Below are 72089 nucleotides of genomic sequence, written 5' to 3'. Positions count from 1 at the left end.
TTTGGAGACCTGTCCTGATGAAGTGCTCAGGAAGAGCAGTAAAATTGAAGACTGAAATCTTCAAAGAAAGATTTGTTTTAGAGGACAGAAGCCATGTGGTGGGTTAAAAGTTGTTGTTGCTGGGGAAGGAAAGCCAAGATGTCATTTACACTGTACATATCAGCTATTGGCTAGGGAATCTTGCAATCTTACAAAAATTAGAAATGAATGAAAACCATTAAACTTCTACAGCTACCAATTCATGAACGTGGAGATTTCTGAATCTCTAATGAGCTAAAGAAATACCTCAATTTGAAACCACAGCTTTTGCCACCATCATTGAAAATTTGGACCTGCAGCCACATTTTTCAAACAGTTATTAATGAACTGGAGCATATCGTCAGCATTAACTATGGCAACGCATAAGTGTGTAGACAAATGACTTCAGATAAAAAAAACTTCCATCACTGTTTTGAGTAATTTCTATGTAACTGGAATGAATAGGGTTCCTATTTCTTCCAAGCACATACACATGTAAAACCCAAATAATTTTTCCATTCTTTCCAATGTGATGTTCAGCATGACTTAAGGGACTTAGCAATATCTAATTAATTGCTTCTAAAAATCAGTATCTAATAAAGACCATCTGGGAACTACTAAGCTAAAAATAATAAATAGGAAATATATTTTCACTGAAAAAGAAATGTCCTGTGCAAAATTCTTGATATTTTCCACACACGGAAAAGCATTTTGATCAATTTGATCTGAACTGGAACATTTTGTTGGAAAGTTTGTTTGTTTGGGGTTTTTATTTTACCTGTACCTGAAATATTTCCTCTCAATATTTTTAGTCTTACATCTCTCATATAAAGGACCATGGACAGTTCTGCGGCTCTAACCCCTCCTTTTTCAAGTGGTAAGGACTTTGTCATCAAGCACCTCCTGACAGAGACATGCAATATACCATTGCAGTCTCCTGCTGACCATGGATCATGGGATGCGTATGTTAATCAAGGAGCTCAGCCTACAGGAAGGACTGAAGAAATAAAGCACCTGAACTCTAATTCCTGTGTTCTTACATAACTTTTTGCAGAGATATAAGGTAAGGTGTATGTGCTGCAAAATATGAGAGCAGATCTCAAAATTAGTGCCTTGATGCTTCATAAAAAGGAGTTACTAGATTTGTTTCATGTGAAGTTGCCAATATGCAAGAATATGCTTTTCTGTCCCATGGAAAAGCATTACATCTGCTCTCATGCTGAGACCCTTGACAATCTCAACCAATGTACCTCGTACTGTGCCTGTCCACCCACCCCCTTTCTTTAATCTTTAGAACATGCTGAAGTTTCCTTCCTTTCCTGAAGCCCAGGGTCTGCCCTCTGCTGCTCACCCCCGAACCTTGACCAGGGTCAAGAGCTTCACGGTCACTTCAGCCAGGACTGTCTTTGGCTACTGCCTGCCCCGGCAGTTCCTCCCTGTTGCTGACCAGCTCTTGTCTAGCTCTTGTCCACCCTAGCTTGGCCCCACTGGGGCCTGTGTCATGAATTTGTCCCTGGCACCAACTAGAAATCTCCCTGTCAGCTTGTGCCCCACTGCATTTCCCTCACAACTGATGACAGGGAGTTTGAAGACCCCCAGGAGACAAAGATAAACAGCCAAAGACTTCCTCACATTGTTTTCCTTCTTTCCCCCTAGCAGTACAACCAGTCAGTAACAGCCCCAGTGTGTCACCCATTTGCCTTCCCTCCTCTCTGGTCCCAAGTCACTTGCTCTCACCTGCCTGCCTCCCATCCTGGACATCCCCAGGCCCCAGCTGTTCCCCCAGGCAGTAAGTCACCCCTCCTTATCATCCTTGCCAGCCTCTGCTCAAGGGCTTGTACCTATCCCTCACGGCATGCTGGGCATGCAGGCTGTCCTGCCACGTCTTGGCTATTCCAGCAGTACCATATGCCACCTCTATGTCTACTTCCTATTTATCACATTCCCTCCTGTTATATTTCTGCTTCTGCCTCAGGCTGATACCACTAGAACACTTTCAGAAGTGGCTGTCATGAAGCACCACACGTCTGTGTGTTGGGAACAGTAATGACTCTGCTTCCATGCTTTTTGTTGCAGACAGATGCTGTTCCTTTAAAAGCCCTTTGAAGGCTGTGAAACGCTGCCCATCCTCATAACTCATCACAGCTCACGCAGAAAAATGTTCTGGGTTTGACAGAGCACATAACTTTCCCTCCCTCTGATCTATCATAAGCCACACAGCTGTCCAGGATATAGGAGTTCCAAATTTAATTTTAATCTGACAAGAGGATTTGGGATCTTAGCAGAGCTATGCTCCACGGGGTTCATCAATTCAAACATGATTACGAGGTATTTCTGATGGCAAGGAACAAGGATCAATCAGTCCTTTCCAAATAGTTATCTCCCCAGGCTGAATTACTCCTAGAAGAACTATTTATAATTACAAAAACAGAAACCTTTAAAGTGCTTTTGTTGCAAGTTTAATGCATAGATAATGAAAGTGAAGCAGAGATGTTGAATGTCAGGTCTTTTCCGTATATGTGGGACTGTGCTACTTTTTTTGCTGGATGGCCTGAATCACCTAGTGAATTTACACAGGACAAATCTGAATGGGAGGCTTGTGATGGAAATGAATTAACCATTTATTTTTGGAAATAGAAAGCAAGAATGGAAGAAAACAGTGTAAAGGTGCAAGTGCTTTTCTAATACCACTTCTCTTCCCAGCTGAGACTCTTTCTTGAGCTCAAGTACAAGTGTCTTTTAGTAAAAATCGGGGCATATTGTCATACAAAATCCTTGCAACTTCACCCCACAACAGCCTTGTTTTGTCTTCACACTATAACCCTTGCCTAAACCTTTTATTGGAAGCTCGCATGCACTGCTCCCTGCTCCCATGCTCCCATGAGTACTTGAGGAGGATACAGACTCTTCTCTGTGTAGGCTCTACTTGGGTGGACAGTGAAGAGGTAACCTGTAAACACTGCTGTTCTGTGGCTGGAAATGGCAGTCACAGAGTCAGAAAAGTATTTCTGTCAGAAAAGACCTTTGGAGATGATGTAGCAAAACTTTCTAGTGACAGTCAGGCCATCAGAAAGAGGCTTTTGCCCACAGTGGAACTCCCTCAGCTTCTGTGAGCAACCTACCCACCTTGGCCATGCCCTAGGGACCAAATGTGCGCTCTCTGCCTTGTTGCAGCATTCCCTGATGCCATCTGTGTCTCCATGCCCCATTGGTGGGCACCTCCATGGAGTGCTTGGTCCTCTCATCCCTCTCCTTGTCCATACAGCAGCTGCTGAATGCCCCAAGTGCCCAAGCCCTGCCCTGGCCTCACAACACCTCGTCTCTGAGCCTCCCACCAGACACCTTGGCCCCTGGCACTGAGGCCTTGGCTGGGCTCACCCCTCCTGCCTGTTGTCCATCAGGCTGGAGGATCCCCAAGGTGGATGTGGGACAGAAGTGATTGGAGATGTGTTCAGACCGGAGAAGGAACCCCTCCTTGTGTGTACTGTGCTTCTGGGCTGCAGCTCTGCTGGTGTGTGCTTGGTCACCCCTGCTGTGAGGGTTCAACCAGCATCTCAGTTGCATCCTGCTCCAGAGCCTCTCCAGCACCACTGCCTTCCCACCCCTGGCCATTCACCCACAAGCGCTACTTGTGGCCTGGCCCAGAAACAGCATTGCCCTTGTCCAAACAGTAGGTTCCGGCCTGGTTTCCTCTGTCTATTTCCATGGTATCTATTGCTGAAAATAATAACTTACTGATACTACTAATAAAAATACTAATTATACCATTAATATTTTATTATTATAATATTAATAATAACATAAACATTACTTATTTATAAAAATAAAATATTCAAAAGCAACAAGGCTGAAAGTGTGGATTTGTCTCTTTTTGATAATGCTGACAGGATAAAAATTGTGTCAGTCATAATTTGCTCTAGTCATAGACAGTAAGCACTAATATTTTCATATATATTCTAGGCCATAGTTGTTTGATAGATTGCTATCAAACATTACTGATGCCTCAGAAGAAAAAATGGAACCAAATCTTTTCACAAAGCCTACCCTTTCCTGCTACTCTTCTCTGTAATAGTCAAAATGTGTTTTGATAGGAACTGTTTCTTACAAAAAAAAAAAAATATTACAAGAAACATACCTCGGGAATACACAAAAAACAAACAAACAAAAAAAACTACCAACAACAAAAAACACCAAAACACTAGCTCTCTGATTTCAAATCTGTGTGCTTGAGTCTGAAGACATAACAGTCCTTCCTACATATCACTTAGTTTTCCCAGGTAATTACGGTAGAGGCCCAGCCAGAAGACCTCTGATTGGCTGCTCTTGATACAAAACCTCCTTTGAGACTGCTGTCTGGGGTGAAATTTACTACTTATAAATGTTCTACAGACCCCATACAAAATGCTGATTTTCAGTAAATCTAAAATAAAATTTTCTGTCCAGAGTTTCTGTGGTCCTTTCTGTGTGAAGTCCTTTACTGTGTCACAGTAAACAGAATGAATGGCCCTGCATATGAGTTCCTCTCTGCAATTAAATAGCCTGAGGTATACCAACTGTCCATGTATGGAATCTAATTTCATAAAATAGCCAAGAATTACGAAAGATCTAGCCTATAGATGTGGAAACTGGTGTGAACCAGTTTAAGGTAGATGAGGATGTCTTAGCTGTATTAAGGGTATACGCAGCATTTTGGTAATTATTTTATTTTATTTTATTTTATTTTATTTTATTTTTTATTTTATTTTATTTTATTTATTTTATTTTATTATTTTATTTTATTTTATTTTATTTTATTTTATTTTATTTTATTTTATTTTATTTTTTCCCTATAATTAGTAGGAATAATCACAAGCTATTTTCCTGTTTACAGTCCCCTGGATCAAATGTATTTAACTCTTACAGGTTTTTGATTCATTTAGAAACTATTTAAGGGTTTTATCTAAATTTTGTTTTAATCAAAATGAGTTTTCCTTTTAAATTAAAAAATCTTGAATCAAGTCTCAGCTCCTGAACTCTGGGAACACTGGCTGAATAATTTTAATGACAAGTTTACACAGTTACTTAGAACTCATTTTAGTCAGAAACAGACTAACTAATAACAGAAGCAGACATGGTAATCAGAAATTGAATGAATAAGTATATTTCAATGTTTTCTTTCTAATGGACTTATTCCATGCATTTTGTTCACCTAGTGCCAAACCACTGCCCAGCTTCTCTGATGTAATAGAAAAACCAACCTGAAATGAAGAAAAAGGTAAGAAATAACAATGACAACAATAACAATGTCAAAACAGAAAGCAAAAGACAAAAAAAAAAATCATTATTGCCTTAAGTTTCAGTTTCATCAATCCAACGGCATTAATCAAGGTGTAACTGTGGTTCACAGTATTAGCAAGGTATTCAATGAAAGTAATTTTAGTGAAGATTTGGCTAGATACATAACAGATATTAGAAGTAATGGAACATTAATTCTCTTAGAGAGAGAAGGTCAAAAGGGAGACATGAATCCACATGTTATTTCAAGTTACTCTGTGAGTAACAAGAGTATTCAGAATACAGCCAAGGAAGTAATATTGGGGCAAATAACCTCATTTGTTGGCTCAGACCATTGTCCCTCAAATCTGGTTGGATTCCTAACAAATTCCTCTCCCCCACACACATCATCTCACCAAAATTGCATATGTTGTTTGCTTGCTGCAGGAGTCCAGAAACCACAGGCTGTTTATATTCTCACATCACCTGGACAAGCCACGCTTTGTGTCAGAACCTCTTGTGCACAGTCCATGTTAGAAGTTGCACAGTCGCAGTAATGCATACAATCATTATAGACAGTGTGCGCTCCAGCCCCCAGCACACAGACACACATACACACACACACATGCTTTAGATCATTTGGAAATATTTGACTTGAAAAACATCCAGATAAAAAATTCCCTTTTAATGGACTTTCCTGGAACTAGAGGCAAGTCAGATCTTGTATGACCAAAAGCACATTTATGCTGCTGATGGTGCTGAGACCCTGAGCTATACATTCACTTTTAGGCCTACTTTCTGTACGAGAACAGGAAGCAAAAGATCAACAGCTGTTCAACATTTCAACATTGTCTGTGATATAAGCTACATCCCTGTTCTTATAACATTTTATGATGCTATGGTGGTGATAAAGGTGGTTTGATGAATGTGGTTGTTTTTGTTTGTTTGTTTTTCCTGCAGATATTATAACAATTTTTGCATCAGGTTTCATGCAAAATATGCATCAAACATATGCATTGATATGGAGTAAATTAACATCTAAATGGCTACATGGGTGGTAAGTAAGCTGTGAAAATAGCCTCCCTCCCCCCCCCCAATGATTCTAATTATTTAATGCTTTGCAGCTTCACATTTCTTGTGCTTTCTGTAGAATTGCTTATTGAGAAGGATCAGCTATCCAGCAGAAACATGCCTGAGGCAAAATTATTTTGATATGTTCAGAACTGACTACTAGGACACTAAAAAATGAAATTTAAAAAATTCTTTCCAGGGTGTTAGCTCAGGTTGATCTGGATTTTATTATTGCAATATTGCATATTAGAATAGTATGGGGTGAGAGAGTAAGAGAGGGAGAATGGAAGAAGCAGAAGAACAGATATTCTACAATAACTGGCCATTAGAGAGGCACATATCCTTGAGGACATATGCTTAAGCTCAAGCCCAGGAATATTTCCAGAGAAAATTAAGTATTTATATTTTTATAATGTTTCAATACCCAGCTGAATCAAAGCCATCACTGGAGATGCTGACATGTTACTGCACCAAAAGAGAAGGAATTCTAGGTCTTAAGTTCCATGTGAAGCCCCCTAGGTTTTGGGGGACAAAGATTACTCTGCTGGGAAACCTGGCCCAGAAGCTATCAACACTCTCCCTCTTTATAATATTCCCAGGAACACTGTAGGTTTGGGGTGTGGGGTAGAATGGGGCACGTCTAGAGGGGCTTGCATCTAGATATGGAGTAGTGTGGTGTTAACTGTGAAACCCAATCTGGATGAAAAATGAGCCCATCCCTTCACCACTGTTGGTGGAGGAAGGAGGGGTTGTGTTTGACACCATCAGCACCCTTACAGCATATGAAACTGTAGAACCTGGTTAGTCTGCTGGTTACAGATCTCTCTGGGTTGAGAGAAGCCTTGCCAGAACTCAACTACTTCTTCTTCCCAAAGATTTTTGCAGAGTGGAAGGAAATCATTCACTCCTCATTCTGAAGCTGTTCAGTTGTGCAGTGCTCTCTTAACATACTTGTCCCTGAGATGAAAACATCCATTGCTGTACAGTTATATCAGTCAAAATCATTGTTCTCAGCAACACATGAAGGATTAATTAACACTTCACTGCAACCCTGAAATCGCTTAGCATAGAAATGAAGGAGAAAATTTTACTTGGAAAAAGACAGCATAGAGTTAAGATAGAACAGTGTATTGTTTACGTATATACTGTTTGAATTCTGGCTAAGAATGTGCTCAACTTTTTTGAATAAAGATCCTTACTAGTGAATAAGTACCTCCTAAAGTGTGAGGGGCAAGCAGGGTCTTCTCTATCATGGTTCTGGGGTTTGGCTTTGCATCATCATCTTACACCCTCTGGATCATCCAAAAATAGCCTAATTGTAGGGAATTGTTTATGGAAAGAGGCAAGCCTGCTGAGTGTTTTGGAGACTACTGATTAATTGATTTGAAAGCAGTGAAAAATACAAATAAATTCTTTTATAAGTAGTAGACTGATCCCATTTGCCTGTGATGGAAGGCTTTTGAGAAAGATCCTTCAGCACGATACTAAACTAAACTAAGTCACTCTAAGAAACTAAACTCTTGTAGTGGGTTTACTGGCAAGGTTTTGGTAGCAGGGGGCCATAGGGTGGCTTCTGTGAGAAGGATCTAGAAGCTGCCCCATGTTTGGTAAGGGCCCCACTGCTGACCAGAGCTGAGCCAATAAGTGATGTTGTTTTGCACATCTGTGAGAGTATATTTAAGACAGGGCAAAAATAATAATAATAATAATAAAAAAAAAAAAAAAGCTGTGCCACACAGCAGCTGGGAGAGTGAGAGGAGTGAGGAATAGCCTTGCAGGCGCCAAGGTCGGTGAAGAAGGAGGGGGAGAAGTGCTCCAGGCACCGGAGCAGAAGTCCCCTGCGGCCTGTGGTGAGGACCATGGTGAAGCAGGCTGTCCCCCTGCAGCCCATGGAGTACCACGGTGGAGCAGGGTTCCACCCTGCAGCCCCTGGAGGAGACCACGGTGGAGCAGGTGGACCTGCACCGACGGAGGCTGCAGCCTGTGGAAGACCCCTGCCAGAGCAGATTCTGGGCTGGACTTGTGGTCCGTGGAGAGGAGACCATGCAGGAGCAGGTGATCTGGCAGGAGCTGCTGCCTGCGGGGGACCCAGGTTGGAGCAGTTTGCTCCTGAGGGATGGACCCCGTGGTACGGACCCATATCTGGAGCAGTTCTTGAAGAGCTGCTGCCTGTGGGAAGCCCACGAAGTTCGGCAAGGACTGCATCCCGTGGGAGGGACCCCACAGCACAGGGGACGAGAGTGACTGAGAAGGAGCGGCTGAGAAGAAGCGCTATAGACTGACCATAACCCCCATTCCCCTGTTCCCCTGCACCGCTTGGGGGGAGGAGGTGGAAGAGGTTGGATGGGGGGGAAGGTGCTTTTGGTTTCTTTCCTTTGTTTCTCACTTCTCTAGCTTGTTAGTAATAGGTAATAAATCTTACTAGCTCCCTATGCTGAGTCTGTTTTGCCCGTCACAATAATTACTGCCTGATCTCCCTGTCCTTATCTCAACCCTTGAGCCCTTTTCATCATATTTTCTCCCCATTCCTCTTTGAGGAGGGGGAGTGAGAGAGCGGTTGTGGTGGAGCTCAGCCGCCCACCCGAGTAAAACCACCACAACTATGTAATGTGGGACTGTGCTGAAGGCCTTAGAGAAGTCAATGGAAGACTATGAAGTCATCCAGATAGGTATTAACTGGTTTAACATATGCAATAGCAGTGCACTATAATTATAATAATACTAAAAAATAGACAAGAGTAATATTACCACTTTCGTGACTAATTACCACGGAAGTTTTTTCTAATTAAATTTTATTTATTATTATTAAATAATTTTTTCTAATTAAATTGTTCTAATTAAATGTTTCATCCAAAAAATTCTAGTGGCAGCAAGTGTTACAAAACAGAATGACAAAATCTAATTTAAAATAAATTAGCAAATGATTCAGTGTGTTTTGAAATTTTACCACTAATTATCCGCTTTATGGAAAAAGACTAATTTAACTAACATTTTATTCAATTTTTCTATTTTCTTAGGTAGTAACTAGCAGAAGTGGACTACATTTAAGAATTCTAAATATCCTGAACACCCAGCAGCTACTTAAACACATTGGAAATTAACACTAACTTGGTCATTGCCTCCCATGTTCTTGGTTTCTATATAAACAAAGTGGACCTAGTGGAAAACTTTTCACAAAATTCAGTTTTATACACAGTGTCAGTTTGTTCAGTCCAACTGTTTCAGCTGAAGCACACTCCACATTCAAACTTCTGATGAAACATGGAGGTGGCTCTTATAGATTGGTGCTCATACTATATGAGAACAGATAAACCCCAACTTCCTATGAAGCAGACTGCTCTAAACAGCAGATCTGTAAGGAACCAGGCTTGAGTGCAAGGAATATGTCATAGGAACATAATCTTATCAGCAGCTGTGGGATTGAGGTGAGAATCAGTTCAACTGGGCAGCAGCAGTGAGAGTATCTGTGGGAATACCTCTTGTTCTCCAAAATGTTGTGGTATAGTGTTTTCCTCCCATGTAATTTTCACTCAGGCAAAAATAAAATTACTTTAATCAAATTACATGTAAAATTCTTCGGTTTTGAAGGGGCTTGCTTATAATTTGAATGAAAATCTCTAAAGCTTCCTTTATGGATTGAAATCATTTTTTTTCTGGACATTTCCATCAAACTGCATCAAATTTTATCACTAAGGAATCTTTTCTAAATTTCCAAATCTAGGAAAGACTATACTTTTTATTATTTTTTTTTCACAACAGTCCTAGTCATTAGAAATTGCACAAAATCCATAATTTCCTAATTACATACATGAGCCAAAATGTCTTGTATTAGTACAGCAATAAGCAATGTATGTAGCTGAGCAGTTGAGCAGTTCTAAAAAAAGAAATATCTATGAGGTTTTGACTGTTCATCCTTTATATAGGTTGCTCCTATATTTCTTTAAATCGTTACAACCGTTTTCCACAAACAACATTAGAAGATAACATATTTTGATTTTATGGATGAGTGGAAAAAAAAAAATAATGCTTTCCCTGAGAATTTTTAGTGTTCCTGTTTACTGAAATTTTTGAATGTGTGTGATCACCATATGAGCAAATTAAAGGGCACAAAAAGAATATTCTATGTCATCTACATTTTTAATTGATATAAGTGCATGTGCCAAAATAAGCAAGGCCAATTGGAAAAGGAAGAGTCAGTAGTCCACCTTGAGAGGTCTTTCCCTCAATTTATCATATATTTTGAATACCCTGCATGAAACTGCATCTTCATGGACAAGTAGTGGCTTGCACCGGTGTTAAGGCCTAGGAGTAGAAAAGTGAAAGGTACATCTGACAATGGCATTGAACATATCTGTAATCAGTTTACACTGATAAATCATAAGTTGCTATCATCATGAAACTGTTGTTAAGTAGTTATAAAAAGTTTGAACTTAGCAATTTGTCTTTTCTGTCTTTTCAGATCTCACCAAAAACAAACAAACAAACAAAAAAGTTTCTTCCTGTTTAACTTTAAATAATGCAGCTGTGAGGTGGAATCATATATCATGTTCATTCCATTTAGAGTGATTTATAACCTGAACTGAAAATTAAAAATATTCTGTATTTAACATATACGGATTTTGCTTTCACAAACTAATTTTTACTCCAGGTAGGCTGAATTCAATTCTGTTTTCTACCTTATTGACCTCTTAAAATACCGATCATGATTACTAATCAGAGGAGGTGGATTTTTTTGTTGTTTGTTTGTATGAGACTAAAGTGTATCCATACAAATTTACTATGATTCAAGGGAATTAGCCTGTTGGTTGATCTCCCAAATGTGTGTTTTAATGTTATCTTTATATCAAAACTAAACTAATGTCTTGCTGGAATACTGAAGAAATTACAATATTTATCATCAAGCTGTATTAATATTCTGTTACTGGGCATCAATTTCATTAGGATATCAATAAGGATGGAGATGTATTTTACTGCATGCATCTGAAAAGCATCAGTAACATCAATGACACAGGCTTAGGAGCTGTCTACATGCTACTGTCTGGTTATATGGGTCCTTAGAAGGCAGGATGGACTGCAGACAGATTATCTTTGACTCATAACATCATATGAAGGACATATAAAAATCATCTTGAAGGACACCTTTGATTTTATTTTATTTTTTTTGTCATGAATGCCTTGCAGCAACATTTAAACTAAAGATTTATCTTTCTGTAGATAAGGAGCCATCTCAAGAAGATCTGACCTGTATTCATTAGTTTATGTCCCATTTTTAGCCATCAGCTCACTCCATGCTTCAGAACTTCAGCCAGTTGTTATCAGAGGTCAGGATGAGATCAATATGGTACAGATTGCTCCTTTTTTTCCTTACACACTTTTATCTCTGAAGGGGAGGATCCTGGACAGCAGCGGAAAGATGCAGTTGGGTGCATTTCATCATGTTTGTGCCCAGCAAAGGATTCCGAGTTCACTTTTTTTTTTTTTTCTCTTTTAGCATTTTTATAAAAGTGACAAATACAGTTTCTTTCCCTGATCTTCCTTTTTCTTTGTACCAATCTATGTCTCTACAATAAGTTTACATCCACTGATTCTTCCTGGTAACTAAAGAGTTACCAGTTAGATTTTCTTTGTCAGGATGATCTTTCCAACTACCTGAGACATAGAACAATAAAAGTAACATAAAAATGAACTAAGGAGTCTCTACCAAAGGAGTGGGAGTCTCATTGTTTGATTGAGACTTTGTTAATCCCTAGAGGTTGTTCCAGAGATTTCAAAATCGGAATATTTTGGAAGTATTCTGTATACAAACTTTGTGTGTTCTAGATCCTTATTAAAGAAGCATTCCAGCATTTATTGCTGCATGTCCGATTATTTTTCTGGCTTCAGGGCTGCAAACACATTCACCTGTGGACCCTTGATCTTATTTACCTACATCAGTTTTCTCCAGTATTGCCATAAACTGTGCACTGACAGCTTCTTGTGCTGCTGCTTCTGCTTCAGACAGCAGTGTATTTCACCTGGCTCTGATCTTTCCCAAAGAACCCTGAGAAGCAACCAACAACCATCCTTACAACCTGGAATTGGCTATTAGACATCACAACCATCTAAAGCAAGTACATCTCAGGTTTGCTCAAGCATTATATCTGTGACTAATGCTCCCCCAGAATAAGCACTTCCTTACCTGGTTAGAGGATTTTATGTTGATCTAAATTACAACAAAATCCTTCCTTCTGTAGCTGTAGAATTCATAGCACTTCACAAATCCTTGTTATGTTAAATCTGCTTCAAATTTCTTTCATTACTTTTCCCTTATGCAACAATTAAACTAATTTTGTATTACCATTGTTTACTCTATGCTTTGATATCTCTCAAGACATTCCAATACCATTTAAGATCTATATATCCTACATAAAGAAGAAAAATATATTGTCCTATGAAGCTACAAGTTTATATTCCTTTTATTTACTTGTTCTTTATATTTAAATGAAAGGCAAATAAAATAAAACTGAATCTAATAACATTCAGAAATATCAGTCTGCAGCAATACTAATCTGATGGGTTATTAGCAATAGGAAGATAGTAATGTAGACCAAGAAATACTAGGGATAAAAATCATTTCTGGCAAAACCAAAAGATAATTTGGGGGTAGGGGTGGAGGGGTGGGGGTGGGGAATGGAGGATAAGAGTAGTGGGTCAGTAAGAGAGAGAAGCCAAATATTTAATTTGGTCAAAAAAAATAATTATGTTATGTTTTGGGTTGTTCTTTTTTAAATTATTATTTATTTATTTAGCTCTACATTGACTTGTTAAAAAACTTTTAAGGTTAATTTAGCTTAATTAATTTAAAAGCAAAATTAACATTTTATAAATGATTTTTTTCTCGTTTTTTATTTGTAGAACAAGACACCAAATTTGATCCATAATTCTGAATTTGCTCTGAGAAAATCACCATTTTACTTATTTATTATGTTCTATATATATGAAAGAAGTTGAATACAGAATGTTGTTTTTACTACAGGAAAGGCTTACCTGCACCTGAACAAAAAATGGACTGCAAAGTTAATAATTAACAAAGGCATGCTTTTATATTAAAATGTGGTTATGATTTTTAAATGTCAGAGCTTGTCATAACAAATATTTTTGTAAATATAAATACTGGTAGACAAAGCCTACTCTCATTTGAAAAGTGATCATTTCTTGTAGAAAAGAACTTTGAAAATTAGTAAGCTCCAGTCATCAGCCAAACAGTGATTGTTCATTACGAAATAATGCCTGAAAATTTAAAGCAAGAATTTCTCTGGGTTTGGAGACTGAAAAGATAAAATAATCATACCCCTTGGATCTATGAGCAAGACATATGAAAAATTCAAATTCCAGTAATATATTCAAGAGATTTGGTAATGAAAATGATGACTAATATCCCAGGAATACACTCGTCATCTTATTAGCATATCTATAATCAAAAAGGTGAGGTGGTCACACAACCACAGCACCAGCACCCCACAGCCCTCATTGACCAAAAAACATCATTCTCCCTGGGCTCTCTCTCCAAAGGCCTTTCAGCAAGTCAGTTATGAAATTAAAAGATTAATCGTAAGAGATATGAATCAAATATAGCATGTCTGGGTGAATCTGGGTGAAAAATAACAGCAAAGAAGAAAGAATAGATTGAGACATGGCAAGAGGAAAGCTAAAAAAAGAAAAAACAAACAAACAAACAAAAAAACCCGAGGCTGTTAGTTACAGAAGTAAAAGGAATCTGTTGATAAGTAGTCCTAAACTGACTGAATTAATCTTTCTCAATTACTTTTTTTTTTTTTTTTCACAAAAGGAATATAAAGGGAAAAAGCTATTTTAGCCACTAACTCTAGGGACTTAGCAAGTCTAAACTGAAGTGGCAGCCCTTCACTTCTTCCTCATTTCAGGAAGTATTTTGTGTAGCATTCCCTTGCACCAATTTAAAAGATGAAGAAAGGTTGATTTGCTAAATATATCAGGATTCCCCACTTTGCCTCTGGCAGTAAGAACAGTGCATAGGTGATTTCTGCAGTTTTCATGTGTTTTGGTTATCATAGCAGGAACTTGGATAAAAAATGCTTGTTTATATCTGAGAGATGTATATATTTGCCAAGATTCCAGACCTTCATTTACAAGCAGAAGGAGTTGGGTGCTTTGTATGTGCCTCTTCCCTTGAGGAGCAGCATAAGCGACCATCCTGCAGCTCAGCCTTGCTTTGCTGAGGGTGTTCCAGCTGTGACTTGACACATGACTGTGTGCTCCTGTGCTTGGTCCTTTGGTCCTGGCTATTCAAAGCAATCAGTATTTGTTGACGGATGGTGTAAGAACTTGTGGGGACTTCTGAGAGGTGCTAGGGGATGAATTTTACTGTCTGAGTCAGTTGGGCCAGTGCTCACTTATGCGGATATAAATTTAGGTTTTCACCCCTAGGTCCAGGCAGACCACCCCAAACAGGCCAGAAATCACATCTGTGCTCAAATAACATTTGACCTAAAACTCTTAATATAAGGCCTCTGATTCATCACAAAAATATGCTTTCGAGAATTTGTAGTCTTTATTGTTTCCAAGAAAACAGCTGACTAGTCAAATATATCTTTCATGATCCTTAACTGAGAGACTGGACGTTTTCAAAGAATAATAGCAGGCTTAAAATAATGAAAAGGAAATAATGAATATATATTTCCAGGATTAATTCATTAACCTTTAAAATATACACAAGATTTAATTGCCCAACTACAATAGTAGTGACGTGAGTAGGTTTTAATTCCCAATGGTGAAAACTTTTCCTTTCAGGAGTAGATGAAGTTGAGCAAATCAATTTTAAACTTGGCTGGGTACAGTGAGGCATTGGGAACTAAGCATCTAAACAAGGGACTCTATTTTAAAATGTGCTGAGAATCTGTGATTATTGTCAACAAACATGGGGATTACAATACTCAGCAGCCCTTGCATTAAACCACTTATTTAGGTACATTGATGCAGATATAAGTGGTAATTTTCTCTTCACCTTTCATTATTATTATTATTAATAATAATAATTTTTCCTATATGGTGCTGTCTGCACAGAAAAAAATAAAAAATAAAAAAGGATTTTATAGGTTGCAAGCATGCAAGACTTTAGTTAATTTATAATGCAAGAGAGTACCTATCCGCCTATAATAAATTCTACAAACAATGTCAGTTTAAGTATTTTAGCTAAGACACATTCTTAACAAATAGTAGGTCTGATGGCATTAATGAGAAATGAATTATATTTGTATCTCTTTTTATGATCTTATTTAATCTTTTATTTCAAGTTCTATTGAAATAGATTGTTACGATTCCCAATAAATGTGGTCACCTGATAAAGAACAACTGCATAGAGAAAACTTTTTTTTAAATCCTTTGAGACATAAAGCAGGATTTTGCTAAAGCATCCCTCTTATTTACTCCAACCTGTAGTGTTGGGGTTATCTATCCATAACTCTTGGGGCTTTTTGTACAAAATAAAATTATGCTTTGGTTTTTGGTAAAATGATGCACCACAAGTCAAAGATGTTAAAGTCTGTTAAAATTGCAATTTAAATCAAATACTGTGCAAGTTGTTGTTTTGGATAGCAAAAGTTTGATGGTTCCTGCCCAGTGGAAGCTGTTTTCAAAGGGGAGCTTTTTAGCTTTTTATTCTTTATTGGGGCCATTGCTCCAGTTAATGTTTTCATCTTGCACTCTTATCTTTGCAGGAGATCTATCTCAATAGAATACAGGGAAAAAATATTTATTTATTTATCTAATCTGTTTATTTATTTTATTTTTGATGCAAGGACATATATGAATTGAGACTTTTCTGTTGCATGTGAATGAAAAGTCAAATAATTTTGTAGACAGAGAAATGAAGCCAAGGAGAAGTTTGCAATATTAGAAAACTTTAATATTTCATTTCCCTTTTCCATGAAATAAAACTGCTCAAGATAAAGTAAACACATTTTTGGAGAGGATAATAAAAATATTTCTATGTACTGTATGTCATAGTAAAGAGCATGTGATCATCATGATATGCTTGTTTTCACTTTCATGTCTCTTCTACTTGAACCTAGATATTTGTTTCTACTTAGGATTCATGTGAAATTATTTTATGAACATGATTATTAGTATAGGATTAAATTGTACTTTTCTGACTAGCTACTACTGAAATTCATCAAAACTATCAATATTTCAAAGGGGAAAGGAAAAAAAAAAAAAAGAAAGAAAACGGAGAAGTCCTATACCTAGAGAGGAACAACCCTAGGCCTCAGCACATGATAAAGGCCACCCAGAAGGAAAGCAATTTTGCAGAAAAATGTGGTTCAACACAGAAGACAGCTAAGTGCCATAAAGCTGCTTGCTCACTCACCCCAGGTGGGCTGCAAGAGAGAACTGGAAAGGTAGAAGTGCGAGAACTCATGGGTTGAGAGAAAGACGTTTTACTAAGTAAAGCAAAAGCCATACGCACATGCACAGCAAAAGTAGAGAATCTTTTGCTACTTCGCATCAGCTGACGTGTTCAGCCACTTCCTGGAAAGGAGGGCTCACCACACATAATGCTTTCTTTGGAAAACCGACACCATCACTCTGGACAATCCCCCCTTCCTCCTTCTTTACCCCAGTTTTTATTGTTCAGCATTACACCATATGCTGTGTGACATCACCCTGGGCACTTTGAGACACAAGTCCCGGCTGTGTCTCCTTCCAGCTTCTGCACCCCCAGGCTTCTTGTTTTTCAGCACAGGAAGCTGAAAAGTCCTTGGCTCAGTGTAAGCATTGTTCTGCAACAACTAAAAACATTGGTGTGTTATGAACATTGTTTTCATCTGAAATCCAAAACACAGCACCATACAAGCCTTTATGAAGAAAATGAACTCTATCCCAGCAAAAGCCATGAAAAAAAAAGTCCTCGTGGACACCAAGTTGAACATTAGCCAGCAATATGTACAAGAGAGACTAGGACATATTGAAAAGAGTCCAACACAGCTGCCAAGATGAGCAAAGGAGTGGAAGATTTCTATGAGGAGAGGCTGAGAAAGTTGAGACTAATCAGCATGGAGAAAGAGGAGGCTTATGAGGATTCTAATCCATAAAAAAAAAAAAAAAAAAAAGGAAGAATGCAAAGACAGAGCCAGGCTCTTTTCAGTGGTGCCTCTGTTAGTTTTACCATGATAGGCAACTGAGCTCCACTGCAACTGCTCTCTCACTCCCCTTTCTCAAAGGAAAACAGGCAGAAAATACAATAGAAAGGGCTAGAGGGTTGAGATAAGAACAAGGACATCACTCAACTAATATTGTTTCAGGTAAACCAGACTCAGCACAGGGAGATTAGTATAATTTATTGCCTAATACTACTGGACTAGAGCAGTGAGAAACTAAAAGCAAACTAAAACACACCTTCCCCCAAAGCCCTGTGGAACCCCACAAGTTTGATGCAACCCCATTTACTATAACCGTTTAGGTCCAACCCGCCTGCCAATTGTTCATCCATTGTATTATTCTTTTGTCTAACCTTATGCTGGACATTTTGTTCAGAAGAATACTGTGAGAAACAGTATCAAAAGCTTTGCAGAAAAACAAAAAGATTACATCAACTGGCTTTGGTCAACTAGGTGGGTAATCTTGTCATAAAAAGATCATTAGACAGGATTTTCTCCTTGTGAACCCATGTTGGCTGTGACCAATGACTACAATGTCTTTCCTTTTTTTTTTTTTTTTCAATAACTTATGGAGTAATCTTCTCCATAATTTTACCAGGCAATAGAGTGAGACAAGCAGGCATGTAATTAGCACGTTTTTCTTTCTCACCCTTCTTGAAAACTGTAATGTTTGCCAGTTTCCAGTTCCACTGGGACCTTTCCAGATGCCCAAGACCATTGAAAAATAATTGAGAGAGGTATTATGATGATATCAGCCATCTCTTTGAATACCCTGAGAAGAATTCCATTGGGCCATGTATACATGCATCCTGCTGAAGCAGCAAATCTTGTACAAGTTCAGGGTAGTTGGGAGTTTATTGTTACCACAGTCACAGTCTTCCAGCTCAGGGCTCCAGGGGTCCCAGAGCTGCCCATCACTGTTGTTGAAGACAGAGGTGAATAAGGTGTTAAATGTTTCTGCTTTCTCTACATCCCTATTTGTGAGGTGACCGTCCTCATCAAGGAACAGACCAATGACATCTCTGGTCCTCCTTTTCCTGATAACATATTTAAAAAGTCTCTTTTTATTGTCTATAACAGTACTGGACAGCTTCAACTCTAATCAAGCTTAAAAAAAATAAAAAAATAAATCAACACTTAAAAGTCATCATTGTCTGATGAAGAATAAACAAACACTGATATTCTAAGTGTTTTGGGTCTTTACCTCTAAAAGGTTTTTTCCTGCAATAACCCCAGATACTTTTAGCTGCTTTATTGAATATATTTTAGCTTTTTCTATACAGAGCAGATCTTAAACACTCTGATTTCTGCATCTAGTAATTTGCAGAACATCAGAATTTAGTATCAGTTCTATGAGGCTTTTCATAGTTGATTTATAAAGGTGCTGACCAGAGAGAAATCTAAGAACTAAAGTATACATTTTCAGGAAGAGTTGTAAAATTTATTAGTTACTTTGGGCAGTGTTTATTTGATTGTTGTTTATTTTTTCAAGTGATGGGAGAAACTTTCAAGTAGAAGTCCAGTGAGGAAGGTGATAATGGGAATTTTGCATTCACTGACAAGTTGTCCTTTCTAGTTACAAGCAAAGGAACATAAAAGTCATTTGTTATCTCAAAATGTTAGATTACCATCTGCCTCAATCAGAACCAGTATAATCAAATTATGCAAGGTGGTTTTGTTTGTTTGTTTGTTTCATATGGAGGTCTAATATATGTTTATCAATATATGGAAATTTGATTTCAACTGCAATGTTCAGTGTACAATACAGATCTCTTGGGATAAAAGGCTTCTTTCCCCCACAATGTGTTAGTGATTTATTAAGACTGGCTAAACACTGTGTCATTAACAAGCCTCTTTAGCAGGCATTTACCAGGGGACATTAGTATTTCTAAAAACTATATTGGCTTGAGGTAATATTAAGGAAAGGAAAAAGATTAATATCATTAAATTATCATTGCAGGCATACTGGACAGGCATGGAATAATTAATGTTTTAAAGCTAAACAGAAACCAAAGGCAGATTTGGTTACAAAGATTTTGATCTTCTGTACAACAGACAAAAATGCTTGCTTCAGAAATTAATTCTTAGCCATGAAGGTGACTGAAAAAACATTCTTACTTGGAGATCAATTAGGGGAAAAAAATAATAATAAAAGTTTTATTAAGTATTGTGTTTGTATTTGGCTTTTTTTTTTTTTTTAGATCTGAACTGAAAATGGTTTAAAATAATTTTCAAACACTAAGAAATTCTGTTTTTATTATTACTTCAGTTATTAAAACAGGTCTCTTGAAAATCCCAGTCTATTTCTGTGAAACCACTTCAGATAAGCAAGGAAATTACTAGTGCCACACCAGCAAGGCACCAGCAATGTATATCTACATTGTTTCCCTACACTGATGAAATATCTGATACTATCTCTGTGTTTGTTATGGGAGGTTTGCTAAGGAAAGAAAGAAAGAAAAAAAGAAAAGAGAGAGAGAGAGAGAGAGAGAGAGAGAGAGAGAAAGAAAGAAAGAAAGAAAGAAAGAAAGAAAGAAAGAAAGAAAGAAAGAAAGAAAGAAAGAAAGAAAGAAAGAAAGAAAGAAAGAAAGAAAGAAAGAAAGAAAGAAGAAAGAAAGAAAGGAAGGAAGGAAGGAAGGAAGGAAGGAAGGAAGGAAGGAAGGAAGGAAGGAAGGAAGGAAGGAAGGAAGGAAGGAAGGAAGGAAGGAAGGAAGGAAGGAAGGAAGGAAGGAAGGAAGGAAGGAAGGAAGGAAGGAAGATAAGTTACCGAACAAACTGTTACAAACCAAACAGAATGAAAACAAGAAACAGTTCTGTTACCTTCTACAGTATATTCATAAAGATTATTTTAAGTTCTAACTCATTGCATGTTATGTTATAGACTGCCATTGCTAAACAAGACACCTTTTTGCGGTAAATGAAACTGTCCATTATGAGGTCGTCTGCAGTGCAGCTTTATCACACACCTACTGCAAGAGACTCTCAATTAAAAAGCTTAAGCAAAGCTCTGCAAAGAGTGCTGCTGTGGTAAATTTAACTAATGGTCCTGTTATTTAGTGCTGTTTACTCACATTCCACTTATTAGTTCAAAATATCAGTCATGACTTTAATACTAAGCATTCCTCTCTGTCTAGGGTGGTGGGGTGCTGTCCTTTGCTCTAAAAGGTTTATAAAAGATGGTGAGCATCTAGGTGGATTTGTGAATAATTCAAGTTTCCAGAGATCTAATCCCAACACAGAAAAAATACAAAGTTCAAAGAGGAGATTTGAGGCACTTCATCCCTACCTTAGTTACTGAAATTGTGATCAAATTCAGCAGGAGTAGAAAGACTGCAGGGCAACAAGAAAGCTACATTAAAAGTCAGATGCAGCTCCAGAAGAGGGGGGTCTGTCTGTCTGTCTGTCTGTCTGCCTGTGTTTGCACCTGCTGTTTACTTGCTATTGGTTTTCCTTTTTTGGGGTAGGTGAGTGTGGAAAGGGGGAAGGGAGGATGTATCTGAAAAAAACAGTATCCTTTAACACTAAAAAAATGATCTTACACAGTTGGGGGAGCAATGAAGGGAGAGTTCTCCAGATCCAATCCTAAGACTAAATACATAGCTTGTTTAAAAAATACTTAACATTGAGGCTTAAAATTTTATGTTTGGGGAGCAGAGTTTTGAAAAATTGGCTAACTGCTTAAACAAGAGATTTCCTCCCTTCCCTTTTTATGTTGCTAGCTTATCTCCAGACACCTAAAAGCTATAATTAGTTGAGTGGTTATTTTGTTTTGTTTGGCTTGGATTTTTACAAGTGTAATGAGAATTGATTTGTTTTATTATACAAGTTTAAGGAGGTTTTCTTGAATTAACATAATTCAGAACAGTTGTTCAACAGCAAATATCCCAATCTCTCCCCTTCGGTAACAAAGAAAATAATTCTTGGACAAATTCTTAAGTATAGTTATATCCCTTTCTCATATATGGCTGTTAGCTTGATGTCCTGATGAGACAAACACCATCAACTGACACTTTGTGCCATTATTTGCTAGCTCACAGGACTTTTGTCTCAGGTGTGAACATTCTGTACTGAAGATTTATTTTTCTGCTTGTGTTGTGATTAAGTAGAGGATCACTTGGTTTCAGTTACTACTGGTATCTTCAGGAATAATCTCATCCAGCAGGTAAGGTACGGGGTACCTCGCGTCTGTTTTGGGCAAATATCAAAGATAGAACAGGCAACGAAATAACCTTCCTTTTTATAAAGTAAATATGTGAGTTTAAAACATATATATATCAGTCATTTTGTTCCTAAAATGTCCTCAGTTCCCAAGATTTTTGGCGATTTTTTAAATTGTTCTCCCACATTTTCTTGGATCTATTGTGGGCAAGACCAAATGCTAGGGGATACATGCAAGCTGAGCAGGATCTTGTTTTGTTAGACTCTTGCACTTTCCAACAGTCAACACACAACAATTGTAAAGAAATACAGTCAGCTTCCCAGTGCAAATATGATGCATGTACATACAGCAAATACAATGCAGTACAAACATTAGTAGGAAAATCAAGAGTAACTTTAGCTTTATCTCCATAGATTGGACAGATTGGTGCTGATAGATAATTCTTACTTGTCTATCCTGAGCTAGTTTTTAGGCCAGAAGAGGTACAACCTCTGCATTGAAACAACTGTCCAGAGAGAAAACTCAGTCCATGAAATTATTCAAAACTTCACTGAATATGAACTTGTGCAACAAAGTACAATTCTGAAGTTGTATAGAGCTTCAAAGTTGGTTCTGCTTTGGGTCATGGTGTTGGACAGGATGACCTTCAGAGATCCCTTTTAGTGTACTTATATTACAGAGTCCTTCATCTCTGTGATTTTAAAACTGCATTTTCCTAGTGACTTATATGGTACTTACGCTAGCTGAGCACTTACAGGTGTCGGTCATTACAGCATTCATTGTTATTCACTTCCTAAATCCTCAGTTATGTTTTGGTCTTTCTCTAACAGAACCAAAACAAAAAGATGCTATTTATATCTATATCTATAGTGACATGACTGCTGTTCGTGACCAAGTGCATGGATGACTTTCAGTCACTTCATAGAAGTCGATGAACAAACAGGGTGATGATTACTGTCCTAACCACCATCTGGAGTCACAGGGCAGAGAAAAATTGTAGTTTCTAGGTATTAATAGCTCTTTTCCCAAGAAAGTCATTTTTAATTAGAATGCTTTTTTTCCTTTTTAAGTAGTCTGTAAAATAAAATAAAACAAAACAAAACAAAACAAAATAAAAATAAAATAAAATAGAAATAGAAACCAAACATTAGCCATGTATTTTCAACTTACAGCAAGGAGATAATTAATAATTGTAAATTAGCAATGTCAGCTCTTTTGTAAGTATAATTTAGGTTATTCTTATACACATATAACAAAATTAGCAGATAAAAAATGTGACCTATGGGATTATTCATCTTTTGATATCTATTAGGAACTGACGAGCCACAGGATGCTGGGACATCTTTGTTTTAACATGCGCATATTAACTTCCAGGCCAGTTCTTCCAAAGCGGGTAGCATGGCTGTAAAGAACTCGGACAGTCTTACTGTATCTGAATGCCCTGTCACGGTGTGAGAATAACAGTCCTATCTGAAGTATTTCATTGCATGGTCTTTCATATCTTTGGTGCTGGATTTCCAGACATATAATTTTATATTTTTTTTCCTGTTTCTGGAATGAACAAATACATGACTGCTTGTGGAAGTTGTAGTTACTTCAAGGAGGATAAAACTGAATTTCATTTACACCAGCAACATAATTAACCCTATATACATCACATGCCAAGGAAAAATTAACTGTCTTTTTTTTTTTTTTCTTTTTTTTTTTTTTAATGATCATACCATTAGGTAGCAGCTGAATAGCACAGGCTGTGTATAATGACTGACTTAGTTCCAACTAAATCAATGCATGTCTCATCCAGAACCTGACAAGCAAACGAGTTTAAGTGTATGCGAAGAAAAGGTTATATATCATGTTGAAGCAAAGTGGTGTCAAATGTAAGGTAAATTTTCTTAATCCTGCTTAGTTTACGCTATAATCCAAGACAGGGACATGCTGAGTCTGTGTCCTTGGACAGAGAAAATGCAGGCATGTTCTGCAGGAAGATCAACAACCTGCTCAGTTTTGGTCTCATTGATATTTATTCAATCTATATTAGCTGTAAGAGTACTACTATGCCTTCAGGAAGAGTTTTGCTACTATATGCACTTGGTTTTAGGAGGCCACAGGAGCTAATACTGTTATTAATCCATGTACGATTTTCCTAAGACAAATTACTTTAAAATTCATTGTGTTCAATACCCAAGAAAGAGTTTCTAGATGCACTGCTAAAGTGGGTTTCTAAGATGCAATGAATGGAGTCATGTTGCTAGCTTATCTTGGTGCAGCTTTGATTTCCTTTGTAACTTGATGTGAACAGATACAGATGAGGTCCATTATGTATTTTCCCCTCAAATTACATTCAATAAAAACTTAAGCACATATTAATAAATTGATTAGAACTCAAACTAAGGTATGCTTCAAATCATTGACCAATGTGAAATATTCGTCAGAGTATGTAAATTGATTTAAACCATTAGCAGATCAATCGGAAGAAAACCATGCTGTGTTTTTTTTTTTTTTTTAATTTTCATTGTATTTTCCATAAAATTTCACTGAAACTGTTTGCAATGTTCCAAATAATTTTGTCATATTATTTTTACTCATGTGTATTAGACTGTTTCCTAAGATGAAACTTTGAACCACAGCCATTACAATCTGCCTCAGAACATTTTTCCTTCTCTGCAGTTTTTACTGCATATGAGATGCAAGTAACATACTTCAATTCTTAAAGCTGTGCTGATACTGAAGCAGATTTCAATACTATTAACAAACAAGAAAATAAAAACAAATGAAAAACTATGGTTTTCATCAAAATTATTAGAAAGGCATTAGTAAAAGTAACACCACAGTTACAAATGTAAAGCCAGCAATAATAATAATAAAGTATCTGACTTTCTGAACTTTTCCAATATGATAGTTTTTCCTCGCATTCCAATGCCAGTGTCATAGTTATTATTATTTAACAAACAGAAGAATTCAGTAATTCTGAAAATGTCTTATTAGTGCGATATAAGAAATATGTGTCCTCATAAATCCATGGAAAGTCCATGGTAGTTAGATTGTTGAATTTTAACAATAGAGAAAATGTCCAGAAATTCTGTCAAGCACAAAATAATGAGCAACTGAATCTAAGAGGAAAAGAGCGAATCAGTTGGAAAACATGATGCAGAGAGACACACCTTTTAATACCGTGACTATGATTGGTTTATCACATTATATACTTGGCTTGCTTTGGCCAATGGTAAATACTAAAATCGTAATAATACTGGCACAGTTAGGAAAATTTGGGATTTTTTCCAAACATGTTGGCTCTGCTTGTGGTTTGACTATTTGCTTTAATAAAACTAACTGAAAGAAAATTAACAAGAGATTTCTTCCTATGAAAAAAAAAAAAAAAGTTCAAGTGAACTTGCACATTAAATACCAACTAATACTTTCAGTATTAGAATCATAAAATGGTTTGGTTTGGAAGGGACCTTTAAAGACTGACTTGTCCAACCCCCTTACCATGGGAAAGGACAGTTACTCATGAAATATACTCATATGAAACTACGTTTGGAAAACATTTGGAAACTGCTTTTGGAAAACAAAACCAAACAAACAAAACAAAGCAAAATAATTCCCAGCAATGATGCAGTATAACACAATCATAAAACAGCACTTTTACATAAATGGCTGAAGAAAATTATTTTGTCTTATACTCCTGATAATAGTAAAATGACCTGGGGAACTACAGGCCCGTCGGTCTCACCTCTGTGACTGGCAAGATCAAGAAGCAAATCCTCCTGGAAACTCTGCTATGGCACATGGAAAATAAGGAGGTGATTGGTGACAGCCAACATGGTTTCACTAAGGGCAGATTGTGCCTGACAAATCTAATGGCCTTCTATGATAGGGTTACAGCATTGGTGGATAGGAGAAGAGCAACTGACATCATCTACCTGGACTTGTGCAAAGCATTTGATACTGTCCCCCATGATATCCTTGTCTCTAAATTAGAGAGACATGGATTTGACAGATGGACCTCTTGGTGGATAAGGATTTGGCTGGAAAGTTGCAATCAAAGATGTGTGGTCAACAGCTCAAAGTCCAGTTGTAGATCAGTGATGAGTGGTGTTCCTCGGGGGTCAGTATTCAGACTGGTGTTTAACATTTTTGTCAGCAAGATGGACAAAGGGACTGAGCGCACCCTCTACAAGTCTGCCGATGACACCAAGCTGTGTGGTGTGGTCGACACACTGGAGGGAAAGGATACCATCCAGAGGGACCTGGACAGGCTTGAGAGGTGGGCCTGTGCAAAAATCTAAGGTTCAACAAGGCCAAGTACAAGGTCCTGCATCTGGGCCAGGGCAATCCCAGGCACAAATACAGGCTGGGTGGAGAACGAATTTAGGCCAGCCCTGAGGAAAAGGACACAGGTGTGTTGGTTGACAAGAAAGTCATCATGAGCCAGCAATGTTCTCTTGCAGCCCAGAAAGCAAACCGTATCCTGGGCTGCACCAAAAGCAATGTGGCCAGCAGGGTGATGGAGGTGATTCTCCCCCTCCACTCTGCTCTTGCAAGACCCCTGTGGAGTGCTGCGCTCAGCTCTGGGGCTCCTGGCAGAAGAAGGACATGGACATGTTGGAGTGAGTCCAGAGGAGGGCCATGAGGATGATCAAGGAGCTGGAGCACCTCTCCTATGAAGACAGGCTGAGAGAGCTGGAGATGTTCAGCCTGGAGAAAAGAAAGCTCTGGCGAGACCTTATATTGGCCTTCCAGTACGAAACGGGGCTTACGGGAAAGCTGGGGAGGGACTCTTTGTCAGGGAGTATAGCGATAAGACAAGAGGTAATGTTTTCTAACTAAAAGAGGATAGATTCGGATTAGTTATAAGGAAGAAATTATTTACTATGAGGGTAGTGAGGCACTGGAACAAGTTGTCCAGAGAAGCTGTGCATTCCCCATGCCTGGAAGTGTGTAAGGCAGAACAACTAATGTACATCAGCTCAATTTTGTAATTTTAGTGTTTAATTTTCTAAACTGTTTTGCAGTTGCTGGGTATTCAGGACTTTTTAAATTCTCTGCCTCCATTACACCGTGTTTCCAGTGTAAAGAACATGCAATTCAAGGTCTGTACTGTTACAGCATCAGATTCTCCATCTGAGGTCATGCAAGCTAATCAGAAACATTGCCAAGTTCAGAAGACTTTTTCCTAGTCTGCCAGTGTTTCCAAAGCACATCACACTTGGATATAATCTATGACTTTACTGAATGCAATTGCATTAAAGAGTAATAGCCTTGTGCTGAATGCTGCAGGCAAACAGCAGTAAATATCTAATGCTTTTGTACCTTCTCCAGTTCTTTCTTGTACATGCAAATTGGAGAAAATAATCCCTTTCCTGTTTCTTGTGACACCTCACGTATACTATTCTGTGGATACCATACATCAAAGCAAATATCAGGACTACTGCAGATTTAGTGCATGTTTAGCTATCGTTTTGCCTTATTTTGAAATCCTCCTGCTAATGACACTTGGCTTTTTTTCTGACTCAGAGGGTTCTTCAGCCTGACCTGGTAGAACTGATCCTCTCAGGTCTGAGTTGTGAATGTTCTAGCAACACTGTCCCTTGAAAGGATTGTGCTTGATTCTATGGCTTTATTTGTTGCCTTACCATTTATCATCATATTTCTGTACACCAAAAAATTTTCATAGGGAATGTTCAGACATTATATTGATGGTGCTGTCTGTGCTGTGGGCTGGCAGAAGTGAAGGAATTGGACTTTGTAGAGTGCTGACAATAATACTAACATTTCTTGTGCTATTGCCATGGACTTAACAGAGCAATGAGAAAGAAAGCAACAGGAGATGAAATATAGATGGTCTAAATAATAGTTAAAAGGGTGTCTGGCATGAGTATAGTGTCAGAGCTATGTTTCACATAGGCTGGAAGACAGAGATTGGATTGCTAGAAGGGAGTCCAAACGCTGGCACGCTTTTTGAACATCGAACAGTCAGCCAGCACGTCAGTTCGACACACAAGCAGGTAAAACTGAAGGAAAATTAATCTTGTGGACATGGATGTTAGTAGTTTTAAACTGTCCTGAGATAGGGTCCCCTGAACTCTTTACCTTTGAACATTCAATAGACTGGAAAAATGCAATCTGATATATTAGAATGAACATTTTCACTCTGTATGTTTAGGAGTGCCCACTTCAGGAGACTCCTATAAACAGCAAAGGAAAAATACATGTTCTTTCATAGGACAGTTACAGCTATTGCTCTTGGTGTTATTTGTACCCTTTTTTGACCCTTACCCTCTTCCCTAACTATCACAGGGTGGTGTAAAGACCACACGGACATTAGGGTTCTTTAAGGATCAATAACTTCAACTAACTTTATTGAGGACAGACACCCTTCTTATACCATTAGCTCTACAAGCAGTAATTTTCTACTAACTATTCATTGGTTAACAACTTTGCCCTGCAACAGCAAACGTTTAGTAACTTCCATGTCTTAATGGTTGGAGAACAAGCAGTTTGAGACAGCAAGGCATCTCCTGAATCAGCCTTTTTGTTCCTTCCAACTTGTTTACATTCCTCATGGCTTCATCATCAGGAGTCCGATGTCGTCACCAACCAGGGGACTTGTCACACCCATAGCAATACTCCCAAATCACACATCCTAAATTGTCTTCTCAGTATAGGTAGTATCCTAAGATGTGTGCTTCCACCATGGGTGATGCAGATGTCTTCCCAAGAAATTAGGAAGGCTAGTTTTTCTTTCTTGGCAAAACTGAGTATATCTTCAGTGATCAGATGTTAATCTTTGTCTATTTTGCATAAGTCTAATAACTTCCACAGGAAAATTACTACTTTATTTGAACTGTTTTACAGTTTAATATAAATTTGTTGATTGTTGGACTGGTAAGATTTGATTTCAGATCTTGTTTAATTACTTTCTTCAGACCCTTTGCAGTGAAAAATATTAGGATCTAGGTTGAGTGCTCTGAGGGTTCATAAATATTTACTATCTGGATTTACTTCACTGGAGTTCTGAGGGAGGTTCTGCAGTGAAGAAGCTAAATAATACTACTAATAAACAAAAACAAAACAAAACATTTCCACTCTTAAGCTTCTACTGCTGAGTTAAAAAATCATGCTTAATGACATTCAGCTTATTCTTGCAATAGAGGATCCCTTAAATTAAAGATTTTCTGCTGTAATATTTCACTAAGTAAAGATGTTTAGTTAAGAGAAAAGGAAACGGAAAACCAGAAGAAAAATCTATATAGCATATATTCTTGGGAGAGGGGATCAAAGTAAAGAGTTTTAATTGATGCACACTAATATTTTCCCCTGTCCTGTGTCCTATCCAATATCAGGGTAAAGATAAATTCTCTGTTAACACATCCATTTTCCTCTCACACTTTAATATATCTCCCATAATCACTTACAAACTCTAGAAACAAAGGATTGATGTAAAAATTGAATCCTGATATACCCTGTCAGGATTAGATGGAGATATCCTACAGCAAATAAAGGTCTCAAGCACATGCTTTGTACTGAGCTGTCATCATTAGTCAGTCAAAAAGTCCTGTTGTCAAATGAATCAGCAGTGTCAAAACAGGTAATATATTAATGCTTTCCTGAACACAAAAACAAACACAAACAAACAAAAACAAAAAACAACACCCTTTTTTACACAAGGAAGACTGAAAACACTAATATTTCAGAAGATCCTTTCGTATAAATGCACCAAGGCTGTGCATAAATTATGAATATTAATTGCCTACATGACTACAGATGAGGGTGGGTATGATATCTGGTTGACTGAAAAAACAGCAAATGTTATTATATTGCAAGTTATTTATTGATTTACTTGCCTTCAGTCATGTTTATCATCATGGCCTTTTCCTAAATTTTATCTATCAAGAGTGAAATTTCAAAAGTATAAATAGTTCATACGCTTCTCCCAGTAAATGTACATTTCAGTGTAATTCACTGTTAAATAGAATTTATTGATCAGAACATATAGATGCACATAACTCGTTTGTTTGTTTGTTTGTTTGGAATTTAGGTCAAATGAGTTGTTAAAAGTAAAAATAAATAAATAAATAAATAAATAAATAAATAAATAAATAAATAAATAAATAAATAAATAAATAAATAGAAAGTCCGCTACACATTGTTTTTAGAGGTTGCAAAGTTTCATGTCTAATCTTTCTACAGATGAACTGCTAAAGTCAGTGGCCTCTTATTAATGATAGATTGAATGATGAAGCCATAGCATGATGCTATAGTGTCTTTGGGAAAGAGCTTAGATTTCCAGCAAAGTAGTAGAGCATCATGAGCAGGGCCTTGATCTTTAGATGCAGGTTACAGCTATGAGTTTCATTTTCCCTTGTTTGCTAGAAAAGTTCACTTATATACATCTATGTGAAACATAGCTAATATTTGTTAACCTTTTCAATACTTTCATAATTCATGTTTACCCTGTTTTTTCCTTGTTGTTCACATTCACAATGAAAGGTCATCTATGTACTACAAACTTCACATCAAATTAAGCTGACATTGTGTTTCCTAGAGAGAATGAGTAACTGGTTTTACTGTACTGCCTACTGGGCAACTGAGCTCCACCACGACTGCTCTCTCACTCCTCCTCTTCACAGGAAAATGGGGAGAAAATACAATGGAGAGGGCTCAAGGGTCGAGATAAGGACAGGGAGATCACTCAACAATTATCACAGGCAAAACAGGCTCAGCATAGGGAGCTTAGTGTATATATATTTATATATAGTATATAATTTATTGCCTATCAGTGAGCAGTGAAAAACTAAAAGCAAATTAAAAACACTTTCCACCCCACCCACCTTCTTACACCTCCTACCCCCAAGCAGTGCAGGGAAATGGGGAATGGGGGCTGCAGTCAGTCCCTGACGCTTCGTCTTCACCGCTCCTTCACAGTCACTCTCTGCCCCTGCTCCACATGGGGTCCATCCCACGGGATGTCATCTTTCCTGAAGTGATCCTGCAGGGGCTGCCCACAGGCAGCAGATCTTCAGGAACTGCTCCCACACGGCTCCGTACCATGGGGTCCATCCCCCAGGAGCAGGCTGCTCCAGCACGGGTCCCCCACGGGCGGCAGCTCCCCCCAGACCCCCTGCTCCTGCGTGGGCTCCTCTCCACGGGCTGTAGCTCCGGCCCGGGGCCTGCTCCTGTGGGGGTTCTCCATGGGTTTCCTGGCACTGCTAAACACTCTTGAGGTTTAAGACAATGCTAAAGTATTCTGCAAGCAGAAGTAAGAGAATTGGTCAGAAATCGTAAGCCTGCTTTACAATGGAAAAGATACAGAGTGTTTTTATGATTATCAGATGAACAGTTTTTGCATCACTTCAATTTCAGAAATGTGATGTTTGTCTGAACTTCCATGTGAACCCGGGAATCCTTAGGCATCAAAAGCAGGTGCTACCAGAGAGAGAAGCCAGGCTCTGCCTAACAGGCCTGCATAGCGGGGGTTTCATTGACCCTGCCGACCTGCTAAATCACATACAAACTTCAGCTTCTCATTTTTAAAGAGTGACATGCACACAGGAGATTTTCAGACAGGAACAGTAATAACGTGTCTTGACTTTCACAGCTATGAGGTGGACAGGGAACAGAGCAGAGAGTAAATCCTTCTCATGTATGAAGAGGAAGAATGCCCCAGAGGCTAATTAGACAGTGCTGTGAGGGTATAAGCTACAGTGTTATTTCAGATCCTTAACATCCAGCAATTTCCTGTAGCACTCATAACTGAATATAAAGTAAAATAATACTCCCAGGCAGAAAAAATCATTTTGCCAAACACTATTTGGAAAAGTATGTGTTATTTGGAAAGAATGTAGTTCATTTAATTCATTACAATACTGGTCAGTGTACTATCTGGCCAGTTTGTTTGGCATTACATCCCGTTGCCTTAATTTTTCTTTCTTATAAGAGATGGAATGAAATCAACACTCTTGTGTGGTTTTCTTCACAAAGTAAGACATGAAGTCAGGAGTGGTTGTTGTTGTTTTTCTTTTTTTTTCTTCCTTTTTTTTTCTGTTTTTCCTTTCCAATGCCCCTTTGCAATTCTTTAATCAGTTTTGTTAATACGTTGTGTTAACAAACACAGAATTTCCTAAATCTAGTGTGTCTTGTTTAGTAACAGGTGCACAAGCACTTAATATATATTCTAACACTGCTTAGATTCCCAGAACACCTGTTAGACACACAAACACCCTTCTTCTTCCAGTACTTCCACTGGTGATATCCATCATAAATATACAGTCTCATTAAGAATGTTGAAACATCTTGTAGCATAATAAACTTGGAAAAAAACAATAAGATTAGATCCTTAATTGAAATGACTTTGAGGCTGCTACCCATGTTTCCCTAGTGCACTGAATACACAATCTGAGTCTTATTCCATTGTCTCTTTTCTTTTTTTTTTTTTCATTAAGTCTTTCACACTTGGACCTTGTGCTTTGGAGTATTGTTATTGTTTGCTTTTCACAAGAGAAAAGCAAGGCTAGAAGAGATTTACAGGTGGTATCTTGATCAGAAAAATCTGACGGTCTTGATGCGATTCCTTCATGACTCTGGACATGGCTTCAGAGCAAAAAATAGAGTTGTCCACACAGAGGAATAGATTCTGACAGAAATCAGTGAGGGCTAAAACATGAGCAGAGCCTTGCAGGGAGGCACAGAACTTACTGATTCTGATGCAAGACTATTAGAGATAAAATTTCCTTCCATAAGAAAAAGGAGAGGGTTCCTCACTGTCTGTCACCAGCTGAGGTCACTGAGGACTATTCCACATACTGCACTAGGACTGCAGTCAGGCTTTGAAATCAGGGGAAGTGAGATGAACTGAAAACTAGTATTGCTGCAGAGGGAAACAGCTATTGTAGACAGAGAAAAAGAAAGAGATAGATACAGTTTAAAAAAAAAAATCCAGGAGGAAATTGTGTTTTTTTCTGTTTATATTATCTTTAAAGTTATAACAAACAGAAACACACTTTTTTTCTAACACTTCTGACCAGTTGTTTCTTATTGATGACATAGTCTGTTTACATTGTGTGCTGTCCTGAGTTTATTCCTAGCATGAACAGAAATAATGCACAGAGGTGACAATGCTTATCTTTCACAAGCAGATCCTGGAGGCTAGCACTGACATGTGCTCCAGAAAGACCTCTCAGACCCTCCCAACATATCATTCTGTGATCTCAAATATGTGTACAGCCATGGGACCAAACTTGTCTTGCCAACAAGTTCTGTTCTTGGCTTGTTCATTTAGGCACAATAACAAGCTTCCAGAGTGGAAAGTTTTGGAAAACTTAATCTTTGCTTTATTCAAAGGTCAACAAAGTGATGGAAGGGCCAGCCTAACTACTTCCCCTCAGATATTTGCACCCCTGAGGTTTCGGTGTTTGCAGCAGTCTGCAGAGTTAATTCTGAGATTCTTAATCACTTTATGCAAAGCGATACCCTGTGCCAGGTGAAAAGCCTGAATTCAATTAAAACTGTGGCCAAGATCTTAAGGAGAAATATATTTCAAAGCCTATATGAGCAATTTATGCAAAATATAACAAGTTTCCTTAGCAACAAGCATTTTCTTGTCAAAGATTTGCTCTCCCAGAACATATCCATTATGGATTATTTATCCCATTATCTCTATATAAGACAGTGCTAACAAAAAGCATTCATTACCGCTCAGTCCCTACATTTGCATATTGTTTTTAAGCTCTTGAATATGTGAGCAATAGTACCCTTAATGGAGGCTAGTGTAAGTTTTTATTACTGCAGTTAAGCTAGCATGTCTAAATTGAAATGAAAAATGCTAGAACTGTCTTTAAAGTACAAATAAATCTTCCCCAGGACTTCTATTGAGGCTATATTTTTTGCTACTAACCCCATAAAATGATGGCTTTAGTATTCTGTTATGCTTTCTAGCCATCTGAAAACATTCCAGAGAATTGCTTTATCTGAGACTGTTATCTATGTCACATTAGAGATAACAGTGGTTTTACACTTCTAACAATAAGTAATAAATGATGGTACTCAACCAAAGTATTTTATAGACTTGAAAATTAAATAAATTAATTCACTATCTATGCTTCCAGAACACTTTTCCTAATCCACTGCTAACACAGGGAAGCCCCACCACTGAAACCTTGGAGAGAATTTGTCCTCAGCAGAGAGCATGTCTGGCTTGAAGGACTGTCTGTGGAGGTGTTCAGAGAAAGCAGGCTTGATTTCACTTTCCAGCTGGTGCCCTCTCAGCTGAAACATGATGTGGGTCCTGCTACCTCACGTGCTGGTGAACTGCTTGCACTGGTGTATGAACACTGCAACAGCAGCATGGTGCAACTGCACCACTGGTGCAATGGGCTCTCTGCACTTATGTTTTGCAGGCTCATTCAGGTCCCACATAACAGCTAGAGCAGCTCCAAAGTTGATAGCTGAATTTATAGTTTTGGAGAACAGAGAAAAGTTGTTTTCTGTGCCTTAATCTTCAGGTAACACTGCATATATACCAAGAGAAAAATTTCAAATACCACCTGGTGAGAAGTTATTTCAGTGGCTAAGAAGGTGTAGTGATTTTACAGGTGAGGAAAGGAAGTTCTGTGTTTGTCTGAGACCACAGTGGAAGGTGGTTAATGCAACCTCCATAAATGCTCAGGCTTTCAACAACCACAAAATTTGCTTTGGGACAAAATGCAGATTCGGTACATATACACACACTGAAAGAGAATTTTTGAGGGAATTGCTGCCAAAGGCTACAAATAAATCTGTTTTGTATTCATGACTAAAGCATTTCCTAGCAATAAATACTTACACAGAAAATTTCTGGTGCGCAGCCTTTCCCGGATAAAGAATGAAAATTGATAGGTTTATAGCACATTCATTCTGTGAATGTAAAGTAGGATTCTGCTCAAGGACTGAGACATCTAGTCTCCCTTCTCTAGCAGAAAACATGTTAGAGCACAAAATTTGGTATTTTCAATAATGGAAAATCCTAACTTTTGACACTGTATTTTTGTTCCAGACTGAGAGGAATATATTTCAAAGCTACTGAAAAATATGCATTTTCTAGGAGAAAAGGAATTTGGGATCAGCCATGAGGGAGCATCAAGCACAGGTTGCTCCAAGGGAGCTGGAGCCAAGGATGACACCATGTCCTCACCAACGGGGGCACAGTGAAGAAAATGGGGCAGGAAGGGTGGCAGTAACCAGTATCAGCCAAGAGCCCAGGTTGCTGTGAAAGTCTGAGCTGAGGCAGGTCATGCCAAGAAGCTGTGTCCGTGGGTAGGGCTGGGATTAGAGGGACACATGGTCAGGAACAGGCATGGCTGCCCCGTATCTCAGGCACAGAGCAAGAATGTTGATTCCTCTTTAAGAAGGGTGTGCTCACATTCTCCCATCAGCTGAAAGACTGCCCTTGCACTTTCTACAGGGGTGTTAAATGTTGTTGTGTTAAACCAACAATGAAACAAGAGAGACATTTTGAAATACAAATAATTAAGTAATTTGGTCTGTAATCACCTTTTCAATATGTTTTATGTTTATTGGCATGATTTCCCTCCTCCCAGTGTTTGAGAAACTAAAATTTACCCGTTAGCAGCCATCTCTAACCCCTGAAGAGGGAAAAGGGTCTTACATTTAAAGGACTTACTTGACCATCTGCTTTTGTTCAGATCCAACCGTTTTCATGAGAAAATATACTTCTGTAAGATTGGAAGTAAAAGCAAAAAGATTGGAAGTAAAAGCAAAAAATAATTTGGTCAGTGAGGGAACATATTTGTTCACTAAAATCTCCATCTTTTTGAAACAATTCAGCAGGGAATCTACTTGACAAAGGCAACTACATCTCCTAACAGTTTCATATTTCAGACAGATAGAAGAGGAAAAGAATCAACTCCTGCCATGTACAAAGTGGGGAAGATAAAGAAAAACAGCAACAGGAAATCACTATTGCCCAGAGTGACTAGTCAGAAGTGGGAGATGTTTATAACTTCCAGGCAAGACAACACTAAAGAGGAGTTATCTGTTGCTTCATCAAGTCTTCAGGAGAGCAGCACTTCTGAGAGCAGTGTGCTTTTCTGCTGCAACAAAAACATCCAACCCACAAGGAGTTACCACTACATCCATCTCCAGAACTTGTAAAGGGCCCATTACTGCTGCACGCAAGCTTCTAGCAGAATCAAATGCATTTATATTCACACCATTCACACAGGAAAATCCATAATAACCACAGCACAGAATATACATATTTTACCCCAAAATGTCACACAGTAAGATCTACTGCACAGTTTGTAACTTAAGTCCATTCTGAGACAATTCTAATGTTGGCATGCTAATCTCTGTCTCTGCAATATATCATATGTGTGAAATATACAAGTATGAACATAATGTACAGCATTACAGTTCATCTGTGGAACTCTAAGCAATTGCTATGGGATTTACAAGCCCTGTAAGAAAATTTCTATATGCTGAATTTTGTATAATGTCAAATGAATTTCCATTTCTCAGTCTCACTTTGCTGACAAGTAAGGAGTAGATCATATCAAGTGCAGACTGAAAATCACTAGGTAAGACTTCAACTTTACTTCTACTTGACAAAACTTCATCCTTGTTGTTTGGTATTTGGATCTGTTTCCAGGTTAATGGAAGGCACCGTGGTTACGCAGGTCTTTGCAGTTCCAATCATAACAACTACTTCTGACAGCCTGCAGTCAGACAGGTGAAGTAGCCCATGCATTATCGAAAAGTCTTCCCTGCTTCTAAGGTGCAGTTGAGGACACTGAACTCAGACCTGAGTTTCTGCATCCTCCAGGATGAGCAGAATAGGACTTTCAGGAGAATATTTTAACCCTTTCATAAAACAGAAAGCTGAATTCTGTTTTGCTGTTCACCCATCCCTACTGAATGGATTTGCTTTTGTTTGTCATTGTTTCACCAACAGACATTTTTAGGTTGCCTCCGTGGCCTCAAGTCTTGGTAAGAGTTTGACCACAGTAATCATTAAGGAAAAAGAAGGAAATGAAAATAACTGTTAGGTGTTGTAGTCCAAGTCCTGCTTTGAGTAATGAGAAAAGCAGAATTTGTATATCTCCCTCACCAAAATGATAAGAAGAAAGGAATACCAGAGAAGGGCTATGAAGCTGGTGAAGGGCCTGGAAGACAAGTCCTGTGAGGAGCAGCTGAGGGAACTGGGGTTGTTTACTCAGGGGAAGCCGTATTGCTCTCTACAAGTACCTGAAAAGAAGATGTGGGGAGCTGGGGGTTGGCCTCTTCTCACAGGTAACAAGTGATTGGACTAGAGGGAATGGCCTCGAGTTGTGCCAGGTTGGAAATTAGGAGAAATTTATTCTCAGAAAGAATAATCAGGCATTGGAGTGGAGTCACCGTCCCTGGGGGTGTTTAAGGAAAGATTGGACTTGGTGCTTAGGGACATGGTTTAGTGGGTGACTTTGGTGGTAGGGTGATGGTTGGACCAGATGATCTTGGAGGTCTTTTCCAACCCTAAAGAAACCCACATGATTCTATGATTCAAAAATTCCAGTTAGAATTAAAAGAAGGCAGGAAGTGCACCACTTGAAGGAAAACAATAATGTCTTATGCTCTCACTTTAGTTTTTTTCTATGATCCACATTAACCACCGACAGAGGCAACTAAATTTGTGGCATTTGAGGAAGAATGAAATATAATAAGGAATTCAGATGTGACACTAAAGATTAGGTTCTGTGTCATACATTCACATGGCTGTACTTTTATAAGATGTCATTCAGGCTAGGTAGTTGCTACTGCTTCTGCTATTTCTATTCCATTAATAAGAGCTAACAAAAGCATATCTAGGAAGATTAATCAACGAGCTGCACTGACTGCAGATTCTGATGAAGTTCAAGTGTAAGCTAAGATGTCTGGCTTACTCCATCTGTGATGCTTATTATATCTGGCAGCAAACTTAGTAGCTATTAATCTTGATAAAGGTTTCCAAAGCATACACCTGAGAATCTTTATCTTTCACACAGGTTTGTATCTCATTCAAGATACAGGAAATCCGTGAATCAAGAAAGTCGGAACTCCCTGCAACACAGTCTAAAACACTCAATGTGTTCTCTAGCATAGAGGTTTATGTAGACACATTACACAAATTTGAGACCAAGATCAACAGAAAGTGTGTTATTGAGGTGTCACATACATACATACCCCCCAATACCTAGGGAGGGTAGCAGGGTACAGAAAAAGATAGAGGCAGAAGATTTTTGCTGTTCCCTTAAATCTTGCCATGAAGTATTCGCACGTATTCAGCTGCAGACCAGGGTTTGCCTTGAACAACACAGAACAGGTTTTCATAGCATATTGTACAACAATATTCCTGGATTTGTAGTTATTGAAAATTCAGAATCTAAATTACAGAAAAAAAAAAAAAAGAAATCTAAGACTTTGCACAGATTTGGCATTTTCTATAATCCTAATATTAATATCAGGACTGAATATTAATAATGTTAATTATAATAAAATAAAAATTAATATAATAATAATAATATGAATTCCTAATATTTACCTTCTTTATCTGCAAGGGTTAGAATAATTAAAAAAAAAAAAGTGATCCAATATATTATTATGCTAGCAGAAGTAAGGTTTCCACACCATTTCAAGTCAGCTGGCTCTCATCCAAAATCCCCAAATCCATCTTTGACAAAAATGCCAGCATATTCTCTCTCCCTCTCTCCCTCTCCCTCTCCCTCTCCCTTCTCCCTCTCCCTCCCTCCCTCTCTCCCTCTCCCTCTTCCTTCTCCCTCTCCCTCCCTGCCCCCTGCCCCCTGCCCCCCCCCCCCCCATTCCCCCATCCCCTGGCCCCCCCGCCTTAAGTTGCTTATTTTGACCCAGAACAGGCACTCAGCTAAGTATCTCCGAAAAGGGTAGTCAGGCCAATTTTTTGTCATTTGGATTTAGTGTATTAACCTCCTCCCAACATTAATTTTATGAGAACAAATAACTCCTTACTAGTACACCTAAAACTGTCTTGATAGTCTCTGATACCAACACAGAGGAATAGCCAGGGATGTTTTCAAACGGCCTTTATGGCCAATTAAGGTAACCTCAGCTAGTGATTTTCAAAGTACTGTGAGAAAATGAAATACCCACAACCCTCAAATAAAGAACATATTCCTCACTCTTACTGAGGCAAATAAGGTACCGATGTACAATATTGGTGAGTGAGCTTTGCTGGTCATCCACTGAAATTAGTAGTAACATCTGCAGCCATTAGGACACCTTGTGCCTGAGATTCAATGAAAAAAAGAGATTTGGGGTGTACTGGTACTATCACAAACTTTTCTCCCAATCCACTTAAATGATTAAAAAAAAAAAAAAGAAGAAGAAAGAGTGAGAGAGATGAAAAAATACGTGCTAACATAGGAATGTTAAAGTGTGAATTCTACTTAGACTAGTTGCAAAGACAGAGAACATTTTCAATGAGATTTTTTAATTAGTAGTATTTGATGATTGCTGCATTGATATCCACCTGTAGATCTGCATCTGCAGCACAGGTGGATGGTCCTGGGAACAGGCGGGGAGGAAGGAGCCCTGGGGGGATGGTCAGAGCCAGTGAAGCCTTATGAGATCTTTGCACCAAGAGGAAGAGGGAGTGATAGCAGCTGCTTGCAGGGGACAGAAACACTCACCTGCCAAAAAGAGCTGCTCTCTGTTGAGGTTTGTTATGCAACAGATGATCAAATCTGGGACAATGGAGAGAGGCTTTATCAGATGATATGGACTGTGGCCTTTTCCCCCATGCTGCTCATTCACTTGATCACCAACGAGGTACTGCCCAAAGGCAGAGGCAACCACCATCTCCAGGCCCTCTTCCAAGAGCCAGCTGGGATCAGTGCACTGTGGGGGCCTCTTTAGGCCCACTTGCCACCCTGGGATCAACAGCCCAGGATGAGGCCATGGAGGGCTTGGGTGCAGCAAGGGCAGGCAGGCCTAGTCAGTACTGGTCCCTCAAGGTAGGGCTGGACCCAGAAGTCCCCTGGGGCACCAAGTAAGAAGCAAGGAGCTGCAGAAAGAGACCCTCATGCACCAACCTCAACTGCTGCCCTTCCTGGCACCTGGCCTTCAGAGTTAGGAGGTGTGGAGTGTAACAAGTACTGCAGGTGAGGGACATTGAGATGGGGTGAGGAAGGAGTGTTGTTTGAAGTCCAGCATGTGAAGCGGAAGGAGAGTTGTCTTTATGCTTGTTTAATTATGTCTCTTTCTCCATTAATCAAAAGCTTGTTTTAATTGACAATAAATAAATTACCAGAGCTGAAGCTGTTATACCCACAGCAGCAGGACATGGAATCTGTTTTCACTTGCTCTTGTATGATGGTTTCAGGTTCTCCTCTTTCAATCTCTGCAGCTTGATATCAAAGTCTTCTGGAAATGTTTTATTGCTTCATCTCTGTCACCCTTTAAATAGTTCACTGGTTTATATTGTTGTGAAAATATGCATTTTGTTTGTTTTTTTTTACACAGGAATGTCCCCTTGAGGTTTCTGGAAGTGTGAATTCCCCCAAGGTATTACTATAAAATAGACACAGACAGGGTGCTATAGCACTACCCAATGTCTAAGTCTGATTTAGGCACTGGAAGTTTTAAATTTTCAGAAGTCTACTAGTCAGTGATGTAAATCCATTATGTCTGTTCATCACAGAAACACAGTTGGAAGCATCCTTTTGAGAAAGTGGCATGCTGGTGGATATATTTCAGTTTGAATGTGGCTGATGTTATCAGGGTGTTAATACTTGACACAGCTTCAGTAGAAAGCAATGTACCTCCAGGCGATAATTTTATTTGAACAAAACAAACTTTTTTTTTTTTTGTCTATACAAAAATACAATGTGTACATTTCAAAGGCTGAGTCTTCCCAAAAATATTATTGACATAGGATGATAAATGCAAAGACAGGTGCTAGTTGTCAAAGGGATACAAGTGATTTTTGTTGCATCTGCGGCTCTCAGAGTCTTTGGGAGTAGTAGAAAGAGGAACTGCACTAAGTGCTGCTAAAACAATCCCCAGCAGGGAGTTGTTGCTCCTAAGGTCCTCAACTACTCAAATAGGTAAGACAAATATATGTCTGTGTGTATATATATATATATATATATATATATATGTGTCTGTGTATATTTGTCTTACTTATTTGAGTAGCTGCATATATATATTGTTACTGTATTAGCAATGACAGTTAAGAAACAGAGATTTAAGAATTTTAGGTAACACTTCTGTTTCAGGATTTAACAGACTTAATTCTGATTTCAAAGGACTAGTTAGAATCCTAAAACTCACTGTCAATTACATGTGATTTTACATACCTTCCAGATCTGAACAGTTCAGGGAGCCTGTTGCAGAGTTTTAATTTGTTGTTTGTCAAAAATTAAAAAAAATACAGATCTTATTTGAATATTTTAAAATTTAGATTTTTTTTTTTTCATTTTCTAGCTTTGGCCATTTTTTATTTTTATTTTTAAATCTGTTTAGGTTTATTTATATAATTCATCAAATTTCATGTTTACATATTTAACAAAATATTTTGGAGTGATGGTTCAGTCTGAGTTGTATCTGAATGAATTAGTAAAAGAAAATCACGATATTCAGCATCATTTTTCAGCTTTCAACCCCCTGAGGAAAACATAGAGAAAATGAAAAAGTGCAGCATGTTATTTAGAGTGACAGACTTTTGCTTTTCACTGTTTCATTTTGCAAGCTAGTTAGAAAGCTTGTCTGAAGAGTGTGTGTCAAAAAAAAAAAAAATAAATATATAAAATAAATGCTTAAAACCAGCAATACTGAACCAAACTATATCTATATGCTTCTGGAAATCTGCTTTTGATGTAATCAAAACTTCACAATCTGTATAAGAATCAGAAACTGAACCCAGGATTTCTGAGTTGCGTTTCAGTCAACTGGGAACATCAGAGCTGCATAATGGACAGATGAGAAGTGCTCGTTAATCTTGTTGTTTCTCCTATTATTGTTAACAGAAAGCAAAAAGAACAGTGTTCAATAGACTCTCCCAGGTTAGAGCTATCCTTTCCCTAAAGGCACTTGTGTCTTCTAGCAGCCGGTAGTTTGAAGTTCTTCTAGGTCTTAGGTCACACTAGGGCAATCATTTAAATAAACATTGAAAGATTTATCTTTGCTGATTTTGTCTCTTCTGCTCTTGATCCCATCTGTAGCTTTAGCTTCACACATAGTTGTGCACAATTTTGTCCTGCATTGTATATGTAAAACACTTAAGTTTATTTGCCTTAAACCATCTGCCTGAGCAAAAACTGTATTTCTTACACTTGTCATAAATCGAGACAAGTTAACAATTGCTTTTAATGATTTCTTCCTTGTTAAATTATCTTATTATTTCTCTCAGCAGAAAACTGAAGAAAGGTAATGGGCATTGTAAAAAGGAAACTAACCGTTACCTTGGGAGGTCTTTCTCTTGTTTTCTTTGTGATTTTCAACCTCTGTCCAGGCAAGGCCTCAGTGGAATTTGTATGACAAAGGTGAAAAGTACAAAAGTGGGTATTCTTCTCAATGCTACAAAAACTCTCATGGATTTTGTAACAAACAGAGCAGAATATGTCTATATGTTTATATTGTTCTGATGGGTGGCAGCTTAAACCTGTGCTTTGGTGCTGTCTCTGTAATCAGATCTGGTCAGATCTATGAGGAAAAGGTCCAGTAGATGTAGAGCTTCCAGTGAAAGTCTGGTGAAATTATTTCAATTAGAATCCCTCACAGAATTTTATGTGTAACTATGCAATGGTGATTTGAAGTCAATCTCCAAATGGTCTGTGCAGAACACATTAAGATTTGAGAAATTCTGTGCAGCTATGGGGTGATTAAGAACATATTTTTTATAATATTCTTAAGGGCTCTTCATGTTTCCAGAACTGCTTGTCTACTTGCCTATGACTAATGTTCTGTACATTACCTAGCAGTTCCACATTGCTCTGGACAACAGGATTTTTATTTTTATTTTTTCCTCATTGCTGGCTAAAACCGTGAAAAAAACAGGTGTTTAGGTTAAAGCTATGATCTTTACCGCATTCTATATTGTCTCTACTTTTAGAATGTGTTACTCTTAAATACATGAAAAAATCCAAAGCTTTGGTAGAAGTTGAGAGCAGAAGAAAAAAATGATTGTTTCAGTTCTTGTGTTGTTAATTTAAATTAACAAGGCAATATTCGTATGTTAGTTGCAAGTCATGCTAATGGTAGGATATCTTTCCTTAACTGTAATAAAGATTTGAGTCTTCTGCAAATACCTGTAAACTTGGAAATCAAAATGTGCATGGAATAAAAATGTGACATCCACAGTGAGTATAGTTCAATCAACTTAAGGAGAAAGAAAAAGCAAGGGCACTCAGTTCCTTGCTTTGTGGTAAAACTAATTTCAACCTTTTTATAATTGTGAATAGCACTGAGGACAAGGACCTCTGAAAGGAGGGATGGAGCAATGTATAAAAATGAAGATTTGGTCAAGAGCCATCTTTGAGGAAGCACGATTTAGCAGAGCTAAGTGTTCACAGTATTATTGAAAATCATCCGGAGGATATAGTTTTCTCTCCAGCATATTAAGAATTACTCCAACAGTCTGTTAAAAGTTTCAGTTGGTGTAAATTTGGTGGCTGGTGTTAAGAATTATTACTTCATTCCTCTCCTTTTCTGGTTAGCGATTTTATTTTTTTATTTTTTTTACTTCTTCAAATGACATAACATTTTAGTGAATAGCACATTAGAATAAAATTTGAATCTCCAGGATGTTAAAGTCTAAATTTAAAAGTGATGTGTAGGCAGTCTGCTGTTGGGAGTCTTCCTTTTGGCTTTAGGTTTAAATCCACATTAATTACACTGAAATGAGTAACTGCTTATAGAATTGTACCAGTGAAAGATTTTGCTTCAATCTTTGTCTTATTTTGACTAAAAAAGCATAATTCTGAATTTGTGTTAAATATTAATATTGAATTTAAATATATATGAAAAGAACTGCTTCCACATGCTCTGAGTCAAATTTAAGATTTCATTTTAGTAGATTAAATCAGAAAGACTGAGACTGTTTCATTGTACCATTAATCTCAAAATGCCAGTAGTTGAATTGTCTACATAAAAATTGTAGTCTCACCTTCTTCTTTTATCTTTCAAGCAATTTGATATTTTCTGTGTTTCTGATACCAAAACCTATTTACATGGCATAATGGGATATCACCTTACGTTCTTGTGATATCTGTACCATGTTTCATGAGTCATTCCCATGGAAGCATCATCCAGCAGTGAAATGGAGAGACGTGAAGCTGTAGATCTAGGAGAAAGAAAGGAGTAAAGACCTCAGCTTTCTGTTCTTAGAGTGAATGTAAAATTTGAGTTTGACATCAAAGAGAGGGCTCATCATTAGGTCTCATATTAATTACAAAACCTTGGGTCATATAGATAAATAGAAAATAAGCTAACTGTAGAGGAATAAAGATGGAACTGAAAGTACAATAAGGAAAAAACTGCCTGATGTTCACTTTCTGAGATAGTGAAGAAAGACTGATAGAAAAATATAACAGTTGATTAGATCAACTATTACAGATGAAATTGATTGTCAGACTTTTGGGGAAGAAGAATCTTGTCACCTGTGCTGTTAAAATCTCCTAATGTCTGTCCATAAACCTTTCAGTTTTTGCATTCCATCTGTATCATTTGGTCTAATAAAGCAATCACCTCTTCCAGCAAATCATGTCTCTCTCAGCCCATCCTGCCTTTAAGGTTTGAGATGGTGAACATAAGATAGATATTGAAAGATGGGAATGGAAACGAAAAGGGAAGCGTATGAAAGAAGATGTATGAAATGTTCCTAGGCTGAGTCTGATTATAATATCAGATGTTATTTTAGTGTGAATTTTGTTGCTGACTAGACTTCTAACGATATTTTCTTTAAAAAAAAAAAAAAAGAAGGGGGAATGAAGAGATAAAGTGAAGAAAGAAGACATCTTACAAGGTGTAAAGAAAGATATAAAGGGTTGTGGAACATAGAAATATCAAGTATTTTTTGACTACTGTGTGCTAGTAAAAGCTTCTTCGGCCTATATTCACAAATAGGTGATTTCTTCTCTTTACGTATTTCTATAAAATATTCATTTTTCCCATGTTAACACGGTGTCTGCAAGTTGTAGTTTACTAAAAATGCTACAAGTGAAAAATGGCAAAAATCTTTAACAGTTGTTTTCTCTCTGAAGAAGATCAGAGTTTACTGAGTAGAACAATAATATCAAAAAAAAAAAGAAATCAAAATCAATAAGGCAAACAAATCTAAGTGGGGAATCTTAACATCTGGATCTGAGCAATAACATTGATCAAGGAGCCAAATTTATGCTTTCAAATAGTAATGTAGTTGGTTCATTCTATATTTCTTTTCTTTTTCTTTTTCCCTTGTATCTACTTTTCAGTAGCTCGGCAGTTTTGGACTGCTAAGCAATGAGGAAAATTGATTTTAAACAGCCTGGTTTGCATCCCATAGAAGACATGGGAGAGAGCTTGCTGGGCAAGAAATAAGTCACCTTTCAAACCTCCCTCTCTTTTTTAGAGTATTCTGACTGAGTCTGTGGAGATATGCTACATATGATTTTTCTCTGTAATGCTAGAGGAAAACTACCCAATATCTGGCACTGGGGGGCTTTAGCAAGGTTTTATCTCTTATGGATTTATTTCTGGTTTTATAAAGAAGTACCTCACAAGGACACAGAGGAGGCCTTCTCGAACCATCTATGCGGTATATAAAAATAAAAAATAAAAAATTGCTACAGAAATATCATCACTACTTATCCACATGTTGTCAGAGCAGCCAAGAGCATTAGATATGACTCCAGGCACCCCTGCCTGCTCCAGAAGTGTGAACCCACCCCAGAGCACAGCCGCTGCTCAGCTCAGGGAAAGCAAGGCAGAGAGGGACATTGAAATTGGCTTGATAATCTGATCCTTGATAAAATAGCAAAACACCCAAGATGGCTAGGATCATGCAGCTTAGGAGACAGAAGCTTCTGTGGTATGGATAAAGGTTTAATCATCTTAAAACTATTACTGCTGTCAAATACAGAGTATTAAAGAGTAATAGATTGAGAACTACCAGGAACTGATGCAATTCATACCGACTTTCGATTGACTCCCAATAACTTTGCCAGATTGCTTCAGTCAGGGAGAAGAAGAGTATGCCATGTTAAAGCCATCTTTTCATCCCATCTTGAGTTTTGACTTTTGTGCCATCTCCCTCAATTACAGACCAGTAACAGAGATATTTAACTATCATTTTCTGGCAAGAATTTGAGTAGGCATTGTGCACACACCAAGAAACAAGCTGCTCACTTTGATGTAATTCCTAGTCATGACCAAAAGAAGAAGTGCTGAAAATCTAATGGGAATAAATTAAAAATAAATAAATAAATAAAGTTTGGCTAATTCTCAAACTTCTGAATCTTTTGCTGTGCTCAACTATTGCTGAGCTTTTCAGTGGACAACATGATGATGAAATGTTACAGTTCAGGCGTCACAGTTCACACAGCTTTATGTATTAACCTTCCTTCAGGGATTTTGAAAGTCTGAATGGAAGGTCATCTTTTCAGGTCCTTGTAATTTGTGGCCTCCAGTGGTATGATCTTAAACAACTTCCAGTACTGGAGGTATGTCTTCAGGAAGCAAAATATGCCACTGGCATGTGCCTTACATGGATTAGTCCATGTATTAAAAGGTGGTGTTTGTTGTTTGGACTTTGCAGGAAACTCCCACTATAAAACGATTCAGAGTTCTGTTTCATTTCAGTCCCTACAAGGTATAGGGCAAGCACTGAGAGAGAAAAAAATTTCAAGAGAGTCTGAAATTCTTCATCCTGGAAGGATCTTTGCATTCAGGAGATCAACTCTCATAGAAAATAAAGGTTAAGGTGAAAAGAAAATGAAAGCAAACAAATGTTCAGTTTAACAAATATGTGAAATCTGGGGCTTTCCTGAATTTTTTTTCTGGGTAAAACAAGAAAAATAACAAGAAATATAGTCACACAAATGACCCCCCCCCCTTTTTTTATCAAAATGTTTAACACCATTTTTTACCATTGAATCAACTCATAAAAGTCTTAATAATGTCCTTGGGTTTGTTGCTTCAGTGGATACAGAAAGCTGAGAAACAGGGAAAGACATCCATGCTATTCTTATATAACTTTATTATTTGTTATATTTATTCTTTTGATGACTACTGAAGAAAAACTCACTAAAGGGCTCAAACTAAATCCAATATGCTAGCTCAGTTATTGCGTGATTACTACAATGGTTTTGTTTGTTTGTTTGTTTGTTTGTTTCACTGGTTTCAAGATACTTTACTGAATCTGAATAGAAAATAAGCAACTCCAATGTAATAGTTCAACATTTTTTCAGAAAAAAATATTCAGCTCCCACCTTCAATGAAGTATTTCAACCTTAGTCTAGTCAGGCGTCAGAGCCTCTCCTGTTGGTATGCCCTGGAATTCACAAGGCAGTATGTGAACTGTGGACCGGCCTAACACCTTGACACACTCTGGTCTTTAATTACACTAAGGGGGAAAAAAAAAAAAAAGAAAAAAAAAAAAAGCATACCCAAGTATAAGTGCTATAGCTAGATTATGGATTTTTTTCTTTCAATTACAAATTAAATCTTTCTGAGGAAAAGAAACAGCAGAGATAACTGCAAGTTTTCTTTCAAAACACTCTTATCAGATACTTTGTATTAGCAAAATATTTTCCCATCCATCTTTTTCCTTCCTCCTTCCTTCCCTCCCTCCCTTCCTTATTTCTTGGTAATCATCTTAATATACATGTTTGAGGTTACTCAATGTAATACATTAAATTTCTTTCATGACCAAGGAATATAAAATTAACTCTCAGGCTAAGTTCAAATATTGACATGCAATATTTGACATGACAGGTTTCTGTCAGAACAGGGCTGCAGCAAGGCAAAACTTCTCATTAACCACCCAGCAGGTCTGCTCTTACCAGTGATAGCACCAACCTCCTTGTATTCACCTGTTTACAAAGATTCAATTTCCAGAAGAGTGACACTTTAAGTTCTGAATCTACTTTTGAGTAAAACAAATACACACAACACAATAATATATATATATTTTTTTTCTTCAAAAAATGGACCACTCTGAAAAACTTCACTTGCATTTTCAACCTATTTTACATTTAGTCATATAACCAAAAAATTTAATTATTTCGCATAAATGATGTTGAGTGCAGTCACTGGACAGTCACTCAATGTACAATTTAGAAACTCTACTTCAGAACAATTAGGAGTACAAAGAGCTTACAAGATGCTGTCAAGTGAAAGCACAGCTTGTCCAAAATATTTAAAGCATGTTTCTTAATAATTACTATGAAAACCCATCAACTGCAACTTAACTATAAAAGCATTTAAAGTACTTAAAAATATTTGGAAAATTTATATCTATAAATATATTTTAAATGTCATGAAGAGTGTCATTAAGAATAAGAATATACTTTAAATGCATTTTGTGTGAAAGCCACCAAGGCCACAGAAATGGCTGTTTTATCATAGTTCTGCAAGTCTAATGTGTCCCCAGAACAAGCACAAGAAATAAGACATATTCCTCAAGACAGACTCTGCAGATCATTCTCTTTTCTGATGTCACACCATTGTTCACATGCTGAGGTAATTGACATAACTCTGGAAGTGAATGTTTATGTAATGTATTAACTATATATTATCTGATGTGTTCCTATACTCATTTTATATGTGTTATTTTAATTAATTGTTGGGGATGATTAAATATTCTTTGCATTTATGATTAACAATACATTATTACTTTCATCATCTAGTTCATATTTATATGACAGCCTAGTGTCACCTGCTAATGTTGTATATATCGCCTACACTTTAATATACCATGCTGGTGTTATTCATAGAACTTACACTGTTTATGCTAGGGGATCCCTGTCTAGGTGGCAGATGATGTGCTGAGTAAGAAAGGCCCAGGTATCCCATGTTGGTGAGGATGCTGCAGCTCCCAGCTCCTGGCTCCCCTTCCCTTGCAGAGCAGCTCCTGCTGCTCCACAACACAAGGCCCCACAATGACTGTCAGGACTGACCAGCTCTTATTTCCCTCTAGAATTCCCATTATCTGGCAAATCACCTCAAAAGAGCAAGAATTTGCAGCTGAGTGGTGAAATGTCTACTTGCACAAAGCACATCACAGCTTTCTGATCTTTTTCCTTATCACTCAAGTGTTGTGACACATTTCAAACTAGACATGTCAGAAGTATAATCATCTCCCCACTAACTCAATTAACAAATTAACAAAAAACATAACAAATGGTAGGGAAATTCTCTGGAGCATCCACTTTTTTACAAAGGCACGCGTAGTGCATGTTAAAAAACTTGCACTGAAATGAGTTATGGAATTCATGACTTAAACGGATTAAACATAATTCCAGCAAATATCACATATCATTCATTGCTGATTTAATAATAATAATAAAAAAATAAAAAAGAGGGAGAGATTTAAAGAGCACATACTAAAATGTTCTAGAAAAAACTAGATGTCAAGTTACTTCTCTTCTATATTAATTTCATGTTTGCTTTTAAAATGTTCCAAAGAAACTTAGTGCATTTAAAATGTGTTACTGTATTTCCTAAACCTCCAGTTTAATGCAGTCACAAGTGAAAAAATAAAAATAAAAATTGCTTGTGATCTGCTTATTACTTGATTTTACATATTTTACTGATTTTACTTATTTTTACCTATTTATCTATTTTTACTATTTATCCTATTTTATCCTATTTATTATATTTATCCCTATTTATCATATTTTTCTTATTTTGCTAACCATTTATTTATTTATTTATTTATTTATATCATTTTCTGCACCAGAAAGAAAAGATCTTTTTAGTCTTTCTATCAAAAGCAGGGTTCTTCACTCTGACCTGAAGAACATCCCTGGTCTAAAGCTGTTTACATTTTCGCTAACAAGAAGCAGCATTTTATATCATTGCTGTTCTTCTGCAGAAGTTGTCACGATGGATGGCATCCCAGGGATTTTACACAATGCAGACTGATGACTGGCTGAGATCATGCCAGTGTGTTCCTCTGACTCAGGGATGGCTGATGAAAGCAAGCAATATGATGATCCAGTGGGAGGTAAAGCCTGTTAAAAAACACAGCCAACACAGTCTTTCATGAATTTTTGTTGACTATTATGGTGGGTATATCTGAGGTTAAAGGGGTTCCAATCTACATTATGCATGGGGCCGACAAGGGTCCAAATGAGACTGAAAGCAAAGGTCTTGACCTTGCTGAAATTCTTGCCTAATTTGTGCAGTCAAGGTCCTATCTCCAATATGTCTCAGTTTTGCAGGTTAGTCCTCTCTCAAGTGATGGACAGGAAAGCTGAATCTGCAAAACTAAACACAGGTATTGTGTATAGCACTGAAATCAAGTTCATACCACTGTTAAAACATTAAGCAACAAACTTCTATGTCTCAGAAGAACAAACCTTATCTTCCAAAACATGTCTTTCTCCTGAGATGAGACTGAAAGACTTTTAGTAGATAAGATAGGCTAACGAGCATGTGAAAGGAAGCCAAAAGGATTTCAGTAGATAAGACAGGAAAAGGACATGTACTATATCTTCCACTACCTATTGTGCAAAGAAACTGAGGCAGGAAATTCTGGGATTCCTCATGAAAAACTGTTCCTGATAGAAAACAGGAAACACACTTCAAGAACCAGCTGAAACCAAATCTGCAGTTTAAGCAGAAGCTGAGAAGCTTATGAGTCTGCGCTGAGATGAGAGGTCAACCAGCAGTGATGAGGAAGACTCACTAATCTTCATCCCCACGACCCCTGGCAACCACTACCAGAAAACACTGCGCAAGCATGTATAGGAGGACTCTGTGAAAATGACTCTCTGGAACTAATTTTAATACAAAGCAGAGATAGGTCATGCATATGTATAGGCGTCTTGAGAAACTTCATGCATATGTAACTCTTCACCACATATAACCAAGGCAAGGGCTGCATTGGGGTGCGCACGACTTTGGTGGGACTACCCCCCGTGCCGCCCAGAGCTGAATAAAAATACCTACTTCACAATCTTACTGATTGTGGAGTTTGCTTTCCGCACATCACTCCTGAGGAAAATCACTCTCCATTGCAGACTGTTCCAGCTCTGGAAAGAGAAATGGGAAAGGAACTAGCCATGGGAGCACCCTACTTCATCCAAATGTGCATAAGCTGAAATAACTTCAGCTGATAAATGTTTTTCCCAACTCAAAATAAAGTCAAAACAAATTGAACCATGAATTGAAACACTTGTCTGAGTCGATGCTTTACAATATAGGTTAATTAACATGTTCCTCTCTTTCTATTATTGTTGGGCTGATGTGTAGATATATAGTTCAAGTCACAGATGAATTTCTCTGGTCTACACTATGTGAGCATGACTGCCTGTAAATCTGCATTTCAAATATTTTTCCAGGTTAGTAATTAACTTGGTCAGGAAAAGAGCTGTGAGGCTCCAGAGCTCACTGAAGCGTAATTCTTTACATGACAACCTATCTGTAGATGTTTTCAACCCAAAAAAAAAAAAAAAAAAGTATACTCCAGAGCTTGGAGTGTGGCTGTAGTGCTGAGGTCCTGCTGCACAGAGGCAGTGTGTAGTAGACGTGTATCAAAACATCAAGATGATACAACCCTTTTGTCAAATATATATGCTATGAGTAATGTGTACAGCCCAGTGACCCTGGGTTATATACTTGACTGCTGCTCTTCCACTCTCCCAGCATGGCATGTCCTTAAGGAACCATTCTCCTTTTCCAACCAAGATATTTTTAACCATATGCTTGTCTTTAACAGATAAAACCAAGAAGCATTGTTGCTACTGTGTATTTTCATAGCATTATTTTCTTATTATTTTCTATCTGGTAGGTTCCATAATACCAAAAATGAGGCAAACCAGACCACTGTGTGGGTAACTACAAACTACAGCGAGACACACAGAAGCAGAGATGTTCTTCTCCCCTCATATGCAGGGTCCTTTTGAACCTCTCCCAGTTAATGCACCATCTCGTTCCCAGTGGCCTGAGTTACACAGACATGCTGAGCAAAGAGGAGACCGGCTCCTCTGTCTGCCTTCACTGCAGGGATTCCTGTGAAGTTTCAACATATTTATCCAGATACATATTTTAAACTGAGTTTGCACCTGGGATATTTATGATTGGTGCATTCTTCAATCTGACCTGTAAACTCTGTTGCTATATCCCTATGGGTGATCAAGACCCTGAGCCTGTGGTGATAACTTCAAACGGCACTGTCCCATTGTTATTAGTTGGAGTAGTATTGGACAGTTGCTGTTCATCACAACCAAAATGTTATTTCCCAAGGATCAGGTAGGTTTTTGTCTGATGTGCATCTGAGTGTGGCCAGTCAAAGCTCAATAAGGGCACAAATCTCGAGGGGCTCTTGTCCTCTGTTGGGCATGGAGGTTTTCACAGATCAGTTTGCTGACAGCTCGTAGTGCTGACTGGCTGGTGGTGTTTCCTATGATGATTCTCACCACAACTGTGGAAATCCTGCTTTCAGGGATCTGTAACCAAATGAACAAATACAGTGCCAGGGAGCACATGAACTATTTTGTCTCCCAAGAAATATTGTGGAGAGAGCTTTATGTACAATATGTATTTCCCAAGGTGATGAGAATTTAAATGGATAAATGTATACTTAAAATTTATTTACTTAAAACCAATTTTTCTGTGACTAATGATGCCCTTTTTTTAATGTTAAATCCCTGGAAACGGGAATAATGAGCTGAGAGAGAAGTACTTTTCCTGTCTTCTCTTGGCTGATGTCCTAACACAACAGCAGGGTTTGCAGTCATTTTGTGCATGTGTAACTGGACAGGTTAAATGAAAAGGAAGGGGAAAAGTGAGCTCTTTTACTTAGGTACAAAAGCTTGTACATAAAGTATGTGATGTTTTCACACCAATGGACAGATAAATTCCACCACAACCACTCTCTCTCTCCCCCTCCTCAAAGGGATAGAAGGGGAAGAAAGTATGATGGGAAAAAAAAAACGTTTATGTGTTTAGATAAGGATAATTTTAAGTGAAGAAAAAGGGAAGAAACATTAAGAAAAGACTGTATGGAAATAAGGAGAAAGAAAAAACAGTTATTCTCTACTTCCCATCAACAGGCGATGTTCAGCCATGTCTTGGGAAGCAGGGCCTTAATATAGTGTGAGCAAGCCTTTCCCTTTCCGTTCCCTTCCCCTTCCCCTTCCCCTTCCTTCCCCTTCCCCTTCCCCTTCCCCTTCCCCTTCCCCTTCCCCTTCCCCTTCCCCTTCCCCTTCCCCTTCCCCTTCCCCTTCCCCTTCCCCTTCCCCTTCCCCTTCCCCTTCCCCTTCCCCTTCCCCTTCCCCTTCCCCTTCCCCTTCCCCTTCCCCTTCCCCTTCCCCTTCCCCTTCCTCTCCCATACCAGGTTTATTGATGAGTGCGACATAACACAGTGTGAAACAACTTGGGATCATTTTATGTCCATTGCCCTGGCCCTGCCCACTCCCCACCGCTCACCCACCTGCAGCCTGCTGGCTTTGGGGGGCTGGAGAGAGCCTGGTGTTGGGCCAGCACCGCTCAGTGAGAGGCAGAACAGTGGTGTGGTACCAGGGCTGTGCTGGCTGCCGGTGCGGAGCACAGTGCTGGGGGGGCTGCTGTGGCAAATTGAGCTCCATCCCAGGCAGACAAAGTACCAAATAATGAATTGCACCTGTACTGAAGAAATTAGAGTGAAAGCAACAAAGCATGTATTAAGAAACACTAAATATCGTCCAGCAATAAGCCTTTGATATTAAACTACATTATATAAGCATATATTCATTACACATTAAAAGTGACATTTCACACCCCCATAATTCTGAAATTAAAACTCTTCTCACAGTTCAACAAATGTAAATATTTTTGGCAGATTTATTTCTTCTGGCTATTCCTGTCCACTCTGCTATTGTGATACTTCATATCCAGCCATGCTTTCTATTAAAATTAACTTTACATTGACCAAAGGATAACTGGCTGCAGTGATGGACTTTGCTTTTAAACTCAGAGCTCACACATCAAAATAAATTATATAAAATAGCATCACTTATTTGCATCACTTTTATTTTATTATTAATTGTTTACTAATAAAGCTTGTAATTAAATGCAAGGCTTAGTGAGGATATCAGTGTGGAATTGCACAAGAAACCAGAGAGACCAGAGAAAGAGAAAATCCCAGTAGGCAGAGCCTCAAATGCTGGTAAGCTGGAGGAGAAATGCTCCTGAATGTAGAAACAGTTGGAACATATTTCATATCCATTATATGTGTACTTTATCAGAGCACCTATGACACAAAAATGAAGGGGCCAATGGGAATAATCCTTGAAACACCCACACCCCTGCCTAACTAGAACCACCATTAAAAACCAGCAATGAGCCAGCTCCTTGTTCCTGACTTCCACACCTCAGGGGGTGCTTCCATCAAGGACTGTTGCACAGAAACTCCTACAGGGATGGCTGCAGCAGCCTCCAAACTTTTTTGGTGTGTACCTTACTGGTACAAAATTTCTGAATGCTTGCCTCCAATATATGTGCATTTATTTATTAATCATATGCACATACTTCTACAGTTCTAACACTTTCTTCCTGCTGCTCTAATGTTTTCTCCCAGTTTGGGGTCCACTGGGCTATGGGTATGCAAATACTGCCAGCAGAGAAGCAGCTGCAGGAACAGGGCTACGTCACATACCTGTGCAGTCGATCCCCCCCTGCCAGCTGATAGAGATTCTGCCAAGATGGTCCTGGTTCTGTCAGTCAGGTTCAAACCTTTTTTTATTCCTCCACTGTCTGACACCTGTTGACAGAAATGCCAAATGTGCTTGTATGGAAAGCTATGCAGACTTGAAGCTTTGAAACCCATCACTCCTGTGAGACAATGGCAACATTTGCAAAATGTCCTGAACATTTGTAAAATGTCTGAAAAGTGCTACTAATATCAAAGGAACTTTTGCCTGAAATGACCTTAAAACTGAGTGAGGATCCTTAAAGCTGAGTGAGGATCCTATGAGTCCTCACTGGCTCTTTATTTGGTAAATTCATAGCTTAAAATTAGTCGTGTTTTCAAGTGCCTGTCTAAATGATGGCCCTGCTACTCAGCAGTATTGAATATTCACCCTATTTCAGCATAAGGCAGGAAAAAGAATGAGTTGAAACATGTCATCTTGCTTGTAGGCATGTGGTTTCTGGAGCGTCAAATGCCTTCATTTAACTTACTTTGCTTTATGGAACACAAGGCATTTTCCGTACAAGCCAGAGGAAGCAGGAGCAGAACCCCATTCAAACAGCTGGAGGCATTTATTGGGAAGTTAGTTAATCTTAGCAATTTGGCTTCAGAAATATAGCAATCAAAAATTCTGTAGTTTTGTGGCTTCTTCAGGTAGTTGGTACCAAAAATAACTGTTTTGTTTGCTTGTTTGTTTGTTTTTTAATTATCAATATTATTGTTTTCATAATTACCATTAGCATAACTATTATTTACCTCACTCCTTCTATCACTACATAAAGCCCTTCCTATGCCTTCGTACTTAATTTCCACTATTTCCACAGATATCTAAACCATTGTTTGTCTTCCAGAATTGTACAAAATAAAACTGGGTGTGACCTGAAATGGGCATCTCAGTTTTTGCTCTTTCATTTCCAAGACTAGTTCAGCTGTACTTAACAATTCCCAGTGGAAATGTGTGCAACCTCTTCAAAACAGATATATAATTAACAGCAAAACAGCTTTTCAGTTGAATAGAATAAAAGAATAAAAAGAATAAATAGAATTAAAATTCTTTCATTAAAAAAAAATAAAAAAAATCCTTGTTGGATTTAAAGTCTATCTTGTGCATCAACTTTAACAAGTGTTAGTAGAAAACAGTGATCCAATGATTTCTAGTGTGGCTGCCTCACAGAGGGGTTTTCAATATGTTACGTGCTTTTAAAAAAGTGTCCAGCCAGAATGAGTTAAAATCTGTAAGGAGCACAGCCACATGCTATACAAATTATAAGAACCTAAGTGGCTTTGAAAATAAGGTTATAGTCTAGATGACAAAAGCAGAGACCTTTGTGCTAAAATTCCTATTTCTACTTTTTTTTTTTTTTTTTAACTGTCCTTAAATCTTAAGTGCAAAGCTCGGACTCTCAGAGTACAGGGTGCCATTGAACTGGGTGGCTAAGGAAACCATTCTGTGCTTTGCCAAAATGTGCTGTGCAACCAGATGGTACCACTGTCCTTAGCCAGCCTTCCTCACACCCAGGCACCGTTTAACAAACATCCACGTGAAAGACAAAATTCATATGCATACTTTTTGCTACCTTCTAGTTACATGTGGGCACCTTCTGATATCAGCACTGGTGTTATCCACGGACAGTTTTCACCTCTTCAGGACAATGCAATTCTACAGTGTTTTCTTATTATATGTATAAGTATATATGTGTGTAAAACTACATATTACATATAATGCAATATGCAATACATATATAATACATAGAATAAGATATAATACATAGAATAAGATATGTGGGATTGTAGATGTAATATATACTACTATATTAATTTTATATGTAATATAGAGAACTACAATAATAGTGTCTTATTAGACAAGCTTTGCATCAAGGCTTTTAGTCAAAACATTATTTTGTATTTCTGACCCGCTCCAAGGCATACTCACAAGTGACACATATCTCTTTGCAGTTCATGAACGAGTTTGTGAAGAATAAAAACTTAATGCAATTAACTACAAATTGCTTCAAGAAAATGTGAGGGGTAGAATGAGAACCAAATAGAGTGTCCTCAGAAAATAATTTGATAGTCTTTGAATACACTTCATGTAACCCAGGTCCTCAGTGAGCAATTACGATAATCATAGGTAGGGACCTTGATTAATCCCCTGGGAAAGCAAATATGCATCTTGACAAGTTAGAAGTGTTACACAGAAGCTGCAACACAAGAAGACTTTGAGGAATTGCTCTGATATGTTTGCACCTAGAAAGAGGCAAAACACACGGATTCCCAACTACTATTATAGATTATGTTTTGATGTAAAATCTTCACTCAGTTTAGAAAAATTCTCAGAGAAGAAAGGTCTGAGCCCTTCATGAGGCTTGATATCTCCAAGCACACCAGGTGCTATCTTTGAATGATCACCTTTGTATGCTGAGACATAGATGAATTCGCCAATCCACAAATGCAAAAGGTTGAGTGATGGATAAACCATACCATATGCTTAAATAAAGTTCATCAGGGCTTGGTTTTATCCAAGGCAGAGAGCCAGCTGCTTTATCCCTCATCTTTTACCATTAGTAATGGCATGTGAAAATTCACTATTTCTGTGTGCAGTCACCCAAAGAGATCATTACAGTCCTACTGTAAAATAATCATTCTGAAGACCTCTGTTTGTATGACTCAAACAAATTCTCCAAGGGATGCAGTGCTTTACAGATGACAGCTCTGAGACCGTCCTGTCAATCTGATCTTACTACATCCACCACCAGGAAAAGGAATAGATGGGGAAACAAAGTAATAGAGTACTTAATGGCTGTCTGAAACTGGTGTTTCTGTCCTGATGCTATGTCTCTTTCAGGTAAGACTATGGTCACTCTTCCACCTTACTTAGCTGCCAGCCCATGATTGCATTTGATACTTGTAATTTTCAGGATTCTGTTTTATTGTAAAGTAACATTATTAGTATTACTTAGTAGACATTTGTAGTATTAATGCTCAAAATTGATTTTAGGAAGGCTTATTTGAAATGCTTACTGCATGAATGAACACCAACACAGACAAGTAAAAAGGTTTCATATCCCAAACTGGTACCCTGAATTAGTTGGTTATTAATATTATTCTCATTACACTGAGAATGTTCAGACATGAATTACTGTAGCCCCCAGATTGCTTTGCTGACTTGCAATGAGGAAGGCGGTGAATTTTCTCACGTTCAGCAGAGGGGTCAAGCCACAGAAATACATTGTTTTGACCATGACTGTGAACAGCTCTTTTTACAGACAAATAGTAAAACCCAAACTTGTCCAAATGACCCAATGGTTCAAAAGACAGTAAAGAGGAAAAGAGGTTTATAAAAGTAAAGAGATTTTACAACTGAAAGCTATTAAGTTATTTTACGAGGTAGTTGATCAGTAAGTTGAAAGCTCACTCTCTTATCTAAAAGCATAGGTAAGAAATTTTAAAAGTGAAGTGTCCTGGGTTGTCAGTGAGATAAATGATTCCTCCAATCAAATGTGAACTGATGAGGAAAAACTCTGATGGTTACTACTATCACTGAACATCAGAAAAGAGGTTTTTGAAATATATGGCAAAAGAAGTCCAAAGGCTTTTTGCTGAGAAATTAAGTGAAACATCCTTTGAGGTCTTCCTCCCCCTACCCACCCCCCACCCCCCATCTCTCCCCTCTCCCCCCAGTGTTTTCAGCACATGGCAATGCGATTTTCAGTGTAGCAGATACAAGTTCCCCATCATTTCAATAATGAAATGCATGCTTTTTTTTTTTTTTTTTTTTTTCTCCTGTGTAACTCCCAACATTCTATCACCCAGGGATTCAAAGCACAAATTGCATCTTTCTTTTCTGTCTTTTTACAAATGAATGTAATCATGTGCTGTTAGTTTGAAAGAATCCAGATATCTCATTATTGCCTTAAAACCTGCAGCACTAGAACAAATGTTGAGGATCTCCTCTGCGACTGAAATACATAAATAATGCCTACCTTATTTCTTAGTCTATATAGTTTATGTCCCTTCTGAGTTACTTCTTCTTCATCTAATATACCATAGATAATGAGAACACATAAAGCTATACCACAAAGCCTGGAGCAGTTTAGAAGGGAGGTAAATTTTTCTGCTTGCAGGCATAGAACAACTTCCAGCTGATAGAGTATTATGACAATTTCTGTCATAATGGACAATTGAGAAGATTCTTATATCCACTTATGAATATCAGGTGCTGTTTCAGACAAGATCCCAAATTAGACAACAGAGCTGAGTTGCTGGTTCATGGCACAGGATAAGATCCATGGTCAGCTCTTGGAATTGTTCCAGTTAGATTAATTTTGCATCGGTCAAGAAATTACTGTTAATCAGTATCTCATCAATTTAACTGTGTTTATGATGTTTGTTGTTAATTCCTGGAGCTTCTCAGATGCAAGTGGGACAAGGGCTCTATCACAATTTAGACCATCCTCCCTTTTATTGGATCAGCCATTTCTGATCCTGTTTTAGCATGTGTTTTGGAATGTTGCAGGCTGAGCGTATCCACATTCCCATGGTCCATGCCAATACAGATAAGTCCACAGGGCAGTAAGCAATGTGGTACCAGCAGAGAAATTTCAATATATAGAGCTCTCAGCACACTGCATTCTATGCAGCTAATTTTATGTTTGCCTCTCTGTCAGCTGAATTCAATAGCTCCTTGATCTTTTTCCAAGACTAAGTTTAAAAGCCAGACCAGCACATTCAAACAACAGCCATGCATTTGATTTATACAACAATATAAACATTATAATATTTTTCTCTTCCACTACTAGGAGAGCCATAAAATGTGGTTTTACACTAAAAATTTCCTTTAAGGAAGATGGCCAGTTCTGACTCAAGCAATCCTTCCAGTGCACATGCAGATTCATATCTGCCTTATTTGCTGACTGAAATAAATTCTAAGTAACTCAGCTGAGCCAGCTCATCTACAGCAATGTGAGCTGAATTCTGCCCTTGCCTGTGCATCTCTTTCAAATTCTGCAGCAAAGTTCCAATTACAGATTCTTTATTACTGTAGTTGCAAGGGACAAAATGAGCCTGGCCTGACTTTATCATGGAAAGTTGAGCCTGTGGATTTGCAGACTAAGAAGTAAAAAGAAATTTTAAAAAGGCAAGTAAAGTAACCTTTTCAACCACTGCTGAGAAGACCTATTTAGAAATTGAAAACCATATGACAGCAAGACTCGGTCAGTCCTGTTTTACAACCCACTTTAGAACTGGACTGGATCAAGGCCAAGGTGGCAGAATAAAGTATGACAGCAACAGCCATACACATGGGTTTGGCTTGACTCCAGATCCACTATTATGAATGCTAAATGCTAAATGCAAATGCAAATGCTAAACCACGTTGATTGATGTAGGTGGATTATCCCAAATGACAGATATTTCAGACACTTTCCTTTCACTTTAAGTCATGAACAGGTTAAAGTGCCTTGTTGGTTTTGGATTTATGTATTTATTCTTTTTTTTTACTATTTTATTTTCATTTTTTCCAACTTAAATTCCTTATGTAAACGATATTCCTTATGTAAACGATATTCCTTATGTAAAATCCAAATCCTGCATAAGAATGCTGAAAGCATTACTGTGTTCAAAAATTGGCTCCACATTTTCAGAATCAATTGATATTACATTTGCATAATATCTTTGCATCGCCTGATTTGATAGCCAGTAAAATAAACTGCATGTGTTTGAATGACTGAAGTTTTTGTATTCAGATTCTTTTACCACTAGAAGCAAAATGTTTTGCCTGTTTTCTAGTGACATGAAGCTTATTCATTTACTCTGACCTCACTGAAATATACCTACATAAACAGTGGTATTTTGTTGGTGGTGGTTGTTGTTGGTTGGGTGGTTTGACTTGTTTGTTTGTGTGTTTTCAGTTCTAAGCAGTTCATAATTGTTTGGTCTCAACAAAACCTATGTGTGCTTTTTTTAAAAAATAATCCTGGAACAATGTCTTCCCTTGAGAATACTTGAGAAATTCTTATCACCTCTTCACACCTTCTCTTACTGGAGATTTTTGTTTGAAAATCTGTCTTGATTTACAGCTCTTCCCACCATTAGCAGAGCACCTCCACAGTAACCTACTCTTTTGACTCTACTGCTCTGAAACAAGCTGTTAAGATTATTTTATGAAACATTGTTTGCCTGATCTCCATGTCGTCAGAGAAGGGCAAAGGTGCTACTTTACTCCTGTCTAGCTTAATTTACTCTGTTTCCAGCATAGTTTAAACCTATGCAGAATTGCATGCACTAATGCAGTTGGTGAAAAACTCCCCACTACAGAAGACACTTGGCATGCAGGTAGTTTAATAAATCAAGAAGCCTTCATGGGTACCTTGTGTGGCTGCTTTGTATCCCTGCACTACCCTGAGGCCGGTGTATCCTGGAAAGGTAGTAGAGTTATATCATTCCTGTTCCTCTTGTGAGTGGTCAGTGCCCCTATCACTGTCCAGAAGTGTAGAGGAAGACAGCTGCATGGCCATAAATGCTGCTTTCATTTCCAAAGGATGAATTTCCCTTCCCATTTACCAACACTGTTTAGGGTGTTGGCACCTTATGGCACTGGGATACCACAATATGGTATTTTTTTTCCTCCTTCCCAAACCTTCTCAGTTAGCACTGCATTGCACTCCTTCACTTGTACATTCTATTCAACTTACATTACCCTGTTTTAGCTTTCTGAAGGTCCATTGGACTTACTTAAATTTTGCCATGAGCTTTGTTTAGAGATGCAGGATGATATAACTGAAACTGGGGAGGTCCTGTCTTCTGCTGTATTTAATAGGATGAATACTCAAAAAAAAAAAAAAAGTGTAAGTAGTAATTTCCACAAGAGAGAGAATATGGCAAACCCACTTGTTTTGAAGTGCCGATAAAGCAAAATGTATGCATTACAGATGCCAATTCATTCCTCATCACAGGCATTACAACCTTGCTGCTTTTGAACAGCCACAATGCTGGTAGATGCTGCAATTACAATGAAATCTGACATTTGACTTACTAGGTATGACTTGATGTACAATATCTATGGAGAAGACCTGTAGTAATTCTACTGTCAAACTAATAGCTGAAAAGAAGGATGTTCTTCTCCCTCTCTCTTCTTGCCATATGCACTTGCACTGGATTTGGTACTCCAGAACCTTTCTTGAACTGAGTCAACTTGTAAAATCACTTCTAACCTAACCTAACCTAACCTAACCTAACCAAAAACTAGGGATTCACAGTTGATTCACATCAGTAAAAAATTACATGAGAAGCAAGAAGAAGGGATAGAAAGAAAAAGAACCATGAGGTTGAAGCAGGGATAAGGAGTAAAGAGGGATGGGACTCATCAGAAGTCATAACCTGTCAGACATCCTCAGGTATCACGTGTATCTTCTACACAAGTTCGCTGTATAAAACACTACCAAAGTGACTAGCTTGTTTTAAGGTGAACCAGCATAGATTCTTTCAGTTATGCCTCCTCAGTAAAGAAGCCTATTCTGTTTTTCTAAGGGACACACTATCAGCACCCACTATCAAAGTCAACTTTAACAAATATTGCATACAAAATAGTTGAGTAGAGCTGTCTTTTCAGCACAATGAAGAAAAGAGATGAGAAAGTCTTGCACATTGTTCATTTCTCTGAGCAGAGAACAGTGTTTGTTCCTCTGGATTTGCAAAGAAAAGTACTCTTTATGGTGTACAGCTGCAGACTGATCAGCTTCATTTATTAGATCCAGCTCCAAGGACAGAACATCCACAGGCAGTTTTGACAACTAAATCCATATGTTTCAGAATATATATGTAAAGTACTTTCTTGGCTGATCTCAGCTAAAAAGAAATCTTGAAAACAGGAAAATAAGATAAAAATGCTCTCAAAAACCTTCTAGTAGAGACAATACACTGTTAACTGATCCTTCATTTCTGTCAGCTTCCAGTCATTTTTGAGGGGATATGAAAAGAATATATTGGTAGAACAGTAAATATGAAAGCATAAATGGGCTTAATTATTCAATGATTCTTTCAATATAAGAATTTGGCCACTCCAAATTAATCCAGTGAGTTAAAAACAAGTTAAATTATTTATCTCCGTTCAACAGATTCTTTGCTTATAACATAGGATGTTATGGTACAGATGCTAAAATCTTTCAAAAGGTAACTAGGTACATGTAAAAAAGAAATGTCTCAACTATTATCAGACACAACATACTATTTCTCACCCAGGACAACCATGTGACTGGAATTCCTAGCAGATGGGAGAATGCAGTGCAGAGTGTATTACTGTCTGTTCTCTTTATCACCTTTTTCTTCCCTAGGTATCTCCAATCAGCCATGGCAGAGATACTGGACTAGACCGCATAGCACTCTGAGCTGATATAAGACAGGTAGTCTTATATCTTTAGAAACCAACAGATGGGATGGATATCATAATATACCTAAGAAAATGTTATTTCTATCCAATTATACTGAGATCAGGGCGAGAAAGACTTTCTCTATGAAATGCAAGAAAAAAGAAAAATCATTTGAAAAAGCATTTGGAATTGTTAGGTCATTTTGATATAATCAATGCTAAAAAGTGGGGATCCACTTCATTCTTAGATTAGAGTAACAATGAGACATCCAGATTTATTGGTACTCTTAAGTGCTAAGGCTTACCTGGTGATATTTGGAGATGAGAAATTTGATCTAAGTATTTTCGATAAGGGGCTTTCTGTCCCAGTTTTTATGAAATTTTACTATATAGAGACATGCAGTTCCCTCTGAAGAGTAAGAAGTGAGTTTACCATTAGTCATCTGGTAACTGTTATCTAGAGCACACCAGCTTTGTAGGTGTATGTGATTACTTGACATAAGAATCTTAGTGCTCTGACATACCATTTCTACGTGATTTATTAACTATATATCCTTTCAGTACATTAAGCTTTTCAAAGGTTTCCTTGCTTAGTCCTTTGGACTAGAATTTAACACACCCTGTTCAAAGGGACAAGAGTTGCCAAAGAAGAGAAAAATGCAAAGTAAACACATGGACTTCCAAACAAGAGAAATTTGTTGAATTGCTCTGTTTTTCTTTTTTGTCTTGTGGTTTTCTTTTTCTCCTCTCCTTTTTTCTTCTGTCTCTTTACCTGCAACATACAAAACTTAAATTTTTTTTCAACAGAACATGAAACTGCTCACTCCAAATGCTGAGGGACATAAAACTGCTCACTACAAATGCTGAGGAATTTCTCAGCAGATTAATAAATAGATTTTCATCTATTTCTCAGAAATTTTCTAATGAAAGATGGATGGAAATTCATTTGATGTCACCCTGTCTTTGAAACTGCTTTCCTGACAGCCTGTGTGGGAGTTTCATTTGTTCCTGACTTCAGAACAATGTAGGCAGTGACTGAGGGACAACTGCATTGCGTTTTTTGTTGTTGCTTTTTGTTTGTTTTGCATGTCATTGCATATTGTATTGCATTGCATTGCACAGAAACACTCAAACTGACTGTAGAAAGACCAAAATTTGCATATTAAATGCAATCCATTTGCAGCCCTTCTTACTGCCACTCCAAGTAATTTGTTCACTTGTTCATTTAGGAGAAGGAAAGCCCTGGTTCAAATCTGAGATGTACTTGAATCACAGCAGAGACTTCAACTGACTTAGAATCATAGCATTTCCTGAGTTGGAAGGGACCCACAAGGATCATTGAGTCCAACTCTGGGCTACACACAGGACCACATAAAAATCAAGCCCTATGTCTGAGAGCACTGTACAAACAATACTTGAACTCTGGCAGGCCTGGTGCCACAATCACTGCCCTGGGGAGCCTGTCCCAGTGCCCAACCACCCTCTTGGTGAAGAACCTTTTCCTAACACCCAGCCTGACCCTCTCCTGTCCCAGTTCGATGTCATTCCCTTGGGTCCTGTCACTGTCCCAACAGAGCAGAGCTCAGTGCCTGCTCCTCTGCTCACCTTGTGAGGGAGCTGCAGGCTGCCATGAGGCCTCTCCTCAGCCTGCTCTGCTCTGGACTTAACAAACCAAGGGACCTCAGCTGCTGCTCATCCATCTGGCCCTCTAGACCCTTCACCATCTTTGTAGCCCTCATTTGGACACTCTAATAATTTTATGCCCTCTTTATACTGTAGAGCCGAAAACTGCACACAGTACTCAAGATAAGGCTGCACCAGGACAGAGCAGAGCAGGACAAGCTATTCCCTCAACAGGCTAGCAGTGCTGTGCCTGATGCATTACAAGATATGGTTGGCCCTGTTGGTTGCAAGGGTGCTCTGCTGACTCACGTTCAACTTGCCATTGACCAAAACCCCCAGATCCCTTTCTGCAGGGCTGCTCTCCAACTTCTTGTCCCCCAGTCTGTACATACATCCAGTCTTGTCCCTTCCCAAGTGCAGAATCTGGCACTTGCTTTTGGTAAACTTCACGCAGTTGGTGACTGCCCAAATCTCAAATTTGTCAAGAAATGTCTGCAAGGCCCATCTACCCCTGAGGGAGTCAACAGCTCTTCCCAATTTAGTGTTATCTGCAAACTTACTTAGTGTACCTTCAAGCCTAGCATCCAGATAGTTTATAAAAACATTAAAGAGAACATTAATATGGAGCTCTGTGGAACCCCACTAGTGACTGACCACCAGCCTGATGTAACCCCATTTGCTATCATTCTTTGAACCTAAACCATGAGTTATTTGTTCACATGCTGTATTATGTGTTTATCTAGCTGTATGTTGGACATTTTTTTCCAGAAGGATACTGCAAGAAACAATACTGAAATCTTTGCTAAAAAAAAAAAAAAAGATTACATCAAATGAATTCCCTTGGTCAACTAGGTGGGTGACCTTGTCATAAAAGAAAATTGAGTTTATTAATCATGATCTTCCCTAGACTTTTCTGTCAATCCTATAGCGTATGGAAAACACTGATGTATTAGCTCATGTGCAAGGTGAGCCCCCAAAATAACATGCAGGAGTCATTATTTAATCTCACATTTCCATAGCTTAAGAAAATAATTTTTCACTGTATTTATGCTGAAAACACTCTTTGGCAGGAAGATGTTTTGGAGCGTCTTTTGTATTTTTCATGTAGCCAAGGTGGAGTTCTAGATCTTGTATAAATGTAAGTAGTAATCATCAGAAATAAGAGTTACATTAGCAGTTCACAGATACTATTGCATTTGACAGTATATATACACACAGTCTAATACAGCCTAATTGGTCCCCAAGAAGTTTCCATTAGAAGCATGAGACACAGGACAACACAGCTAAAGAAAAAATCCTATATCTATGTATTTCAGCACATTATATACTCTATTCTACTTGTCTAATAACATAAGCCTTACAAATGACAGAAGGAGGTAGAAAAATGTCTTGAAAGAGTCTTGAGAAAGCACAGTCCTGTCATCTGTAATGCTAATGAATTACATATAATCTATCTGTCTGCTCAGCCCTTCCAGGTACATCCTCACTAGAGGTGCTAAATGAACTCTAGAAGAGCTCTGTTGACATTCCTGTGTTGTGCTTTCAACTACCACAATTCATCCAAGTTTGTGCTCAAGAGCTGAAACCCTTACATTTCTGGAATAAACAAGTAATTTTCTTCTATAAGGCTGTTTATCAAACATGGATGCTCTTTTTTGTTCCCCTGAGTTATCATACTGAGTTAGAGCACAGCAAACAGACAGTTTCCAACTATGGTTATTAAAATCTCAGGTTTCCAGGCTCTCAGAGACATTCAGCTCATGATATCTCCCAACCACAGCAGTCACATACCTGTCCCACTCCCACTGTGATTAGTAGGACTGATGTAAGCAACCCTAATACACTTCTTACACCTCACGATGCAGCACAAAGCAAGCTATCTGGATCTGTCCTGGGATGGCAAAACTATATACTTATGTTGTTGACTCTTTTCCCTTGATGTATTTTAAACCACAGCATGAGACTAGCAGACTTTATTCAGGGATTTCCTGTCAATGGGGTGCTGAGAAAAGCTACTTCTTCTGGTCTCACAGGTATCTTAACCTCTTTGTTTTATTGTTTATCTTGGTTGCTCTTCTTGCTTCTTCTTTTTGAAATGAAATGCCCTTTTGGATGCCTTTTCTACAGTGTTCTCCCACAGGCACACAACTGATCATAAACCTTTGCTTAGTTTTCTTTAAAATAAATAAATAAATAAATAAATAAAACAGTGTGATGTCAAGTTTGTTATAGCAGTTTTATCTTGGGGACACAAAACCCGTTTTCATTCCACTCTGAATCCTTAGTCAACCACTGCTTGAAAATTCCCCCATGGAGTTTTGGCATACATCACTGATTCCTCCTCCTGCTGTACAAAGATATCAGGGAGAAAAATACACGTACCTTTTTGTTGTACCTTTTTTAAATTGTATCCCATTTGATGTATGCATCCTTACATTTTAGACAATGCTACTCACAAGCATGAACCCAACAGCTGCCAGGATCACCTGTTAGCAGGAAAAAAATATCTAAAGTATAACATTCCAATCTAGGGGGAACACATATTCTGGTAAACACTAAACCACCTCTATCTTATTGGTTGCATTCAAATTACAGCTTAGGTTGCCCACATTTTCCACTAATTTGCTTCTCCACATTTTTCTTTTGCATTTTATGTGAGCCGAGGAAACACATCTAATATGCAAAGCCAAGAATTAATTGTTCAACTAATTAAAGAATGCAAAGTCTAATCAAGAAATGATGTTAGCACAGCTGCAATGACATTAACATATGGTTAAAATAATTGTATTATTAAAGCTCATTCACCATAATAAAATTAAAATTGATACACAAACTTTCCAGGACCAATCTCTTTCTGTGGTGCTGTGCTCACTCTTCTGTTCCCAAGATCCAACACCAGTTTGGGGATGTTTCATCCGCTTAGGATGACTGAGGCTTTTGCTGGGAGGAGCAGGATATCATGGAAGGGGGTTTCTTCCTTGTCACTTCTGGAACCACTTAGATCTGTCTTGTGTGGCTGCTGACACAGTTCTCTTACTTGATCTTCACTGATTCACAAATCCAGTTAACATCCACACTTACCATATATCATTTGCCAGGTATGTGCTTTTAGTTCTGTTATCCAGAAATCTAGCTTTACCTGCTTCCCAAGACTGCATTATTTCAATGACCAGCAACGGATCACTGGTGAGCTGTCTGTAGCCATGGACCTTTGATATCCTCCTGTACCACAGCTGCAAGCTGTCTTTGTTATCCTTCAATGCCTGTAACCCTTCCAAACTGTAATTTCATTCCAGTGTCACAGATCGTTTTGCACGAACAACCTGTTATTACTATCTACTGATAGAGAGAGATGAGTAGCACAACTGTACAAATCTACACAAAAGCTAAATCAAATTTAGTAATAGTTATGTGATTATTAAACATTTGTTGTTTCAGCTAAACAAGTAGGAAGATAGCACCAGGTAGGTGACAAAAATCAAGAAAAAGCCTGAAGAAACAAAAGGTCTTCATTTTTAGCTTAGCACAAAGCCTGTGACTTGTCAGTAATATGGCAAAGCCATACTCACTGGGCTACACGGTTATACACTCAATTGCTTAAAAAACTGCCTGTAGGAACCACGAGCCCCCATTAACCTTGATACACAATTAGAACTTCTGACTTTTCCAAGCTAGAAACGAGATTAAAATCCAGTCACTGACTGACAGTCCTAGAGTAAGAAAAACAGTTTGGAGGCAGAAAACATTTTTTCCCATCCATTTTAGGTAAAAAGAAAAAAAGGTAATAAATCTGTCTTGCTTTGAGATTTTCTTGCCATATCAATGAATCAAATGGCAAAAGTATAAATATAGGTACAAACTGTAAAGTCACTTTTATATTCAGGACTTTGTTACACCTAATGAATTATATTTATGAGCATTCAGCTATTAGAAATACCTCTTTAGCTGCTGGTGGGAACTATGCATCTTTATTAAGAGTGCAATTTCTTTCCAAATTCTGACTAAACTAAAATAAATGAATAAATATAATAAATGCATTTTTTCAGTATGCACCAAGTGTCAGATACATCAGCGCTTACATGACTCCATCACCAGGAAAATATTATCATTATTAAATCTATTTATTTATTTATTTTAATTAGCTATACAACTGGGAAAACAAGCATGTGCAACAGTAGGACTCGAAAAATGATTCAAACAAGCCAAGTGGATCTGTGTAGTGTCAAAATCATAGAATCACTGAAAGGCTGAGTTTGGAAGGGACTTTTGGGGATCGCCTTGGCCAAGCCCCCTGCTCAAGCAGTGACACCTAGCACAGGTTGCCCAGGAAAGATTCATATTATGAAATTCATATATGAAAAGCATGCCTCTGTCCGCTACTTTCCATAATACTGAGTTTAATTTATGAAAAACATGTACAGGAAATGTGAAAAACATGTACAGGGATAAAGTGTAGCCAGGAGGACCAGGGAGGTGATCTTCCCCCTGTACTATGCTCTGGTGAGGCTGCACCTTGAGTACTGAGTTTAGTTTTTGGCCCCTCACTACAAGAAGGATATCAAGGCCCTGGAGAATGTCCAGAGAAGGGCTACAAAGCTGGTGAAGGGCCCGGAACAAAAGTCCTGTGAGGAGCGGATGAGGGAACTGGGGTTGTTTAGTCTGGGGAAGAGGAGGCTCGGGGGAGACCTTATTGCTCTCTACAGCTACCTAAAAGGAAGTTGGGGGGAGCTGGGGGTTGGCCACTTCTCCCAGGTAACTAGTGATAGGACTAGACTGAATGGCTTCAAGTGGCACCAGGGGAGATTCTGTCTGGAAATTCGGAGACATTTCTTCTCAGAAAGAGTAGTCACGCATTGGTACAGGTTGCTCAGGGAGGTGGTGGAGTCACCGTCCCTGGGGGTGTTCAAGGAAAGGTTGGACGTGGTGCTTAAGGACATGGTTTAGTGGGTTATAGTGCTGGTAGGGGGATGGTTGGACCAGATGATCTTGGAGGTCTTTTCCAACCCAATTTTCCGATTTCAGACAAATAGCCCTGACGACCCATTATCTCCCTTCCACAGGTATAAAGTAATCTCTAAACTGATGTGTATTATCTTTGTGCCTCAAAGTCTAAACCTACAGGGACCAGACATAGGAAAGAGAGATCGTTTCTATCTCCAGCACAACTGAAGATGACAGAAGTCTCTTTACTGATGAAAATGAGCAAAGGTTTGGCACTCCAATGGATTCCTCTCCAGTGATACTGCCATGCAGGCTGTCAAATAGTGCCAGACAGAATGCTAAGCTGTGCCCTCAGTATGAGGAAGAGGGTGAATCATTTCTAACCTGATTTACAGTCCATTCTATGGTTTATTGACCCCTATTAAGTCAAATGCAGTCTGTTCATGACAGACTCATTGGTACTTCAATTCTGGATCCCCCGTCACAACAAATATAAGAATAACCTACCATGGTGAGTTGCCTTTTATTTTTTTTTTCAGGCCTTCATTTATGCATTACACCCTGAAGAAAACAGATGAGGTTATCCATCTGGAAAAGCTGTAAAACAACATCTTGACTATGTGTACTCTCACAGGCATCTCTCTGATGGCAAGAAAATCTCCACCAGCTCACTTACTTCACGTATACAAAGGGGTGTTCCAGTGGGGTGATGTATCTGAATTTAACTGATGTAGATTGACTTGCGATGTCTTCCAAGGACTGTGATATCTGTAGCATTAAATTTGCTGTGACATTGTATGTGGCTTTCCCAATAAAATTTTGTGAAGGAACAAGAAAGATATGCAAATTAGGATGTTGTAGAACACTTAATCTATTAATTAAGGGAATTCTTGTGTTATTACTTTATAAATCAATTTAAGAAATGAAGAACTACTAAAATGATTGTACTCAGAGCTTCCAGTCAAGATGGAAAACTCATTTCTCCTGTTTCAGAAGCACAAGTGAGCATTTGGCTTCTGTCCCACAGACTCATTTTTCTTGTTATATATATGTTTTTAAACACAAATAGAGAAGAATGGAGATTCAGCACCAGAACTATGGCAGTCACATTCATTCTACTCACCCAAACACCTGAAAGAACTTTGCAAGAAAGAAAAAAAATCACATTTTAAAGGTAAGAAATGAAAATAGGAACAGTTTGGTACAGTTTGGATGAGAAATTCAAGCCTTCTGACAACAAAGCTGATAGCCTTCTTAACAAGACAATACTGCCTTGTTTAAAGTACAGCAGATGTGAGTGATGTCACCTGCTGTCAGATCATTCCTGAGTGTGCATCTGGGGTCTGTGTTCCAAGCACAGCCTGCAGTATTCCACATTCTGCCAGCACAATTCAGGCAGTGAGTCTACATCCAAGGAACCCACTCTGGCACAAACAATGTTATAGTCATAGACATGTTCTTTATAACTAAGCCTTCACCATCTGTTCCAGCCTGTGAATACAGTGAAAATGAACATAACTCACAATTTAATCATGGTATAAAAAGTAAAATATAAGTGATTTAACTCTATGTCCATTATTCAATATATTGCTGTGCCTCCACTTACAAACATTTCAAACATAAAACATGAAAGCACTTTTCTTCCCCAACAGTTATCTAAGAAACCCCAAATCCTATTTTTTTTTGTATGTTCTCCAACATTAATGGAAAATTTAAGGATGTGCTCATAAAACAACTTTTCCTTCTGCTGCCTGAATTTCATGTGCTGAAATATAAGACATTATTCAGCATGCTTCTTATTTTCTGAGCTGCTAACAAAAGACAGTATTCAACAGCCCAATACGGAGTACATCAAACTGGATGTCAGACCCCTCAGAGGTAAATGCTAAAAGGACATGATCCTCTCTTTAAAAATCTCTGTTGCTCTGTTCCCTAATATAAATTATTTATTTAATTAATTAAAGCATTGATTCCACAGCTGGCGTGTTGAAACAATTGCTCAGTGTGCTCACCAACATTGTTTCATGGTCCGCTTATCTGTTTTTACCTGCCTTACAGACAGGTTATAGCATCTTCTAGCATCTTAGCTGGACTAAATGGCCTGTGTTTTTGTACCAGCTCTCAAAATTGACTCTAATGCACAACCAGGTATCCAGGTGGCATTGCACTAAAAGAAACAGCAACTATTGGTCTAATTTTACTAATTAAGTAATAAAAAACGATAAATTCTCCATCTCAGTTACATAGTATGAAGTAACCATTATCCAAAGATACACACTACCAAACCTTCTCACTAATTTGGCAACTGCTCAAATACCTAGTACAGTGGTAAACAACTAAACTGGAGAACGCAAGGTGGAGTTTCATGTCAGCCTCCCTGCACAAAAACCCTAAATCAGGAATGCTGTTCAACAGGGGATAACAGTAGCTGGAGGTCCCAACTGGCCCAATTAAGCACAGGTTAGGCATCAAACTTCTGTCCCTGTGTGTGTCTTCTACCATTACAGCTTCACTTACCTAGTAAAAAATCTGGTTACTGAGGAAAAATGGGTATGAAATGTAGAAAATATATGTTGCAGACTGTTGCTGTACACAAACATTCTTATCAACACAACAAAGACAAAA

The sequence above is a fragment of the Anser cygnoides genome, chromosome Z, assembly GCF_040182565.1.
Source record: "Anser cygnoides isolate HZ-2024a breed goose chromosome Z, Taihu_goose_T2T_genome, whole genome shotgun sequence".
Lineage (NCBI taxonomy): Eukaryota > Metazoa > Chordata > Aves > Anseriformes > Anatidae > Anser > Anser cygnoides.
This window is presented reverse-complemented; position numbering follows the sequence as displayed.